Source organism: Chiloscyllium plagiosum, chromosome 11, assembly GCF_004010195.1.
Source record: "Chiloscyllium plagiosum isolate BGI_BamShark_2017 chromosome 11, ASM401019v2, whole genome shotgun sequence".
NCBI lineage: Eukaryota > Metazoa > Chordata > Chondrichthyes > Orectolobiformes > Hemiscylliidae > Chiloscyllium > Chiloscyllium plagiosum.
Window position 1 is genome coordinate 29,851,688 of NC_057720.1, and position 72,089 is coordinate 29,923,776.

Below are 72,089 nucleotides of genomic sequence, written 5' to 3' on the forward strand. Positions count from 1 at the left end.
TGATCCCTCTGACATGGTGCCAGATTCAAAACTATCATTAGGAAAGGTAAGTGGGTGTATCAGAAGTTGATAAATCGTTATGAGCAGCTTTGTTTGAAGTCATTGGTGATCGCTGTTGTTTCACTGTTGATCTGGATGACTGGGCCATGGTCGCAGATCGGTCATATTGAATTCTTAAGAAGCTTCACAGAGAAAATGTTTTGTTTAAACACTGTGGTATTTAATACGTAGGATCGAGCTTTCATAATTAAAGGAGGCTATTGGGATGATAAGTACTTCTCGGCTTAATGGGTTGACATTATTTGGAATTCTTTACCCTACAAAAGGGTTGTTGTTATTCGTTCGAGTAAATTCAAGAGGAACGTTGGTAGATTTGGGAGTACTAATGAAATTAAAAGATATGTTTTAATGCAGGAAAGTGGAGTTGAAATAAATCAACCATAAACTTGTTCAATGGTAGAGGAGGCTTAATGAACCAAATGGCAGTTCGCCTCTTATGTTCTTACAGAGTGACCAAGTGATAACTCCTATTCTTATGTTCCTCAAGATTTGATTTGTAACTAAAACAAATATTTGGCGTTTCTGGGGTCAAATAGGTCCTTGTTCTTAAAGTGTGTGAGGTTTTTTGCAATCTATATCCAAAATTATAAAATATTGAAGTGAAACTTACAACTACAATCCAGGCCAGAAAATCAGTGTATGGGATGTGATCTGGTATATAAGTTGTGAAGAGGAAAGAAAGAAACTACAAAGAGATACAGACAGGTGACTGGGCAAGAAAATGGTAGATAGAATTAAACGTGGAGAACTGTGAAGTTATTCATTTTAATGGAGAAAATAGAAAAGCAGAATACTTTGTAAAATGAGAAATATTGGTATTCGGAGTGACCTGGATGACTTATGCATGAATACCTAAAGTTAGCATCAGGCACAGCAAACAAAAACAGTTGATACATTGTCCTTTAATACATAGTGATTGGGGTATAAGAATAAAAGAATGACAATTATATAGTTCCTTGTTAAGTTCCTTGCACTTGGAATATTGTACATAGTGTTGGTCTTCTTACCTAAAGAAGGCATTTACTTTCCTTTGGAGTGCTGTGAATGTTCACTGGACTGATTCCTGGGCTCAGGTGGTTGCACCAGGAGAAGAGATTATGTAAACTGTACCCAAAATTTTAGAGATTAGAAAAAGGACACATATGCTTCTTGAGAGGATAAATAAAGAAGGATTGCTTTGGGCTGGAGAGTCCAGGAGTAAGGCCACAGTCTTACTCTTAAATAGATGGGCCATCTATTTTAGACTGAGAGGAGAGGAATTTCTTCATTCAGACAACAGTAAATCTTTGAAAGTTTATTTCTCAGAGGGCTGTCAATGCTCAATCATTGAGTTCAGTCAAGATATAGATTGATAGATTGTTGGTTACTAAGAGAATCAGTGCATCAGTGGTGCTAATATACAAAGATGTCTTTGAGATGGAAGATTAGCCATGATCATATTGAATAGTGAGGCAGTATCAAATATCCAAATGGCCTGTGTCTATTCCATTTGCATGTCATATCTGGATTAAAGCATTCAAATTGAAAAACATAGCCAAGAAGATCAATGCACCAAACGTCATGACTGAAAGAAGTCTAAAGTAATATTTCAAATTCTAAGCAAGATCTTTTGGAGACAATTTGTTAAAGTAGCTGTTTAGCTCTTTCCTAATATGTATTTCCATTGGTTCCCAAAATTAACATTTTGGATATGGCTTCTTAGTCTGTTCACCAATTAGCTCGCCAGGTCAAACATTAGAGTCAATGTGTAGCTACCTCTACCATAACTATGTGCTGGAGACTATCGAGAGTTAAAGACTTTTGTTTGCAATTCGTGTATAACGTGTATAACGTGGGAAGACCACATCAAGTGGTTAGAGGGAAACAAATCACTGGATATTATAACCAATAATATCAGGGTTTATTTCTCATATCGAAGACCATCTGTTCCATCAGCTGAGCTGCGCGATAAGCTAGCTGTTGTAATTGAAAAAGTACAGCAAAGTTTTAAACGCTGGAATCCCTGAGCTCCATTCGTTTTAGATATTTTGAATTAACTTTTCCAGAGATGATATAACACACCTATGGAACGGTGAGACTGTAACTTATGTCTTCTGACTCAGAGGCAGGGACATTGCCACTGTGCCACAGAAGTCCTAAGAGGAGACCCTGGTTTAGATTGCCCAAAACTGATTCCTATTTGTTCTTGCTAAACATTTCTAATCAACCTGGTCAAATATTTTATAACACACTCCCGGAGCCGGTGGGAAGTGAAACCGGGCACTTTAGCCGAGAGTTAGGGACATATCACTGCGCCTTCCTTTCGTTTAATGTTGTGCCATTCAATACACTTCAATGTGTTTATTATCCGTTACTCCCACCTTTAGTTTCACTTCGCTTTTAATTTACAATTAAATTAATTCTCGTTGAATGCAATTCATCCCGAAAGGCAATTTTCATGATCATTTGATTTAATATAACAGCTATGTTTGCCAGGACAATTTTCAGAAGGCCAATAGGCTATGTTGGAGTTAAATATTTCTAATATAAGGCACTGAAAATGCTGTTTGCCTGCCGATCTCTGTTGGGAGTCGATGTCGCTTGCTGTGCTAACGATGACATTTGCTAAGTTTGCCTTTTCCGAAGAAGGCTGTCCCGCATACCGTTATATGTTGAAACCGCAGAAAATAGTTGTGGGTTGTAGACCAATAAAAGGCCGAGATCATTTATTATTCTGTATTTGTTACACCTAACAAATTTTTAAACTTATTATAGTTTGAAGATCGCAGTCGCACCTTGAAGATAAACTTAGACAGGATTCCACATTTTTGATCATTACTGTTGCACCAGTTCGTGTTGAGTAAAGACGCTTGGAAATCTAATTCAAACTTGGCCAACTTGCTTGGGGGGGACTGTTCAACAAGCATTCATTCTCCTGGTGTGGAGAAACCTAGGAGATTACTTTAACATTGTTAAGACCTGAATCACTTTATGGAGGAGAAGCATGGCAATGAGACACGTGGAAATTGGAAATCTCTACATCAAATGTAAATGCATACCGATAGGAAATGTGACCGTAAATAACTAGACGTAGAGAAAGAGATATGTAGTAGACTTTCGCTTTAATTCCACCCACAGTATATTTCTCAGTTCCTCATCAACGCCACCTCACCTTTCCTTTAAATGAGTAACTTGTTTCTTTTCCACTGGAGTTGAAATTGCAGCAAGGTTGTTCTTGATACAGAAAGTCCACATCAGCTTTCTAGAATTTGAGTCTTCCTGCTTATCCTAACTCCCCCTGCTCGGCATACAGAGCTTCGATCACCAAGTTTCGAGTATGAGATGCAAAACTCTGCGTCAGAAAAAATAGGTCAGTAAGAAAAAACTCTCCGCAGTAATTGCTACTCATCTAATAGCTGCATTGTTACATACCTAAGTAGATGAACTGCTTAGATAAGTTTCTTTATTCATTGTCTATCACACTTACTTGCATGCGAAGATATTTGTGTACACAAATGAACATATGTGGATGTCTAATGCATATGGCAAAATGACGAGGTTGTCCGCTGATGGCAGACCCATTTAAGCATTTAAGATTGCATTTAAAATGCTGCAAGTTACGCAACAGATGAACAGCGTTCTCCGTTATAGGCTAAAGAACCTGCAAACATTCGTGGGAGATAAAATTAATGCAACTTCCACCGCCGTCCTATTAACTACTTGCCTTTCTTGTTATTGAATCAAAGAAACTTACAACATAGAAATAAGTCATCCAGTCGATTACTATTGCGCTATCTGCATATGCCAGGCATCTGACCATTTCAATAGTCTATGTTCCTCAAGTGTGCTACTATCCTGTTCACGGTTTATTATGTTGTCATTGCCAAACTTCAAATTTCTATTCTCTGTATCCAAGTCCACGTCATTTATACAAAGCAAGAACGAGAATGACCCTTAGGCATCCCATTGCATATTTATTTCCCGTGGAAAAAGAATCAGCTCTCCATTACCCGCTTTTTTCCATTCCTCAGCCAATTACATACCCAAGTATTTGACTATTACTGAAAAAGACATGTTTTGTCAAACGTTAGCATCTTGCTGTCATCAGGACAATTCACAGGAACACCAATTAAACCAGGATAACACCTGACAGCTGTTCACCGATTGATTTCTCGGGATAATGCCCCTGACCAATCAGAGTTAAAAATGAAAACAAAACCTGGCAGTTAGCTATCAATCATCATTGTCTCGTGCATTCTCCATGGCAATCAAAGCACACTTGCCTTTTCATCTCATGCAGTATACATGTTGGCTCTCCCCTTGAATTGGTATTCTTGTGAATTGTCCACATGAGTACAAAAACAAAAAGCTTCAACAAAATCTGTTTTATTTAATCTGCAATATTCAAGTTCTGGATGACCAACTACTCAAAATGTTTCTTTCTGAGAGACAGTATTACCAATGGCAAAGTCAGCATTGATTAACCATTACTAATTGTATTTGAGCAGACAGCTTTGGACCACCATCCTAAAGCTGTCACAATCCCTTTATTAGCACACAGTTCCTTTTCTGAATAAGTTTGTTATGTGGGACTTTATTAAATGTTTAATAAGAGTCCAATTTCATAGTGTCTAGTATGCTACCTTTATCAATGAACCGCTACTTAATTAAATAAGTCATATTGATGATTAGCCAGACACAATTTGTTTTTACTAAATCTGTGTTGGTTCCTTCATTACTGCATGATTATCCAAATGAGAATCAATTGTTCCCTTGGCAATGGTGTCTCGTACTTTTCTACAACTGATATTAGACTCGCTGGTGTGCAATTAACAGATTTATCCCTCCCCACCGTTTTGAGGATGTCTGTAACATTTTCAGATTTTTTGTCCAAGAGGAGAGTGGAATGGTTTTATTCATAGCTTCTGTTAATTCCACCTAGCTTCTTAAAATGTTTCCCATCTGGATCAGGTGACTTGTTTACTTCGATAGATGCCAACCAATATGGTATATCTCTCCGATATATATATAAGCTATTGGCAATGGCTACCTGTTTACCCCCATCCGACTATCACCCTCTCCTTCTGTGAAGAGTATTCATTCTGTGTCTGAGTTCTCCACGTTAGTTCGACAAGAAGGTTTCTGAAGTGATCCCACCATTCTTTTAATTATATACTTTATACTTCCACGAGGAGACGTTTTTCGCCTTTTGTGCACCCTAATCTGTGCTCATACTTTCTTCTGTAAGGAGAGAAAAGAGCTGACGTTTCGAGTCTAACTGACCCCTTAACAAACGTCAGCTCTTTTCTCTCCTTACAGATGCTGCCAGACCTGCTGAGATTTTCCAGCATTTTCTCTTTTGGTTTCAGATTCCAGCATCCGGAGTAATTTGCTTTTTATCTCATACTTTCTTCGCCCTACTGATGTCTGCTCCCCATTTCCTGAAGAAGGGCTTATGCCCGAAACGTCGATTCTCCTGCTCCTTGGATGCTGCCTGACCTGCTGCGCTTTTCCAGCAACACATTTTCTTCTCCCCCGACACACCGCCTGATTCTATATTTTACGTTACATTTCTCATAATCCTTTTTTTAAATTTAATATCTATTCCTTTTGTCACCCGGGGTCACCATTGTTGGCTACCAGAACCTTCTTTCATTTGGGAGCCCCCTTGCTTTATACTGGCACTATTTCCGTCGTGAAAACTTGAAAGCTCATTGTGTTAAAGAAAGTCTACGAAAGAAACTCGCCACAGTTAACAATATTTTAGCGAATCAGAGTTTTAAAGCAAAGAAGCAAATTGTCTGGGCTGCTATGTAGCTAAATAAATATAACGCAAGCTAAGTTCTTGTTAAGTAAATGAGGCTTACATATAGTTCTGCCGGAAATAGAAGGTTTTAACTTTCTTTTGTTGGCTTTTGAATATGATGCTCAAATTCGGTGAGCTAAAGCGGCGTGTCTGGAACTCCTAAAACCGGTTTTGTTGCTGCATCTTACAGAGAGCTATGTTGGAGTTTAAATACTCACTGCTAAAAGATAAAGAGACGTGTAAGAACATTTTACCACGCACCAGTGTCCACTAGCGTTAGAATGAGCAACGCTGATAGAAAACGAAATGGAAAAGGAAAATTAACAGGAAGAATAAGAACAAAGTTGACAGAAATTGATTGAACGCACCAGACAAACAAACAGATACCGAGGAGATGGAGATACCCGAACAAAAGAGGGAGTGAAACTATAGACCAAAAAGAACAGAAAAAGACAATTCTGGCTTGGACTAGTAGAAGGCTGATTCTGAGTGTCAATATCTTACATTCTGAGCAAAGGAGAACCGGACAATGTTGAGAACGCAGAACCTTTCACGGGCTTACCGGCGCTATTGTCAAAAAGTACAATCGCGATTTCGACGAAAGAGAGCTTTGCTATGTTAATAAGACGCACTCTGCACCTAGGAATATTGGCTCTGTCTTGCTTGATTGTATATGCACGACAATGGGGATAAATGTGAACCACACGGCAATTGTTAATATCCACAATGTCAAGTTCCCAACAACCCAGGTAGTAATGTGTCAAAGCTCCCACGTTCAAAAATCATATAAATTGGCTTGTATAAATATATCAAAATGCAAAAGCCCGGATCATAAATTTGCATGGTTGTGAAAATGTAATCAATAATAATATACCACGGTGTATCAACAATGCAGTTGAAACATATGGATGACGCCGACACGGATATTTCTATTGACAACTCTTTAAATGCGTCTTATTTAATCACTTATTCAGTTACTGTTCATTACGCGCAGTTTAATTTAATATCAGGTGTGTTGTAGTTTAAATTCACTCTGCTCAGCAATATATTAAACATGATGTACATCCGAAATAGTCAGCTGATCTGACTGCTTCTTGTGAAGCGAATTCACGCTTCAGACCGTTTAATCTTTGACCCTTAGGTAGATCATTCGAACAAGGGTAACCAACCAGAAAAGTTAACTCTCTTCCTCTCTCTGCAGAGGCTACCAGACCTGCTGAGCATTTCCATCATTTACTGTTCAGATTCCCAGCATCCTTGATCATTTCCTCCTCTGTGAGATGTATGCCCCCTGTCTGTTTAAACGCTTTTGGAAATTGTTCTGTTTGCGTATGCTCATGTTGTTTGTGCAATGGTCTTACCTACGCTAAATGCTGAACCTATGGTTCTCTCTGTGTTGGCGGGTGTGCTACGTGTGCATTGATACTGGGGATGAGTGCGTGTGTGTAGGCCTATCTATCTAAAATTATGCGTGCATTTGTGAGCGGGTGCAATTGTACCTTTACTACATTTCGATGAAACACATAAGTGGGTTAACTTTTAAGTAATTCCTCAGATAATTCTTAAATGGTCAAAAAAGCCCAGAGCCACGCCGTCCTGGATTTGAGGTAAAGAAGAAACTTGTCTGGTGAAAGTGGCATTTAAATTCCTTTGCCGCACACTGCTAGACAATCGTGTTAGGAACCATTCTAAGCTTATATAGAAAGCAACACTGTTGATTTAGTCAAGCTGCAACATTAGATATTTGGTTTTCTAATATATTCTTGGCCAATGCAGAGGTATACACAGTAGCACTTAAACACTTCATCCGTTTGTGAATGTGTGTATACATTATGCAGAAATATGTTTATGCTTATGATGAACAACCACAAAAATAGACAGAAGCAAATAGCTCAAAATATTCAAATAGTGTATTTTTTGCAGTCCGTAGGTACCAAGTATATACAATACAGCCAAAGTACACAGTATATACTCATGCCAATACGGTCAACCCCGCGTATGCATGAACAGAGAGGGCACACATTCAAGGAATCCTTATATATTCCAGCCAAATTCAATTCGCACAACTGCAGTACTGAACACACGGAAACATGCACTCACACAGCATACGCAGAAATGGACAGGTACAGTCCACCTCATGTTGCTAGGTACTACAAGCGCCACAATACGTGGAATTATATACATGTTCATAAACATGCACCTTTTTCATTTGAAAGGGAAAGATCAAACCACTGTGTAAGACGTCAGTGGACTTTATCCTCAGCCTCAGCTCCTTTCATTTTGGATAATTGATTTTTTTCTGGCAATTCTTGGGAGCAATTTGTTACAGTTTTTAAGATGCTTTAAAATTGATCAAAAGGGTTTAGTGGCACTCAGCGCTGTGTGTTGGGGGTATGGGGGGATGCACGGAGATTTTTTTTTCTCTTACTGACGGTATTTAACTCCTTTGCCACAAACTGCTGACAAGTTGTTATTTTCCTACTGCCCAGTTCCAAAAAGCTGAATTCAAACCCAGTATAAGAATGAGGTTCGCATTTTTCCCCTTTTTTGTCTTTTTAAGGCTGTCAGAGTACGTTAGTCTCTCAGAAAATTAGTCGTTTGGATCATCTTCTTACCAAAACAAAATCTGAGCTTTTTAAAGCAATACCGGATTATAGCAAGAGGCTTTGTTTTGCTAAATCGAAGGATTAGAGAAGATTTGCCACCATAACGTTGTGGTTTTATCGTCCTTTTATCCCTTCGTGTTGGTAAAGCTGTGTTGCTTCAGGATTAAGGTTTTACAAAGACCTTCCTTGTGCTGCTCTGAGGCAGATAGGTGCAAATCCACGGATATGGGAGGCTTGCCTAGGTTGCTCTTGGCCACAAATCCGCATGTAAATTCTCCTGCCGCCGGATCCAATGGCTAGCAATATGGATTTTCTCTGTTCCATAGTCAAGTTTAGAAAAAAAAAGTTTATATGATGAGGCCTTTCGCATGGTTCTTTAAACCGCTAAGATCTTGAGCTTTTTTTTTAGTTTGCACGGCATCAAAAAATGTCAAGGTTCGAGCTCCCCAAAGCTTTATGAAAGAGAGGGGGCCTTTATTTCTACCCACGCACACTTGGTGATCAAGGTTTTCATCTAGAGCAGACGGTGTGTGCATTGAAGGGGCTTTTAAATGTAATTAAAGTCGCCGCCTTCAAAAACAGTTTTCTTTTACAATGCTGTATAGATCATCGCAACCTAACTAGAGGTTAATAACAATAAATATTTAATTTCCCCTTGATATTTTGTACAAATCATATGCTGAATCAGTATCTAACTAATAAATCAGTTACACACTCCATATGTCGTATTCATGTTTGAAAATTCTGCTATTCTTTCCAACGGGCAGCTTTCTGTATGTCCCAAATTGTGCCAGGATATGACAGATTTCATGAAAGCAGGCATGCGTCTATCAGTGGTGCATTCTCTGAAAACTTATAAAACTATTTACTTTACCCCCTACTTTCACAAATAAATGGGTATCACTGAAATACAGTTAACTCTTCATTGTGGCTCTTGGTATACTGTCGCTGATGATACTGAGCTGACTATTCGTCCAAGAAATAAAAATAAAACTTTCATAAGGTTGCCGATGTGCACCACTTGTTTCAAAATACACTCCCCACTGTCCAAAAAAAAAACTCTATAAACAAAGGTGGAGTTGGGAGAGCGGGGGATGGGGTTCTGGTGGGCGGATGCACGCACTAAACAAGCACACACGTTCACAGGCACTGAGACACGGACACCCCAACACAAAGAGACTGACGAAGCCTCATGATGTTGAAAACTCCACAAGTTTCACTTAGGCTAGAAAACAACTCCAGAGAATCCGCCAATAGGGCTGGGTAGCCTACAACAAGCTGAAGAGAAGTTCTCCACACTGATTAGGTTGTCGCAGGACTTATTCCCTTATCTGTGAAATAATTTATGACGTACTGAAAGTCACTTTCCCACAACTGCAAATATACTCAATAAATCGAGTCATTCTATTGCTGGAGGTCCCTCGTAAATATAGGCTTGCTTCGTCTCTGTGACGTCTACTCAGACTGAGTTTCATATTGCGCGAATATTTTTTATGAAATTATGAACGATTCTTTTCCAACGTTACTGGGAATTAAACAACTCCAATGTAGTGGGCTTTGATTAAGGGAAAGCGAGATGCCAGTTCATCTCCTTATGCACAGCAACCTTCAAGAAACCACTTTGTCTTTAGCAAAGAGTATGAATATTCTAAAAGAGTCAAACACCTTCGATTTTGAGAGGATTTTATGAAAAGTTCCTGTAGTTGTTGAGTGAGACAAATGTTGCATCGTGTTTGAGTGAAAGCGGAGAGAGTGTTTTACTTAGTTATATCCGAATGTGTTTAAAAGTTCACTTGTTTACCATTTAAGTTCTAGCCGAGATAAATGTCGCGTGTCAGATAATAGGAAAGTCTTTAAAAACCTATCTTAGGTGTCAACAAATTTTATCGGCTTTATTTTGCTTTTAAAACCTAAGTTTTGATGCTCTTTTTTGTAATAATGAACACAATGCGTATTGGGGATCCAAGGGGATCCAACGGTTGGGGGGAAAGAGAGGGAGAATGCCATTGACCGGTAAAAAGTCCTGACCCAAAGTAGTCTCTTAGATCATCAGCTGGCCAGAATTCTTCTCTCCAGGAACACTGCCATTACCAGCGAGAGGTAAACGGCCAGTCACACAGCAAGTGGCCTACATTAAGCATCTCTCAGGAGCACCGTCTCCAACATGTAATAAACATCGATTCTCGCTTTTCTTGATGCCCAATTTTAACTCACAAAGTACTTACTTCTTCAACCTTTGCACTTAACATTAATGGAGAACTCTAATTCGAGGGATGATCCCCACTTTGTATTTCTTTCTCGCTCTGACTTCAAGAAACACTTCCAGGTTTCCAACAATAATATTTGTATGATCCCTCTTTATGTATATGCAATGTTAATCCAGAGTGTTCGCTGGATTCTAATGAAAAATCGGGAGGTGTTTTTCCTTCGCATGCCCTGTAACCCTTTACACACAAGGTCTTTGCTATAGATTCGGTGTTTAATCAGGATTGTGGTTTCTGTTCGAGTACAATTATTGGAAGTCATCTATTGCTGCAAAACTAAGTATACAAGAGATCGTGGCAGGAGATAGAGGAAAGGAATTGTGCACGAATACATCAGGACACACCAGGATGAGATATATGCTGTCCGGACTAACTGCAGCCTGTACATTAAGACTTGATTGTAATCTGTATCAATCAGAAATACAAGTTTGATCTTTTGGTCTTACGATCATCTATAGTTCTGTGCATCCCTTTCTATTCATCGAGATAAATGTTTCAAAATGTTCAATATTGTATTTCTGAGCCACAACTTTCATAGTCGAACAGAGAACGGCGTTGGGAATGGCCGGTTTATGAACAAATGCGCGCAAATATACGGATTTATTTTGTTCCCAGTGCATCAATGCTACGAGACAGATATGGATAGCACATTTTATCCCAATCATATGCTTAGATCTGTGAGAACAGGTTGGTTATCACACTATAGAGGAAACAATCAAAAGTCTTATCTCCTGTTTTGAATTGAATATTTGGGGCGGGGACTTATAAAGACATTGGCAGTTCTTCTACCAGGCCTTCATTCAGTCCCATAAACTAGAGGCGAGGGGAAAGTTGTTTAATTATCGTTAGACGCTTTGTTAGACTGATGAGGTAATAAAAGTAATCAATGTTGGTAAGCTGGTTAGAAGCTATGTTTGTCTACTATAGCTATGAAGTCTAAAATGCCAATAATTATCTCACACGAGGAATGACAAATCGATACGGGGCAATGCGAAACACCAGATAGAAACGAAGGGAGGATAGGGGGATAAAAAGTTTTGCAAACGTTTCATCAAGAAAGTCCTTTCCGTTCAGCAACTGTCGGTCGCCTCAGATTCAGGGAATAATGCTTAAAATAGTGATAACGTGAGGCCAAAAACACGACAGTATAACATGTCCATTGGCAGCAAATGCGCCACTGCCCGTCCAATCCTTCATTTAGAGACTGCACAAATATATTCAGCTTTCTACAACATTAAGTGGACTCTTTGTCAGTCTAGCCTTTTCGGATGGAAATCATTTGTTTTCCTGCTATTTTCCTGCAAATGTGGTGAAAAGTGGGGGACTGTGCAGACTGCAACATACAATCCGCCACAACAACTGGGACTTCCGGAATTTGAAAGTCAAAGCTATATACGGTGCAAGTGCCTCATACATGAAATTTTGTTGTTGCCTAAGACCATTGATGTGGTTGGAAATTATTTGCTTTAAAGAATTTTTTTCTTAAAAAAAGTAACAAAATACTTGACGTCGCGCAGCGCGGTTATACAGAACACCACTGCGTCTATGACATTCCAATCACCTTAAACTCCTTCTTTGGACAGTTATGAAAAGGAGAGGGGGGAAAATGAAAGAAAATGACATTCCAGTCACCTAAAACTTCCTTAAGTGAGATTAGAAGGAGAATTGGCGGCTCTTGTCATCAATAAAACGATTTTCTTTTGGTCGCTGTGTGAAGTACAGGTGTAGGAGTGGAGATCCTGGCTAACAGGTAGGTCTATTCATACAGCCCGCTGCCTAATTCTCCCACAGCCCTGCTCAGACGAAGCCGGCGCTAATAACATGTCGTGGAGATGGCTGCTGGCAAATTGCTTTGTTATTCTTGTCAGAAGAGGTCCCTAGGAACCAGTCAATTTTAAACGATACATCAAAATGATTAATTGCGTTTAAATGAGCAGCTGTTGGGTACCCTTGGACGGGCTGGATGCAAAGGGGAGATGCAGAAAAGAGCAAGGGGCTGCAAATATAATGTATTCATAAAGTAAAAGTGATTAGATCTATTAATTAGCTGACAGCCGCCAAGAGCTTTTTTTTTAGTTTCAGATGTTCAATTGTTGGGGAACAGGGTGGGGATGAAGGGAGAAGTGCAGGGGAAGGGGCTTGTAGAGTGTTGACCTTTCAGCTTTTCGGGTTCTTATTCTCCGTAAAAAAAAACAGAAAATCTGAGCAAAATATTATGGATGACACCATAGCTCTCGTTGAAGGCCTTTTAACAACGTCGTTATTTTCTGTGCCCGAAGAAAGCAAGGGAAATAAAACAGCGTGAATGTAATAAATGGGACTTGAAGAGACCATGGGTAAAGGAAAGGATAAGTTTGTAAAACAAGGAAAGCAGTTTTTTTTTGGGTGAGGTCACCAGATAAAATATGTACAAGGCATGGAGGGAATGTTGTAAATAAACCAACCCTCTTAATATTTTACTTTAAATCTTCTGACGAAGTGGACGCTAGTCTGCATTAAGCCGCACTGAAAGCTGGCTTTAAGGAAAAGCTGAGAGGAATTTATTCTCGCTTTAATTGCTTTAGAACGGCTCCCACAATGACTCATTTGAGAGATTTTGCGTCCATTTAAGTCCCTACTTTCAGCAGTTCACAAGTTAATCCCCTTTCATTCTGCAGACCCGCAGTTGGCATGAGACAAGGGAGCCTGCTAGACAGAACCTTAAACATATAAGCAGCCAGTGTTTTAGCGGACACTTCCAAACAGCAGCAGCAACAGGAGCGTGGAAACGGGGGAGCTCTGTGAAAAATAAGGTGTGAAAGCAAAAAAAAAGGAGTTGAAAGAAGGATTGGAGTAATATGCAAAATAAGTTTTGTTTAAAAGAAAGCTGAGACGAGTAGTTCTGAGCAGCACAGCAAAGCTACATTTTGAAACTAACCCTGGCGGCTTCACAAATGGTGTAGACAGCTAGACACAAAACTCTTCAAACAATCTTTAAAATAAATGCCTTAAGCATTACCCCTTACAGGTATAACCACCCCTGTGTTAAAGCAAGGTTTGCTGTTGCACTGCGGGAAGGAGACGCTATCTAGCACACATCAAGGAGAGAAGGGCATTATTGCTTTAATCCTCTTACCAGTAGTCATTTTAAGGCAGTTTTTTTTTGGTGTGTGGAATGGCGTCGTGTTGCCCCGATCCCAGTTTAAACCGTCAGGGCTGGGAGAGATTGTATGGGAAGAACCCGGGACTCTATTAGCAATGTCCAGAGGGTTAGAGCCGTCCATTCTGCTGCGGAAAGCATGACAAATCTGAAAAGCAAATAAAATCAACGGTTGAGTTCGTCAACTCTCCTCTTAAAAAAACTGTACAGTTCTCACTAAGAGAAAAAAAAATCGCCATGTACAATAGGCGCTCCCCACTTTTGTTGTGCGGGGAGACGGACAGTTGTTCCCTCTTATCGATAATGTATTATAAATTCCTTATTGTATTTTAATGTTTGAAGCTGATTTGATCTGTCTGGATAGGAATGTGACGCAGGTTGTTTTACAAGAAGTTTGTGCAGAAGTGAGAGGGAGAGCGAGAGGCCATGTTTTGATTGACATATTGAGGGACCATTGAAATCCTACAGACTTGTTCTTAGCTGCTGAAGCACGCCAGTGATTCTGTTTTAAAATCCTGCATCAGCCGACTTCCCAGCAGATGGCAACATACCCTGTCATTGGCTGCAACTTTCTAGTGTAATCTGCAAGAACCAAGTGCGAGAGAGACTTCGAGAGAGAGAGAGAATACAAAAAGAGAGACAAGAGCTATCTGTAGGCAGATTTGAACCGACAGAAGTGTCTTACTGACGACTTTAGAGTCCTAAGTATCATATGTTCTGCCTTATCATCGCGGACCACTTAAACTCGGAGTATATTCTCGGAGGGCGACCGCAAGGTTCCGCTGTGGAAAGGTAAGTGTAGAATATGGTCTTTTAAATTAAACACATGCACTTAACAAAGCTGCTCTTTCTTTCTGCCTTTGTGTATGCAACTAGATAGACGGAAGTTAATATTTACATGTATATAAATATATGCAAATGATGCCTTTCCCGCGCTGTTTGGTATATTTACAGGCTGCTTGCTTGGAACTGTTTGCCGACTTGCCCTGTTTAATTTGCGCTGGTTTGTTAATGACAAGTTAGTGGGTCCCATTCTCCGACCACCTTCTTCCATTTGTACCCCCTTTTTTATTCTATTTGTTATCAAACAAAATATATGCATGCAATGAAGATGGATTTTTCTTCACAAAATGATAGGCTATTTATCAGAATCCACTGATTATTTCAAAATATCTCACTGTTGAAGTGTCATCTTGACTGTGTATCTCTAGTCAAAGTCCGCCTCATTCTCTTAGCAGCTTCTGCAAAACAGGTTTCCTCTGAAATCCCAGATGAGGCTGATCCCAGTTCTGAATGTCTATATTGATTATAATACTCTGCAAAGATAACGCTATTCTTGAGCAGTATGGGTAAGGAAGGAAAAGAGAAAGAAAATGAATTTGCATTGACTTATACCTGCAGAACTTTCTCGCATCAATCAAGATTTAAAGACTTTCTGATCGCGCGTCCCCCTGTTTTACTGCGCAGCAGTTGTGTGTCATTTTTCCGCTCTAGGTTGTATAACAGTGCGGAACAATTGGTTTTCTGGGGGTGCTCTCCAAGTCCCACTCTTGCGTTTGACTGAACCGTGTCTGACAGGCAGCAGTGGAGGCGGCTCGAGGCGTGCAGATGTCCCTTTGTGGGAGCAGAGAGTGAGTGAGGGAGGAAAATCAACTACCCGGTTCCTTATTCAGATCCGTCTCGATTTCCGTAAATAATTCTTCTGGTGCCGTGGAGACTTCTTTTAATTAAAAAAAATAAAATTGCGTTAACTCGGTTCCAAATGTTTAAGAAGGGTTGCGGCAGATCATAGAGGATCAGCCCAGCTCTACTCATGTGGAGATATTTCCCAACAAACTTTCAGTGTGATTCCATGCACTGGACTTTTAAAGTTCTCTCCAAACTGGGAACATTTAACTCCAAAGTGCCGTCATCCCTTTCCGATAATTGGTCATGAACAACATGGGATAGAATCTTCCATTTACCTATCTCACTCAGTTCCTTTATGGGACCACCACAGGCTCTTCGAGAACTTAGAAAAAGTTCACTAACTCTCCGCTGGTGAATTATTATTTCAGTTATAATTTGGCCGACTGGAAATAGCAGAATACAGACAGGCATCAGACGAAAAGCTGAAAAGGTGTTGATGGGTCAGATTTGATTGTGATAGCTTGGCAAAACCGTAATAGTGCACTTCAAAGAACACCTATGTGCTTGTAACAACTCTGTTGCCAAAGTAGCCTTTAATGTCCTGTTTCTTTATATTTTTTTAAAAAAACAGTTTTGTCTGAGGAGAGACCAGGAGCTTCACTTTCATATTAACTATGCCCTTCGACCATTAGGCAAAATGGGGACATATTGGGAGGGTGGGACACTGTTTTAATTCAATGCTTAGATAATGCACACGCATGTGACAGGTGAGGAGGAAACAGAGAAAAAAAATGATAAAGAGAAGCTAGAGAACACGATAAGATATCAAGTCGAAAATAGGGATGCGATTCATCGATGGCGTAGTGCAGGAAGTTTCACCAAATCTGAAAAGAAAATGAAGTCGAAAAAAGAAAATTTAAAATAAAATAGTACTGATAGTGCAATAATACAGAAGACAGCGAGATTGTATCAAATTTATGCATGTACTAAAACTCCGAATAAGTTTAATAAACATCGACATAAATGCATAAGGTGTATTAATTTACAATGTTTGTGTAGATATAGACAGATGTTAATTGTTCAATATAACTGACATCTGGTGAGCTAGGTGTATGGAAATTAATTTATTGTGCGTAAAAGCAACGATGTTGGTCAGTGATGGAGATAGCAATGGTTAGTCAGGTGTTCAATCAAAGTATGGCAGTAAGGTAAATAGAAAACATGATAAAGTGAGGGCTATGTACAGAGACTGGAAAAAGAGACATTGGAACAGAAATAACGAGGAGAGGAGCAAATTTCCTAAGAACTATCTAAACTGTCTTCGAAGAATGAATATATATGATCAGCAAATAGGGGCGTGGGGGGGGTGGATTGGGACGTTGGGGGTGGGGGGAGAGAACCAACCTGGTGTCAGAGAGGATGATGAATGAACCGCACTGCAGTCGAAAGCTATTTCCACTTCTATTAGGTCCTGAGCCAAATGGGGATCAGGATGCATATTTTAAGGAATATCTAATAAATCTTGCCAAACTCGCCCCTACGGCAATGATCCCGATGCAGAGGTGACTGCTGAACGCTGGCCTACTTTGTAGCAAAGTAAATGTTTAGAAATCGCCTCTGTCGAAGTAATCAACATTCCTGGGCGCTGCTGTAAATCTCATTTCAATGAATTTTTTAAACTGTTTAGCAAGTGTCCATAAATAATTAGTTTCCTCTCGATGTACAGCGACTTAAGGAACAGAATAAACCCATGTAAATGGTAAATCCCAGCGTTCTGAATTAAATCGAATACAATGGCACTTCTATAAATCATGATTTTAAAGCGTGCGCAGTTTTGCTTGCACTTGTCTAATATGTAATCAAGGCCCATTTGACTGTTTAATAATTAACAGCAATTAAGAAATATTTTGTGTTGCACGAGTTTCTGATTTTACAGTACGAATATAATTGCTTTCAGTTTCACTTGGAGCGACGGTGAACAATTCTATACTCTTTAGCGCACTTTGACAGCGAGAAAACATCTCAATTAACTATAATTAGTACATTTGAATATCGTTTGCCCTAAAGCTACACCTTAAAAAGATTTAATTATCGCAACGTAATTATTTAAACTAAAGTTACCAATGTTCCAATTATATGTACAAATCCTTTGGAATGCGTAACAACTGTTTCAATGCATTTGTAGATTTTGATCTGATGCATTTATTTTGTCATGTAAAGTATGAACACGCGCTCTGATTAATCTTCGTAATTAACCAATTTATATTATTAATGCACATAATTAAAGTAAACATAAGCACGCTAATAACATATGTTATATAATCTTTAGGCACCGAGCTGCAAAATTCAGTGAAGAAAAATAATGCAGCATCTAATGAATACATTCTGTTGTGTATCCAAATAATGAACCATTATTAATAAAATATAGTCATGTATAAAGTCAAATGTCTCATCTTTTAAAAAAGAACCTCTATTTCTCCTCTCTTCGCTGTCCTCTCTCACCCTCCTACTTTCCATTTCTTCCTCGCTCGCTTTGATTTATGCAGTTCGATTAGGATAACTGTATACTTGGTTCCAGATCGTCGCTGTCGTTAGATTTGCCTTTGCAGATGTAGATGACAGTAATAAATATATAATCATGTCCCGCAGCAAGGACCCCTTACGGCAGCTCCGCCACGCCAAACTTTTAACACTGTACAAACCAAGAGATGATCAACTCCAAGAAGAAAAGGCAGCAGATAGAAAGTTCTCTTTCTTTCGAATCTGTTGTTAAAACAGACGTACGACCCAATTCTGCAATTGCACCGTCGACATTTAGTTTGTACGGAGATGCGCGATCTTGTATTGCAAAGGAATGTCAATTCCTCTTTCACAAGCCAAGTACATCACTTACTGAATGTGGGGTAGTGATGGTAATGGTACTGAGGAGTGAGCGACGGGGGAGAGTAGATTCACTACAGGTTGAGACACGATCAAAATGTTACATTTATTTAATAAATATTTTGTATTTAATTTATTAAGCATGCTGGGTCTTTTATTTATGATGACTCTGATCTCGATGCCTCATTGTGGTATTCGATGGCTATCTTCTGGGTTACCTCCGATGCTGATCATTGTACATTAACTCTGCGGTGCTGTTGTTCTGACACGAAAAGCGCTCGCCGCCTGACCCCCTGCACGGGTAATTTGTGTATCAACCAATTCCCTGGATAGCAGTTGTCAGAACAATACCTGTACACGTTAACAAGTCCAAACCTCAAGAATTTCCCCCCTCTTTACACCTTTTTCTGCCACATAAACTACTCCTCTTCCTTTGCCACTTGCCCCGTTCCTATCAATCAACCTTTCTGTTTCCTTCTCCCCAATATAGATAGACGCACCTACAACGATATATACGCTCTTAACTTTGTACAACTCTGAACGCAGAGAAATCTGTTCCTGAGAATTTGCTGCAGTAGAATTGCATTTTAAACTAAGTATGAGCAATTTTTAAAATAATTGTCTCAGCTGAAATCTGTGCGACATGTCCGGAGACATTTTAACAATCTATTAGGGTTATTTGACATCACTGATGTTCGGCATTTCACACTGCCCGAGATTAGAGCAAAAGCGTTCATTCTTCAAAATCCCCCGGGAGACACAGGGAAGGCATCCATTTATATGCAGATTTACTGAATCAATAAAAGGCAGTTTAAGACACAAATATCCACAGTAGGGACATTTTTATATATGTATATACATAAAGGCAATTTAAATGGATATATAAATTTCTGTTTTAAGTAAAGGAATGAACATCCACGCATCGATACTGAATAAATATAGAAAAAAAAGCAGTTTGATATATGGGTTCTGTGCATGAGGACTACATGAACCAGATTACTGGTGGATAGGCAGAATGAATCAATATCAATGGGGGAAACAGAGATATCCTTCAGTAATTATGCAATTAAAGTTTGAGTTTAACCGGATTTATGTCTCTTAACACGAAACAAATCGCCTGATTAAATTCGACAAAAAAACGCATCAGTCACACTACATTAAAGAGGATGGAGATAATTATACCAATTACCTCTTTGTAATCGCGTGATTTATAATTAATGGCCTCCCCCCACCCCCCCTCCCCAAACAGATAATTTGATAATAATAGATAACACTGTTGCCGAAACACTGTCACCCTGCAGGTCACCCTTCATGTCGGGGAGGCGGGGGGGGGAGGTGATGGGGAAGGGGCAGAAGCTGGATTAGAGAAAGTTTTGCTGCTCGGAGTATTCGACAGAACAGTTACAGAAAAAAAAGGGCTTTCTGATAATTAGATTTCCCATTTCACTTGGCGAGCTGTTCTTCAAATCATGGGAGAGACGAGGGGTTGCTAACAGGCTCATGAATTGCGCCCGTGTAACATCAGACAGGAATTGCGCTCCAGTTTTTGAGAACTTAAACCCGCGGGAAACCGCTCGCGTATCAGGGCGTCAATATACTCGCCAGTCGTGATATCTTGATGCTCGTTTCTCTGTGAAACACAAGTGTGACAGCACTAGTGCAATCGCATGCACAGTGACAGCAGAAATCCAACAATCAGGTGGTCCCAGTGGACGCTGTGTGTGCAAATTAAGCAACTTTGTGTAAACTACAGAGGGCGAAGTGAAAAAGACATCAGAATACACAGTTAAAGTTGGTGAGGCCATAAACAGCATGAGGGAGTTGAACAAAACGTGTGTTAGTAAGAAATTGTTTTGGAGAAATTAATGGGGCTGAAAGCTGACAAATCCTCAGGAACTGATGGTCCTCGTCCCAATATATTGAAGGAAGTGACTATAATTATAGTCAATGCATTGGTGATCATCTTCCAAAATTGTAATAACTCGAGAATGATTGCCATAAATTGGAAAGTGGCAAATGTCGCTCCACTATTGAAACAGGAGATAAATTCACACATACTCCTGGCTAAACGGATGCTGCCTGACCTGCTGTGCTTTTCCAGCACCACTCTAATCTAGACTCTGGTTTCCAGCATCTGCAGTCCTTGTTTTTACCTGCTGGATAAACGGGACTACTGTGTACAGTCCTGCCCCTATATATAAAAAAGCACAATGAAGTACTGGACAAAGTGCATAAAATACTCGGATCTACCAGAATTCAGAGGATGCAGTTATCCCCAGGAGAGGTATTAAGAGGGGCACTGAATGAAGTTTCAACACAGTTACACAATAGTTTAATAAAGTGGTCACGGAAGGTTTCTGAGGTACTGTTCCTGCCTGAGGAGCCTCAAGTTCAAGTCCCACCTGCTGGCGAGGTGTGTCATAATTCATAATGGAGACTACAGAAATGGTACAGAAACTAAATATCTGTATTGACTGAGAAAGATATAAGAAATTTTCCAGTAGCAGAAAACCGAGTGGCCAAGGAGAACAAAGGGAGTTGAACAAAACGTGTGTTAGTAAGAAAATTGTTTTGGAGAAATTAATGGGGCTGAAAGCTGACAAATCCTTAGGAACTGATGGTCCTTGTCCCAATATTTTGAAGGAAGTGACTATAATTATAGTCAATGCATTGGTGATCATCTTCCAAAATTCTAATAACTCGAGAATGATTGCCATAAATTGGAAAGTGGCAAATGTCACTCCACTATTTAAGAAGGGAGACAGCGAAAAAAAAACAAGGAAATACAGACTTGTTAGCTTCACATCAGTCGTATGGGAAATGCTAGAATTGATTATAAAAGATGGGATAAATAAACACCTGGTTCATAGTGATCTGACTGGAAGAGTCAACATGGATTTTCAAATATAAATTGTGTTTGTTGGACTTGAAGTTTTTTTTAAAGATGTTTGTAACAATATTGATAATGATGAAGTCTCCCATAGGAGCCTGGCTGGAAAGATTAACACATATGGGATTGCTGTTAATGTACTGGGATGGGGTAATGATTGGCTAACAGACAGCAAACAAATAGGAATAAATGGGCCAGCTTTGCATTGGCTAGTTGTAACAAATGGGACACTGAAAGGGTCACTGCTGGGGCCCCATCTGTGCAAAATATTTATCAGTGATTTGGAGGTGGGTCAAAAATTCACAGCTGATACAAAGCTAAGTGGGAATTTGTGTTGTCTGGAAGATGCAAAGAGGCTTCAGGAGGATTTGTCAGGCTTAGTGAATGGGCAAGAACATGGCAGTTGGAATATAATGTGAAAAAATGTGAGGTTATCCACGCTGGCAGAAGAAACAGATGTGCAAACTATTTCTAAAATGGTAAGCAGTTCAAAAATGCAGATATACAAAGGTACCTAGTGTTATTGTTGATAAATCACCGAAGGTTAATATGCAAGTGCAGCAAGCTATTAGGAAGACTCATAGAATGTTAGCCTTTATTCCATGGGATTTGAGTACAGGAGTAATGATGTTTTGCTGCAATTGTATAAGATTTTGTTTAGACTGCATATGGTGCAGTGTTTGCAGTTTTGGACTCTTTATATTAGGAAAGTTATTGTTATCATAGTGTGAATGCAACAAAAGTTCACCAGAATTGTTCCTGGGAAAGCAGAAATGTACTATGGAGAGAGAAATGGCAATCTGGGCCTGTATTTTCTGGAGTTTCAAGAAAACTACAAAATACTTAAAAGGACAGACAGGGTCGATGCTGGTTTGGGAGTCTAAAACTGAGGGTACAATTTAAAAATAAACAACATGCCACTTAGGTCTGAGACGAGTAAAAATTATTTTACTTAGGAGTTGGTGAACAAAGAGCAGTGGAGGCTCAGTCTTTGCTCGAGAGACTGGATAGATTTCTGATTACCAGTGTTAGGGTTACGGGTATGCGGTGAGTAGAAGGAATTGAACTGTTCGATTAGCCATGAACATACTAAATGATGCAGCAGTTTCAATGAGTTAGGTGGCCTACTCCTATGTTTCTCAGTGTCAAAAATGTTTATTAATGTTGAAAATTATCAACATTGAAAACATTCAATGTTTGAACTGTGTTTGGGGCCAAAACAAGCAGCACAAATGTTAGGTAGCTGCACCAAATCCTATGTAGTATTTGGGGGCATTTATTTCCACAGAGAGGTGCAAACATTGAAATTGCTGCTGCATCTAGTTGTCAAAGCAGAGTATTGATCCTTTAAAGTGAAATTTAGCATATATTTAAGTTGGAAAGCAATAGAGAGATGTAAGCACAGTGTAGGTAAAGACAAATAGCGTCAGAAAACACCCATGACGAGTATAAATGCTAGCGTTGCTCTTTTGGACTGTCTGACCTTTCTTTGTGCTGCAAATTCAGTGTATAAGTTATGGCTAGGCTACAGCAGGTTATGACAAGTATTTCTTTTGGATATTGATCCTTGTTAGCACTATGCAATTGGTGATGTTATCCAAAATGTCAGTTTGTGCAGGGTTTCCACTTCAATAAGAACAGTCTAGTGTTAGTTTTCAGTGAGGTGAATTGGACTTCTGCCACTTCACAGCTATTTTGCACATGATACTTACTGGGCAGTCTATACATGGGACCGTACATAATAAATGTTTTGACACTGAGTTACTCTATATAGTGTAATGATCAAATATCCTTCTGCAACAAGGTGAAATAGCCTGATCTAATATCAATTTATACTGATGTCTGCCAATTAATGATCTTATACCGAGGCCTGTTACAGTAATGATAAACTTTGTACATTAATCTGCAAAATGTTGAATTATAATTACTTTATTTGCTTTTTCATGAGATGTGGATTTTACCCACATGGCCAATATTTGTTGCCTTTCTTTCATTGCTGCGCCATTTGCAGCGTTGAAAGTCAATCCTGCTGCTGTGGATCTGTTGTGAATCATTAACCAGAACAAGGAAAAATGGCAAATCTCATTCCCTAAATGATATTAATGAACTAAATGCATTTTTACATAGCAAGGTCACCATTTCTGAGATTCGTATTTAATTCTAGATTTATCAATTGAATTTAAGTTTCACCAGCTGCTGTTATGGAATTTGATCAGAACACCAGAATATCTGGTGTAGTGACATTACCCACAATACCAAGATCTTTCATGTGATGTCTGTAACTATGAAACCAATGTAGCTAAGTAATAATGCTGATGATATTCTGCATTCATTTGGTTATAAATATGCTCCCTCTATGTAGCATCCTCATCACCCATACACTGCTAACTGTGGTTCATATCAATATGGAGCAAACTGACCAGTAGGCCATAAGAATGTAGGCCATAAGAATGACCTCCACCAGTGGAGGGGCTTTGAATCCAAGTTGCTGTCATTATTCTGCATGCACACTATCGAACTGAGCAGCTGCCATATAAATTTGGTACTAAATGTGAACATAAGCTGTGGAGCTCAAAAAGGTCCTGAGTTCAATCCATGGTGAATCAACAATTGTGCTGCCTGTTCTCAGAAACCTGGGACTAAAGAGAAGTAAAGACATCAACCAAAATTCCAGGGCCTGGTTTCTCCTCTCCAAAGTGTACATTTGTGTTTGCCCAGTGAGGCATGGAGCAGGCTAAACTGTAATCCTCTCACCATCCCACATTCCTCCCCTCTTCCCCACCATCATTCCAAAATGCTACAAACCTACACAACATTCTTAGAGACCCATGAAAAATAGGTGTATGAGAAAGGTGTGTATGATGGCTAATAGTCATGATTTAAAATCTTCCATTTAGTATTTGTCTGTCCAGAAAATGAGAAAAATAAAGTAAGCAAAATAAAAATTATTACGGTAGGCAGCACATTATTCTGCCTCATCAGATCATCCAATCAGGAAAGCCTGACACCAAATAACAACTTGGTCCTGTCCGAGGGGTGACTAAAAACTCACTGATGCCAAGTAGTTTACAAATGTATTAAACTGCTAACAGACCATCGGCATTAATTTGGCAGACCAATTCCTAAGCGTATTAAGGCAGAAGAAGCAGATGCCCTTCCCGTGGGGGTTTCACATTTATTTAACAATGTACAAGCAACAGTGTACATCTGGCCTGACAGAGTTCAGCTATGTAGCAAAAAGTTGGATTGTGTCAGAAGTGCTGGAAAGAAGTTAAAGATAATTTTCTCCTCACTGAATCATGTTGAAGAGAATAGACTCCCTTGTAGTTATATAAATTCAAAATGACTTACAATCTACTTTTTCAGGATATAATACATGCACATAATGAATAAGACTTCCTATGTTGTGTATTGTTATGATGGGACAAGGACCTTTTGGATAATAGCCATTGTAATGAAAAATTGAAGCAGAGCTGAGTGGCAGTACAGCTCTGACTGGTGTGCAATCAAGCATGTAGTGATTTTAACTAAGAGAGACAATAGAATTCATTCCTTAAAGTTCTGCAAACCACCTAAAGCATTTCAACATATGATTCTGCACTGATTTTGATTCAATTGTGACCAACTCTTCTAAAAAATACTGCATCAAAATGGTACAGTTATGCTGTAGTTTAACCTTTAGTTTTATGTCACTATGATATGGAAACTTATGCACTCAAAATGTACAGCATATCTGTTCCATTAGAAAACCATTAAAGCTGTCTTTGTGGATCAGGTTTTCTAAAATTTCAACTTGTCTTTTCCTATTTTTATTAATGTAAGAATTTAATCAGTGTTACGGTTGCTAATGCTGTCAACTACAGAAAGAGTAGTATTTAGAAAGATTGGTGAGTGCCTTTCAGAGATCACTCAGGAAAATATTGATATTTAAATTTTTCATGGTTGTTGACATTGCTAGCATTTGCTGTCCATTGTAAATGTCCTCAAATTAATTGAATTGCTGAGCCATTTCAGAGGGCAGTTAAGAGTCAACCACACATCAACAGTCATATTTAGGCTCAGTCAGATAAGAATGAATATTTTCTAACCTAAAGAGGATTGGTGAATAGGATAGGTTTTTGCAACAATTATTTCATGGTTACCATTACAGACACCAGCTACTAAGTCCAGATTTATAAATTGAATAGAATTAAATGAAGCTGCTGTGGTGAGATTTGAACCCAAAGAATTAGGCTAGGCCTTTGGGTTTCAACTATCTTCATTTAAACTAATTCAGTAATAAAAGAATGAGGGCAATGAATGAAAATCTTCTTAATAGAAACTCAATTTCATATATAATTGAAACCAGCACTACGGTTTATCGCTTTGCATATTGCATTCTGAGCCAGAAAGTATTAAGTGATACATTGGGCTCAAAAAAACACCTGGTGGAGAGTTCATGGAAATAATGGGTTTATTATTTCATAGAATCATAGAATCATATTTGCTCATGTGCGCTTAATAATCCTCAGAACAAATTACATTTGCGGAGAAGCGTAAGTAAAACAGATCAGCCTACTGCCAATCTATGTTTCATTGGTTCAGCTTTTTTTTGGTTGGCAAATATAGAGAAACATGTAGGTAATAAGAATATTTTATGGTGCAATATGTTGATAACACATTGTTTGTTGCATGCTAGTGCCTATGCATGTGATCCACAACTTACGAACATCCAACTCAGAAATGCTTGTACTGATGAATGAGATACCATATTCCAATAATTTTAAGAATCTGACATGGGACCACTCGCACATACTTCCAAACAGATTAATCTACTATATTGTGTTCAAACTTGTGTACGAATTGACTTACAAATATAGTCAGGAACAGAACCCTGAGACTGTCTGAAATGGTTTGGTCCTTTTTGTTGGCGATATATGCATCTTCTACTATTTTCCATATTTATTGTTATATATAATAACTTACAAACATTGGAAATATATCCATTGATAATAGTCGCCAATTTGCACTACTGTAAGTTTTCAAAATTTTGCTTTATACAACACTAAGAAACAGTCTCCTCAAACAGAATCAAAGTCTGTTCTGTCTCTAGGATGAAACAGAATAAGACCCACTCCACTGTGAATCTTATTTTTATATTTTCCAGAATTGAACCACCCTGGTTTCAGAATAACATTTGAAAAATAAAACATCTATTCTCAATCCCACAGCTGTCACATAAAGTCAGCATAAAATCAAAGAAAATGTGAGATGTACATGTGAATTTACATGCTTTCATTGTTTGAGTGCCAGCAAGATATTTATCGTTAGTAATGGCACTGTTATGGTACACATTGTTGAGCTATTCTACCTGACTGCATGATTTTCTGACAAGCAAAATTATTTGAGTGCAGAGCTTTGTTCAATAGTGTTCAAACAATGCTCAAATTTTAAAATTGATGGGACAAGCAGCACTTTGTGAACATTGACCTGTTTAAAAATAAAAGACAAACATTCCAGCATTGTGATACTCCAACATAATCTAAGGTTGTCTCGCCAAGTTATTTCAGGTAACTTGTCAGAATGCAATCTTATTAATTTTATAATGCTGTACGGTTCACATTAATATAAGCTAAAAGTGCTATTTATAAATGTGAACTGTGGAAAAAAAAACTAACTTGAAGAAACATAACTAATTTATTAATTCATTTCACCTAATAACTCAATTTTAAGAGTGGTCTACTCAATAGGCTGGGAACTTGTTAAATGAAGTTTAGAAAAGCTTTTGCATGGTTGCAGTACACTGTTTGAATCAAAATGTTTGAATACAGCATAACAGCTGCCAGTTTGACTGCTATTATTTGAGACCATGCACTATATTTCCTGAATGGGAAATCATAAATATGTATTTGCGGTTTTCCAATATGCAGTCTCAGCAGGAGAAGGTCTGTGCCACAAGTATTCATTCACAAAATGTGTACTTTTGTTTACAACCACATTGTTGTGTTGGAATGATGTAACACTACAGCCCAATTTACGTATGGAGAAAAACAGCTAATCCACAGGAAACATTGAAATGGATTTTCTCTGATCATGACAGCTTTCTTTTTCTGCTCAATGGACAAGATAGTCAATGTTTTAAAATTAAACCTTTTTTTCATTTTGGCCACCCAACTGCAATACCATGTAATCCCAGCTTGGGTTTAACATGGTTGGTGGTCAATGAATCTCTCCTCAGCTTCAATAACCAGCAGCAACCCAAATTCTAGAACTGCACATTTGTAACCCTTCTATTTCCCATAATGGCATTTTTAAACCCCTTTAAGTAATATTGTCAACTTAGTTTCAATTTGTCCAAATTTGAATATTATTGCTGTGTGTCCACTCATTTGGAATAGGTGATTTTATTATCTCCAGTATCTGTGGGGAAAAGTAATAATGTTAGAGGAGTGCAGTTAGCTTCAATATAATGTTAATAGCAATTTCTGCAGAATAATAGAAATAGAGTAATTAAACACATAATACTATATCGCTTCTGCGTGATTCTTACTTTTAACAAATGACCTTAATTCAAATGTATATTTCTATGTGGTGCTACATCAGGCTCATAAACACTTTGAAGTTTCACAGCAGTTTGTCTTTCTAAGGTGATACACATTTGACCAAATGGAACTTAAGTATGTTGTGTTTAAAAAATTTGCCATCAATAATGTTGGAAATATTTTGATAGTCATTTCTACAGTTTATGTTTGTACTACAGATTTACAAAGTATTGCAAGGAATATAACATGAAGACATTTCACAAAGAAACAGCAAGTGCACTACTTCCCCCTTCCCACTCTTCAAGTGTCTTAGAAACCTATTTAAACACACAATTTTTTTTACAAATGATTCAATGCCTTTTGCCAACATTACAATGCACAATGTCAATATTGAATTGATTACCATTTCACCAGAAAATTAGTGTCTTCGGCCAGTTTTTTTTAATTGTTCCTTTTTGTTACATTATGATTTTTTTAAAAAATGTATGTAGTTTTTGACAATGTTCAATAATTTTGATTAAATCAAAATACAGTAATAGTCTTTCAGAATTTAAACATTTTTAGATTAGAAAATAATTTTGTCATATTTCTTACATTTGTTGTGCTCAGGCTATTTAGTAAAATACAGAGAATAAATAGATTTCCAAAAACTGTATGTATTTACTTTAGCTACTGGTTTGAAATGGATTACTACAGAGCAGGTCTCGGCAGTAAACTTGTTTATATTACTCAGCTCGAGCTTACCTATTACTTTAAGTACCCTTTTTAGGAGAGAGCCCTGCAAATGCCTGAGTGCAACCACACCAGAGCTGTCTCCGAAATGTTAAACATTGAAATGCTTAGAGCATGGGGAAAGGGCAATACCACCTCTGTAAACATTTAAGTGAAGATTGACTAGGCTTACAAAGTGTCCATAGGGCACCACTGACCCACTGAGTACTTTGTAAACCAGGTTTGACACTGCACTGGATTTACACTTCACACTGTGTCAAATTGTAAGCCATGTGACGCAGCTCCTCGAGGGAGTTTCACTCTGTTTTATGCAAGGGCAGGTCAGGTCCTCACACTAAATTCAAACTTCTAAATTTGTACTAATATAAACCTGAAATCCCTTCCATGTATGCTAAATTTATAATAAATGCTGCTTAAAATGGCATGCATGAAAATCCACAGATGACTTACACAAACATACCGCACACTACACATGAACATATCTACCGATAAAACATTTTTCTTTCATGTAAGTCTGTTTGAAATTTGATTATTCGTCAATCACAACCTTTATATAATTAACTGTAATACATCATGAGTATCTTTTGACTACAGATTTAATTCAAAATCTTGTAAGAATAGGTGAATTCTGTGCCGGTGTGTGACAGTTCTAGTTCTCAATAGTGCTGGAATAATTGGAGACCTTCTTTACATCAACAGATGCAATTTAGCATTGATTGAGCAAAACCCTTAGTATACGGCATTGTCTAAACATGCTAGGAGAGCCAGTTAACTCTTTACACAGAAGCATACAGTTAGCTCCAAATAACTAGCCACATGATCTAGGGATGAGTCTTCCTTTGGCTTTTCTCTTACATCAAAGTTAAGGGATGCTACTGCTGTGGAATGGAAACTTAACCCATTCCAGACACCAACTATCAGTGTCAAATATTTTCAAGTCAGCCATTGCACAAATTGTTTTCGGTAAAATCTCTCCCATCTACTCTGCGCTACCATTATATCACAGTTCTAAAGGACCACTCACACCAACTATCAGTATTTTCCCTCCAAGTGAGAATGACAATTAATAGCAAATTAGGTGCAGTTTTGTAAACACTAGAAATGAGAGTGAAACTACTTTAATTTCTTTGCACATTATGGCATCCAGCAAAGGTGAATTTTCAATCCTCAATCTCAGCTAGACTGTGGCCTTCTGTCCAATTCAATGTGCCACCCTGTTAAAATTATAAACGCAAACATTTATTTAACTCTAATACAAAAGTTATGTTGTACAAAGTAATCGAATACAAAATTCTGATCTAACCACAAAATAATTCTAAATATTTGGTGCAAGATATAACTGTGGCCTCGGAGGGAGTGCAATATAGGTGTACAAGAATGATACCTGGATTTCAGGAGAGATGATACAAGTTAGACCTGTTTTCTCGAGAAATTGGAAGGATAAGGGGTTATTTTATCAAAATCTTTAAGATAGTAGCAGAAAAGGCAGAGTAGATAAATTATTTCCCTGGGTGAAGATTCTAGAACTAGGGGACATAGTCTAAAAAAGAGGGCCAGACCGTATAGGAGAGATGTTAGGAAGCACTTCTACACACACGTGGTGATAGAGGTTTGGAAATCTCTTCTAAAAATGGCAGTTGATGCTAGATTAGTTGTTAATTTTAATTCTGAGATAGATAATTTTTGTTTAGCAAACGTATTAAGAGGTATGGGCCAAGGACAAGTATATGGAGTTAGGCCACATATCAACCATCTCACCATCTCATTGAAAGATGGAACATGCTCAAGGTGCTGAGTGGCCTATTCCTGTCCTATATTCAATCCATTGACAGATCCTATCCAGAGACCATTGCAAGATTCTGTATGTTAGTCAGATATTTTGTAAATATTTTGGTGGATTACATGTTTATGAAGCACATTGGGACATATCTAACTCAAGTTGATTACTGTTTGCAACATTCCTCTCTCTGATTTTTAATGACCAAGTGTATTTAGAGCATGTGCAGATCTAAATTAACCTGGGAATTAATGTAGCGATTTAATAGGATCTTGTACATTTGTAAATTAAAATGTACAAGAATTGTTTACAGTGACTCAACTAAGGAATTTCAAACTTGGAACCTGATTATTCCTGTTGGATAATTGTATAGTATTCTAGCAATTAACATTCCAATGGTATCTTCAAATATTATGTTAAGGTAATTCTAGATTTGATTGTGTTGGAGAGTTGTATACCTGTAAATTCTGATACTGTTTTACAGACTTAAGAAACAGAAGGGGAACGAAGACCCAGTGTTCAGAATGCAACAAAGGTTAAAGATAAAGAAAAAGTTGGTGATAAATTATATACTAAATTTAAGTTTGGAATATTATTTGGGGGCAAAGTGTTACAGGACATAGGGTGTTCTACAAATTTGAATGAAAAATGAATTCAGGTACAAAATTGTGGCAGGAGTCATGATTTCAAATGAGTGAGACTAGGTAGAAGGAATATAGGTTTGATGGGTGTACTTACAGCTTAGAAGGAACAAAAAGTTCAGAGGAGCACTGCCTACAGTAATATCAATGAAATAATTGTCTTGTTATATATTGCAATAGTATGTTGTGATATGTTGGCTGCACATTGGAATGTAGTACTGAACTATTTGCGTAGTAAAGTTGTACTTCAGGATTCACTTTATGGTCTTGCATAATAATTTATATGGATGCTGTGCAATTCTGAGTTTTTGCTTCATGTTTTGATGTGGTATAACACAACATTAGAGTTATTATCTAATATTAGAATGCGTTGGAACACATACTTTCAGTATGGTGAAATGTAGTTTTGTTTCATTTTTACATTATCATGAGTTCAGTTCTATTTGGTACTTTCTGTTATTTTCTGTACTAGTGGAACAGAACATTGGATGCTGTGGAGTTTTATGTTTGAATATTTTGTTTCAATATTTTATAGTTATAGATTTAATATTATGTATAAAATTATTTCTGTTGAAATACCAGGAATGTATTCTTTCAATGTCATGGAGTCTCGTGATCGAATTTTCATAATTGTTGAAATATAGAAACAACACACACATGGATTAGATGAGGCATTTGACATAGTCCCTCCCTCTGATCCATTTCTAGTCAAAATGGACTGCAAAATTAACACTAATGTAAACGTGTATTGAAATGTGGGAACAAAGTATTGAAATTTTAAACAACCTGTTCAGATATGTTATGATACACCTCTGGAGCATGTATGACCTGAACCTATATATCTTGGGTACTGTAATTCTTACTGCTTAGCCAACTGGTCACTACTGGTATTAATGTCATACATGCCTCTTGCCACTATTCATTTAATCCAAAATTTGTAATACTATACTTTTATTCTGGTGTCTTTTATTCAGTTTCCAAAACTATATTTCAATTGCATTAAATTTTAAACTTAATCAATTTGGTTAGAAGTGATCAATCAGCCTTGATCATTTAAAAGTGAGGATGTTTTCAGGAGTTGTTTTAGAAATATTCATAGCAAAATGGGGAGGGAGGGAAGGTGAGGAAAAGAATATAATGGACTAAAAGTCTCTTGAAATCGTTTCACCTCTTCATTTTGGTGCTATAGAATCTAATTGTGGAATAATTCAGCTAGAATACTATTGAATAAGTTGGAAGAAGCCCTTATCTGATTTGACTAAAGTAAGACCCTTTGGAGAATCACATAGGAGCAAAATACTGCTCAGTTTGGATACCTGAAATAAAACAGAAAATGCTGGAAAAACTCAGCAGATCTTGCAGGATCTGAGGAGGCAGAGAGACAAAGTTAACATTTTGAGTTGAATGACCCTTCATTGGAAGAATAAAACGTTATTCTTTCTTCCTGAGACTAAAAGGAGAGTACGTCTGATATAGACAAACTTATTATATATAGTTGCCTGATATTGTAACAAAATGGGCACATATAAATGCTATGTGTGTAAATGTATATATGAATATCAGGTTAAGGCTAGTGATTGTTTAGCTGATTTTCAGAACACAATTATCGTCAATATCATTCCATCTATTTAGGATGATGAACAAACTGCAAATTAAATCTGCTAGGGATCAGGTTGCTTCCTATGGTTAATTTTGCTGATGGTTAAAAAGATAAATCAATGAGAGGCAAATTCTACCCCAAGCCCATTTTCTGAAGGGTAATTGTACTCGAAAGATTAACTTTGTCTCTGTCCTCATAGATACCTCAGGCCTGCTGAGTTTCATTATCACCCTATGTTTTTACTCTTTGGAGACTCCTATATGGAAATCTATCTCATCAGGCAGCTTCCAATTTATCAGAATTTTATCCTATATGCATTGTTGTAAAATTAGGCTGCTAAGACACAAATGCAAAGAGGAATAAACAATTTGAGTAAGTGGCTGTGAAAACATCTAGGCCATTCTCTGAAGTTCTCTTGGATTACCACAAGGTAAAATGATAACATTTCAAACGGGTAAAATCCAGGCAACAGCTGCCAAATGGGGATTGCATGTGTGCACTTGTAATCCAATAAAGGAAAAAGATGCCAAAAACAATAAAACAACATTCTCTCTTCCTGAGACAAGCAGGAGAATACATCTTATATAAACATACTGACCATATATGATTGTCTGTCATTGCAACAATATAGGTGCACATATTTACAGATATGCACACACACAAACACACACATATATATCAGGTTTTTAATCTATTAACTGGTGGGTTGATTTTCTGAGGTATTGCCAGTATCCTTCCATCTATTTAAGATGATGAATATGCTGCAAATTAGGAATAGTGTAACTTCCTATGATGCAATTTTGCTGACAACTGAAAAAAACAATCTGTGAGTCGCAAATTCTACCCTGTGCATTGCATCTGATGTGGTAGGAAGTCAATTCAAGAACCATTCACTCTAACCTTTTGGATTTGTATTCAAAATCTATTTTTAAATAGGCCTGTATCATGTATTGCAATGTGTGTCCATACAGTGTCTCCAGTGCCAAATCTGACCTTACCTCTGCTCCCATCTCAAAGCAGAAATGTTTTTGCCAGAAGCCTATTACCCAACATTGAAAATAAGCTCCAATAAAATATATGGTGTTCACAGTAGTTATCATAGGTCTTGATGAGAAGTTTATGATTTGAAGAAGTAGAATTGCCCAAATCAGGCAGCACAAGAACATCTGAAAGGAAATGGACCATCCCCAGAAACAGCCTGAGGAATCTGAGAAGAGAAGAACTAGCCATTTGGATACAGAACTGGCTCAAAGGTAGAAGACTGAGGGTGGCGGTGGAAGGTTGTTTTTCAGACTGGAGGCCTGTGACCAGTGGAGTGTCACAAGGATCGGTTCATAGCTCCTTGAAAGTGGAGTCACAGGTAAATAGGATAGTGAAGAAGGCGTTTGGTATGCTTTCTTTTATTGGTCAGAGTATTGAGTACAGGAGTTGGGAGGTCATGTTGCGGCTGTACAGGACATTGGTTTGGCCACTGTTGGAATATTGCATGCAATTCTGGTATCCTTCCTATCGGAAAGATGTTGTGAAACTTGAAAGGGTTCAGAAAAGATTTCCAAAGATGTTGCCAGGGTTGGAAGATCTGAGCTATAGGGAGAGACTGAACAGGCTGGGGCTGTTTTCCCTGGAGCGTCGAAGCCTGAGGGGTGATCGTATAGAGGTTTACAAAATTATGAGGGGCATGGATAGGGTAAATAGGCAAAGTCTTTTCCCTGGGGTCAGGGTGTCCAGAACTAGAGGCAGACCTAAGGGGCAACTTTTTCGCACAGTGGATGGTACGTGTATGGAATGAGCTGCCAGAATAAGTGGTGGAGGCTGGTACAATTGCAACATTTTTAGAGGCATTTGGATGGGTATCTGGATAGGAAGGGTTTGGAGAGATATGGGCCGGGTGCTGGTAGATGGGTCTAGATTGGGTTGGGGTATCTGGTCATGGACGGGTTGGACCGAAGGGTCTGTTTCCATGCTGTACATCTCTATGACTCTATGACTCTAAGAGTAATTGATCATCTCAGCAAATTGCTTCCTCCAATTCCATTCCAATTAAATGTCTTAAATTGACTTATTCATCCTAGTATCAGCTGCTTCTGTTTTGACTTGTGAATGTCTATATTCAAACAACATTACATCAGAGGTAAACATTCTAATTAGTGATGAAAACAGGAATTTTCAAATCCTTCTCAATGTTATTCAACCAAGATTACAAAGTGTTAGAATATAGTTATTACATGCAGCAGGACAAATCAAAGCCAGAATTCCGGTTAAACTCAAACGTCTTGTCTTAGATGAAGTTATTCTGTGTACACCATTAACATTCTGATCAATATGCTGTAAAGCTAAGATCTCTACACACTTGAACAGCTTGTAACCCCATCTGTCACAGCCTAGCCATTTAACTTAAAGAATATGTAATACCTATTGTTTCACTAACTAAGTATATTAATCCTCGACCACCTTGAAAAATAGAATGATTTCTATTCACATAGTGCCTTTCATGATCTCAGGATATTGCAAAGAGCTTTACTGTCATTGAAATGCTTTTACAGCTAGTCATCTCAGATGGTTAGAATGTGGTGCTTAAGTCAGTTACGTCAGCTGAAGTAATTTGTGGAGCTGCTTATTCTACTTGTCTTTTATGATATTGTGGAGCATCAAAAGATTGCTACGAATGAAGATGTGTGGACAGCCATTTTCTTTTACATTCATTCATGCGTTGCACTGTCATTGGCTGAACCAGCATTCATTGCCTTTGATCTGAATGGTTCATTAGTTAATTTAGAAGGCAGTTAAGAGTCAAACACATTGCCAAGAGTCTGGAGTCATATGAAGGCCAGACCAGGTAAGGATGGCAGACGTACCTCCCTTAAGGACATTTGTAAACTAGGTGGGATTTTACCATCAACAGTAGTTACATAGTTTCCATTCATTTAGCTGTTAATTCCAGACTTCATTGAAATTAATTTTCACTATTTTTCAAGATGAGATTGGAACCATGTCCCCAGAACATTATGCCAGGTTTCTGGATTACTAATCCAGTTAGCATCACTCCTACTGCACCACCTCCCTGTACCTTTGCACCTCCTCAACTTTCGTATAATTATGGATGCTGCAAAAAAAGAGAGGACTGCTTTTAAAGTAATTGAAATAATGATAGTACAGTAAAGAATCTTCTAGCACGAATGCCAATGTGCCTCAAGGTGTGGAACATGCTTTCAGTTGACTTTGTAATGATAGTACCAAAATAGAGCAAACTTGAATAAAGACTTACCTTAAAATTAAAACAATGTACATGCTGTTAGAAATTAATGATGTCAAACCCAGAGGTGAAAATCCTTATATAACAGTAAAATGGGACGAAGTCTCATTTTCTCCATTATTTATGAGTCACTAATGCAATCAAAACTGTTCAATTAATGTACTTAGGAAATCTTAATAAAATAAAACTGATCAACTGATCAATGGAAATAATATATATTTTTTACAATGTTTTAAGGAGATACAAATTCATCTTCCCATAATTTAGTCTCAAAAAACAGAGCGGAATTGTAAGTTATCAGAGTGTCTTTCTCATTTATTATAACATCTAAACTCCTAAATTAAACTATTGTTTATGATACATACAGATACATGATTAAACCCATCTGATCAACTCATATTGATTACATTACAGCCAGTAATTGTTCTGTGTGGATGCCCTCATAAATAATTTAGGTGGGCACATTAACACCAACTAACATGATCCTGACCGCTTTTCATTGAAAAGTAAATTAAAAATAAATAATTAAAACAATTCACATAACCAGCAATACCAAAAATGAAAGATAGGGTGCAATAGTGTCAAAGCACTAATATTTATCGTTATGTATAACACCAGTTAAGTATCTTCATCTGATTATTATCATGTAATCAATTGTAAGTACTCATTATTCTCTTAATAATGATACTTAAGCTTCAAAATTACATCACAGCCTTAGAATCTTTGCTGTTATTTATTATTTTAATAATAAAACATATAAAGCTCCTCAATTAGATTGCAGACACAATCATTCCCATGTGTCCATTATTTTATATATAAATCACCTCAGTCCTTAAGTTATTGCTTGTTGCTTGTCCACAGGGATGTATTGCTGTGAATTTATTTTATATAAGATTGGTTAAATCAGACATCGGACTTCTTCCTATGACTAAAATTCACTAACAAGTCTTATAATTCGTGTGTTGGGTTCAAAGCTGAATCGCAAGGAAACCGATTTTACTTCTTTAAATATTATCTTATTCAGGAATGCTACAAACTCTTGAATGCCTGGATATAACTTGACCTTTTAAGCCTTGAAAAATCTCTGCATGGGCATGGGTGGTCACCATTTTTGTCATTCGTCACATAAAGTATTTTCTGTGTGGGCATGTCTTAAATGCCTTCGCATCTTTGCAACATAAGCTATATGACCAGCTAGATTCCTTACAACCAGTTAAAAGGTGCTGCTCTGTCAATCATACTTTTTTGGGTTGAGAAATTAAGCCTGACACTAATGTGAGCATAACATGCTGAGGCGCAATTATGGGCATCAATCTGTATGCAAAAGCATAACATTTAGGGACAAGTAAACAAAATCATTTTATATACTGGGATGATTGGTGTAATCTATGATAATATCAAAAATTACAGAATGGATTTGTCCACTGGGATAGTAAGAAATAGACAATCTTTAATGCATTGAAATGCAATTTGGAAATGGATGAGAGATGAACCAATCCCTGAAATTCCACAAAATAGCTGCAAATTAAACTGACATTGTTGCAATACTTTCACCAGATTGTTTACAGATATTCAAAATGTCCTACTTTCTGTGTAACTATACACAAGAAACATGTGAAAATGCTCCAAAATAGAAATTAATGGGAAATTATTTCTCCAGTGAACTTCTATTAAATTGAAAGTAATAGAAGGTGTTCCATTTGACCATTTTGAAAGAGTTGGGATTGATAAGGACAGGGGGTCATTTGTAGTCAATGGTACTGCAATCAAAAATTCATGTTTTCTTTTGATAAAGCAGAGAAAACAATTCATATTTGAAATACCAAGAGCGACTTCTTTTAGAAAATAAAGTTAAAAAATTAATTTGGAAAATTGTTCAATAGCTGCAATATATGAAAAATCTTCCAACTTCCTGCACTTGCTGTTTAAACGTTACTCCCGCTGTCAATTCATTTTTATCAGACTTCAGCTTTAACTTGTTTATTTCAATGCCCACATTTTTAATGAAAACTGACGAGGTAAATTTGTCATGCAGTGATTATATCCTCCCTCCAGTGGTGATGCTGCAATGCTTCAGTATTACATTTTTCAATGTCTTAGCTATACAGAGTAGAAACTCTTCAACCAATATCGTTACTCTGCTTCCTAATTATCTCCACATCTTATTATTTAACCACAAATAATAATAGCTTAGATACACTACTTAATTTTGATTCTCCGTGTACAGCACCCTAGATAGACAAGGATTTACGTAGAGATGGGCAGACACTTATTCCTGATGAAGGACTTTTGCCCGAAACGTCGATTTTGCCTGTCCTCGGATGCTGCCTGAATTGCTGTGCTCTTCCAGCACCACTGATCCAGAATCTGGTTTCCAGCATCTGCAGTCATTGTTTTTACCATAAGTGACTTATGCTTATTTGGTCAGAATTACTCAATTTTGCCCATCAAATAGTTCAGATCACACCATAAGTCATGGGGTTAATATAAATAATGAATCCAACTCTAGTTTTAATATGCATGTGATTATACTATTTCATATATAGATGGCTGAAGATTCCCATGCACCTGAAATTAATGGGTTGTTTAATAAGGGTAGTTTGGACAAGCAAGTCTTATTTCCACTGGATGATAAAAGAGTAAAAGATGACTCAATTAGTACCACTCCCTCATCTTTCTGCATCAACATATAAATGTACTTCAATCTAATTCTCTTTTGGAAGTTATTATCACATTGGCTAATATTATCCTTTCAAGGGGTACATGCCATATAATAGCAAATAACTACATAGAATTATTTCTCTCATGTCATTTTTTTGCTAAATAATGTCAATCTACAACTTCTTATTCCTAATCCTTTGCCACTGGAAATAATTTCTTCTTACTTAATCTTCCAAAATTCTTCATCAGACTTTCACGTAATCTTCTATGTTGTACAGAGAGTGACCCAGGTTTCTCTCCCCTCTCTACATGACTGAAGTCTTCTTTCCCAGTATCATTCTAATAACTCCCCTTGCATTTGCTCAAAGGCTTTGGCTTCCTTCATAAAGTAGTTAGCAGAATTGGAAACAATACTCCAGCTTCAGTCTCTCCAGTGCTTTATAAAGGGTGAGTGCAGCTTTGGTACTCTGTTTATAAAACCAAGGATCCTTTTGGATGGAATCTTCCCAGCCCCATGGGGGCAATGGTAAGAAAGTTGTTAGAATTGCATGAGGTGAGCAGTAATGAGCATCTAGATGTTGAGATCAAATATCCAATTTCCAACCAAGTGTTGAATGGCAAGATGACATTCTCATTCATGAGAAATAACAGGCCTACTTGTATGTATAAGTATGTATTAACATCTTTAATATTATTTATTTTTCACCCCATTGATCTTAGTTTTCCATTTTTCCATCTACTGGATATGTACTAGATGGTGACAATTTTCAATATGAATGACCGTACAACTGCAGCTCACCACTCATTCCTCTGACCCTGGACAGCAGTCTTTTATATCTCAGGATATGCTCCAAAGGCAGTGACCACAAAAGTTTGCCACGTTGGGTGCCAACTTCCCTCTGTCCAACATGTCTGGGACAATTGACAGCAACGGCCCAGGGTAGCTGGCAAGTGTTGGTGTTTGACTGGGTGCATAACCAGGCTTTAAAGATGGTGTCAGTGCCAGGAAACCAAGTGGCCAATACTTGCAAGTGGGAAGTGGGAAAAAAATATGACAATCAAGGCACTACAGGACATTGGGCATAGGTAATGAGGCACATTTGGGAAGACTGTGTGAGAAAAGACGTTAGGACTCATGGAGAGAAATCTCCTATGAAATTCACCAAAACTGAGAGTAATTTCTGATAAAATTCAGTCCTATGCCTTAATATGAGCCTTCTCAACTTGAGTGTACAATGTCTGAAGTTGTGATCGGTTAGAACATTGCTTTATCATCTGGCACACATGGGTTTAAATTCAGTTCACACTGATAGGATGAACATTCCCTCTCCCTGTTGATTACAATAATCTTAAATAAAATGAGTTCGCAGCAGTTTCTAGCTGACAGGAATCCATATCAGAAACTGTCCATAATTTAATACTATTTGGCATTAAACTGGTAATCTATTATCTTGTGACTGTAACATAATGCTACTTACTATTCAATCCATCAGTGCTGAAATGTTAAGGATTAACACCAATTCTTTTCCATCTTTACATTTAGTTATGTCAAAACCGCAATACAGAATAGTTAAAAATAAAATGATTGGAAATTGCAGTGTTTCCAACTAAAAACAATCAATTTAAAGACAGCAGCAATAATATAAAGAAGAAAGTTCCAAACTCAACTTCTTGCATTTAGGATCAATGCTGCACTGCTTCTACGTGAGTCAATTAAATCCCTTCTGATCCCCTGTCTCACACAGTGCTATTGGATATTATGCTATGGCAACTGAACAGCAACAGGAGAGTCATGTTTCCTGCTGGCCTCAACTGAAACCCATCAATACAGCCACTGGGCAAGTGCAACTTATTTGGCTGCTTAATGAAATATAAAGATTATTTTAAGCACTGTAAGCAGAATTTGACAGCCTTAAAAACAGAACCTCCATTTGACAAATGCATTTGTAATTTGAAAAATGCTGTATAGGTTCTTTTCTATAATTGATTTATGTATTTTTAAAAGGATCTTAAACATGAGCAAGGACTGATTATTATCAGTGTCATTGTAACAAATATTCCTTAACCCTGAAGCTACAGTTATAGCAAAGCTTTCTGATGTCCAGCATAACATCACTCTCTTCAAGAAGATTTATTTCCCAACAAGTTAACAGATTTATTCTAAATTCCCAGTAGCCAATTAGCTTTAGCAGGAGAGCTGTATTGTCCCAACTAAGATGGGGTATTAGTTTGAATTTGTAATATATTTGTTTGACAAACATTTTTATGTTCCATTAAAGATTTTGTTGTCCTATTTGTGTACTGCATACTTTGTGCATGTTGGCATTGTAAGTTAAATTAGCCTCAAGGTCTTTCATCACTCTGATACCTACCAGTGCACTAGAAATGTTGTCATTTTTTGGAATGGTTTGACTTTTTAAAAATTTCTTTCTTCCTCATACTAATTTTCCTCTATGTGACAAACGTGTGGAAACAAAGGTAGAAATCTGCTCCAGGCTCAGTGCTTACAATGTATTTTAATGCATGAGAGAGCTCCTGGATGTTTTGCTGGCTAGTCAATGGCGCAGCTGAAATCCTACAATCAGTGTACAGGAACTGATAGACACAAAACTGAGTCTCACCATTTTATACTGCAGAGTCTTAGTCTGATGAAATTAGTTGTACTATTTATTGTTATTTGAACACTTTCATTCTATCTCATCAATAAAACAAAATTCATGAAATATTCTCAAAAGAAATCTCACTCATAATTTTGTGAGGGTAAAAATGTTATGCATCAAGTTGCTTCTAAAAGTGAAGACTCACAAGAAATGTTCTCAAGCAAAAGAATTTTAAAAAGCATAGTTGAGTCACTGCCATTTTAGTGTCCAAACCTTCCCGATCTCACTGACATTCACCACAACTTTAGTTCAGATCTAACTATCAAATGAAATTTGAACTCAGAACGCTAGAAGCTGACCAACCAGTGTATTCACACTATAAGTTCAGCATTGATATAGAGTGTCTCTTCCCATCAATGCTATACTTGTACATCTCATATCGAGGCCTGAATCAAGCATGCAGTATTAAGATTTTAACATCCAGATTGGTTTCAAAATGAAGCAGTTTGCTGGGGTTTTACACTCCACTTATCTTCAGTATTTGGACATGTCTTACCTCTGGATTCAGACTGCACTTTAACTTTGACATTAATGTGAAGCAAAAGTACATCGTAGCGATGTTCAATTTGAAATCTGAACACATTGTAAGATTTGCAGTGAGATTTCTCTACAGTGCCAAAATCTTTGATACAAGTTAGAGCATTCCACTCGAACATGACTTAAAACTCTGATCCACAACTGAAATAGTAGGTTGCACCCTGAGGACATTTCTTTTTCAGTTGAAAGTGTATGTGCCCTCTTATATAGACAGCTTGCAAATTGGTGTACTGGGAACAGTTGAAAGCAAGGTCAAAGAGCAAATTTAGGAAATTAGAGCTGTAAGTTATGAGTAGAAATTTGTGGAGCATCACTGGCTTTCACTAGAAAAATCAATTAGAACTGAGTTCCCTGGAGATGCATTCACATACCAGGTATCCATTCTATGATTCTATGATAATTTGAGCATTGATATGAAGCAGCTTCTGCTTTAGATTAATGCTATACTTATCAGTCCAGCATCGAGGCAAAGTATGATAAGATAATGCAATATGACTGTGACAATTTTCAGGGTAGGTGTAGGCTAGTAAAAAAAAACTTCTTGCAATATTTATATTCTCTTGCTGCTGGGAAGCAGTTAGTGTCATATGTCATTTTGTGCATTTTTTGCTATTTTGACTTTTTTGGTTCTATAATGGGCTCATTGGAATACCAGCTGCCATTTTATACTTGTCTAAGTTAGTGGAAATCTCAAGCTGGACAAAATTAATACTGCTGCATCCTACTCAGATATTTCATATTTTTGTCAACAAATTATACATGTAGAGAGAAATTTAGTTATAAGCATTTGTTAAAACGTTCTACAAAATCAATTATAAAGTGATTCATATAGAAGTAGGCTTGTACTAGCTGTTTGCAAGAGCTATCCAATTAGCCCCACTTCTCTACTCCTTTGCTGTAATCATTCATGTATTCATTTAGTTCCCTTTTGAAAGTCACTACTGAGTCTGTGTTTTTACCACTGTTTCAGACAATCCATTCTGGATTATAACGACTTAATACATAAAATTTTCGTTGGCTCTTTTGTCAATTGCCCTCAATCTGCATCTAAGGGGAACTGATTGTTTTTGTCTTTTTTTCCTGTATCAAAGTCCTACGTGATTTTAAACATATCTATCAAATTTACAAATAATCTACTCTGTTCTAAGCAGAACAGTTCAGTTTCTCCAGACTGTCCACATAATTGGATCCCTGGTACCATACTGTCAAACCTCTTCTGCTCACTCCAAATAGCTCAAGGTGTAGCATCCTTGGTTCAAGTTCAACTCCAGAGGTCTGAGCACAGAGCCTGCAATTGTTGCAGATAAAGGAGGACCTCACCTGCTCTTTCTGCCTCCACAATAAAACATTTTGGGCGTCTTTTATTGAGCAACTTTTCATGGTCTTTTTATAGGTGGTTGGTTGGGCAGCTCGAGACTTAGAAATACTTTTTGACATGTCTAAAGTGCAAGCCCTGATTAATCTAAACACATGCAGGCATCTGGATTGAAAATCTGTTTGGGAGTTGCTATTAATTGCAATATCTCTGATGTCTACGATCATATTTGGCTTTCCAAAGGGCATTTGCCAATCAGAAGAGATGCAAAAGAAATGCTGATCCTCTAATATTATGACTTTTTATCTTTTATAATAATTTGGAAACACTCCTTGGAACCCATTGTACATATTTGTGGCATCACTGACTTTGGCAAAATACTTTGTAATGCAATAGATGGAAAAGAATGTTAATGAGAAATGATTGTTTATCACCAAGAAATATTGCAAACATGTAATATCTAAGCAGAATGTGACTAATCAAAGCAAGTAATCAATATTACCAGAAAGACAAGTTGCATAAATGCTTGGAAAAAGTTTAGTACTGCCAGTGGAATATTTGATTTAAATGTAATTACCTAACATGACACCAGTCAACTATATTTCTAATGGTAGAGCCTACAAGAATTATAGAAGGAGATGATCTCTGCAGGAAAGGAGACACTATACATTGCTTTCAGGGTCAGTAGAGGTTGCAGTTGTTATGAAAGGACATCAGTGAGACAGATCTCACCTTCTTTGGAATTGATTATAAATACAACTATATCTGAGAAGAATTTTTTTTCAAAATTAGGTTTGTGATCCAAAATTAAAAGAGCAAAGATTACAGCTATTGAGCCACAAGTAGCCTCTAAACTTTGGCAATTTAGCTCAAATGCCATTCAATTCAGTCCTGTTTGTGTTGTCTTGTTTTTAATTTGAAAACCTGGTATTAGTGCTCATTTACTCTTATTATGGTAAACTATAAGGAAATTGTACAGGTGACCTTGAAACTCTACAATACTTATCCATAGTGGCCTGAAAAGACTAAAAGATATGTTACCACATGGTCTGTAAGAGTTTCATATTGAATAATTACATTGAGGAGCTAGTAAAGGATTGAATGGTTTAGAAGTTAGTGAATAACTGCATGTAGTGGATTATATAACATTGATGCAAATTATAAAACAAAAGCTAGAATTATGGATTCATATGTAATTTGATAAATAACAGATTGTTACTGGAGGTTAAAACATTCATCTTTGAGTGAAAATTAAGCAGACTAATGAGATAAAGCTCTCCTCTCACTAATAATTATAAGGTTTATAATCAAAATAATTTAGTGGCAGTCTCAAATCAGCTTCAAGTGGACATGAAGCATACTTAGCAACAATTCAATGCAAATTAGCTCCAATTTAGGGCCTTAACTCAGGGAGGTTTTGAAAATAAATCTTGTGAGAAATAAAATGTAATATTATTTGAGAAAAAGATAACTTTCTGAGGATGAGCATCATTGTATGCTGTATGGGCAATATAGAGGATAGTTTGCTTTATTTCTCTGCTGCCTATTATACTTTTCTTGTTGATGCTTGCCATAGAAAACTGGAAATGTTCCAGGACCAATCCCAACAATACAGATCTTGATGGAGGTAGAAGAATTTGAAAAGAAAACATTGTGCAATTAACAATAAAGTACGAAAGCATAATTCCAAATCTGTTTTTGAAAAATACACTATGTTCAACTGTTTGATAGCTTGATATGATCTTTGTAAATATAATGTTATAACCTCTCTGAATTGAAAATGTTATGCTGATTGTGGTATCCAGATTTGAATGACATTTGCTTTACATGTTATTAGGTGAGAGGGAAAGAACTGACCTTTAATTCCCATTACAGGTGTTGCTTAATGAAAACCTGACTCACTTATTACATAACCATTAAAAGAAACACTGATTCAAGTGAAAATGCAACTTCATTTTCTTCAGATTTGGAGCCTACGTCCTGTCATATGGAGAAATTCCATTCTCAGTTTTTAATTCAAAATTTGGTTAAGGACACTGAATAAAATATTTTCACACATTGTTAAAGCCACACAGTAAGAATGGCACCTAGCATGAGTCATATGAAACACAAGTACACTCACTTATCAAAATTTGATTATATTTTTAGTTCAGCAGTCTTCAGGAAATATTTAATTCTTTGAATTTTAATTGCCAGCAAGAGGTAGCTCCTCAAAAATGCAATGAATGGAGATATAAGGTTACACAAATTGAAGGTATATTGACTGATATTAATGGATTTCTAACTGATTAACATAGCAGGTAAGGGGACTTAATAAGAATGTGTTAATACATTTGTTTGTATGAAATTCTGCTATTTTTAGTAATATTGTACAGTGTGATGTCAGTCTTAAAGTTACTCAAAGAAGGCAAAGTCACGCTGAATACCAAATCTTCTCCATGAATGTTATAGCATGAAACCTAAGAAATAACATTACATAGATCATAAACAGTATTTAATGGACTGAGTCTAAAACCCGAGCCATTCATTGATGTCTTTGTATGTTTGCTGTTTCTCCCAGAGATTGACAGCCATGCAGCACTATGGGGTCAATGGTTACTCTCTACATGCCATGAACTCTTTGAGTGCAATGTATAATCTTCACCAACAAGCAGCACAACAGGCCCAGCATGCTCCTGACTATAGGCCATCTGTCCATGCACTGACTTTGGCTGAGAGGCTGGCTGGTAAGATACTAATGTCAGTTTTCATTGTATGGTACAATTGTGCTTTTGCTTTCCATTTTTGTTATTGCACTTATTATATTTAGAAACTTGTAAGTGATTGCAAACAAGAAGTATTGTCAAAGGTAACAGTCAGAAATTATAGATTGAGTTGGTTACAGTATGGATATTAGCAGTTAACAAAATTAGCATATTAAATCCAACGCAGATGAATATGTGGTATTGTGTAAAGGAAAGCAAATTAAACAACATGTTGAAATACATAAGAACAATGCTAAAAAAGGTGAGCCCAATAAATACAGAGCAGCAACGAAGAAAATTAACAGTATTTTGGAGATATAACATTAAGGAGTGCTTAAAACATTAAAGCATTTGTTAAGGTAAAATTCCAGGATGTAGTGGAGGTTTTAAATTATGATTTTGCACCAGTCCTCACTCCAGTAGATAATTCTCCAGTTCCACAATGTACAATTGACTCTAAACTGAAAATCTCAAAATGGATATAGATACAGTCTTAAATAGGAAACATGGTCTCAAAACTGGACAGCAGATTTATTATTACATGTTTATTGTCCTCATTGAGGTTGAATTTTTTCCCCACCTGAAAAACCTAGAGGACTTTGGACATTTTCAATATGGCTTCTGGCAAAGGAGATTTTGGCTTATTAGTTGATTAGGAGGTTGTTGGATTAAAAGATGGGACGTCTGGGTGATACCATGTGCTTGGATTTCCATAAAGTTTTCAATAAGGTGCTACACAATAAGTTACTCAGAAGTAGAGAATTTGGGATTGGTAAGGAAACCTGCGACAAATTAGGAACTTTTGCATTCTTGAAGGCACAAGGTTCTAATTATAATGGTTCTGTAGGAGAGCAACATGGATTGGAGATAGGACTGTTGACATTCATACTCGTTATTGATAATTTGATAAAGGCAATGGGTGAGCTGTCCACAAGTTCATAAATGATACAAATGTTTACAAATGTTTTAGAATTTTGACAAAATTACTAGAATTAGATAGGGATGTGATAGGGAAATGGGCAAATGTCTGGAAAATGTTATTACATACATATAAAAGTATTGTTCCTCAGATGGATAAGATTCACAGCACCTTATGCATATCTGAGCTAAAAAGCTGTTGACAAGGGGGAAAAAAATCTGCTTGTTGCAATCCATGAATTTCTAAGGATTCACAACAGTGCCAGGAACCAAACAGTATGGGGATGTATGATTAGAGTGCTTAAATATTTTTTTAAAAGCCTCCATTGTCCTTGTATAAAATATATCTATGCTAGTGCCCAGTTTTGATCCCCTCATATTGTAAATGTCATAGATGACTTGTAAAAGGTTCAGAGGTACATCATGAGATTGATTTCTAGTTTAAAACAAAAGCAGCAGTAAAATAGGACAATGCCCCAAAGGCATCTCACAGAATGGTAATCAGACTAAAATTGACCAAAGGAGCCAACAAGCTAAGAAAGAGCCACTGGGACAAAGAATGTTAGATATCATGGTAGAATACAAAGACCCAGCATTTTCAGACCATAAAGCATAGGAGCAGCTGTAGCCCATTCAGCCCAATGAGTCTGTTCTGCCATTCAGTGTCTGATCTGATAATCCTCAAATCCACCTTCCTGGCCTTATAATAATAACCCTTGGTTCTTTTACTGATTAAAAAGCTGTCCATCTCAGCCTTGAGTATACTTAACCCAACATCTACAGTCGTAAAGAAGTCACAGATTGATTAACCTCTGAGGGGAAAAAAATGACCTTATTTCTTTCTTATCACCTAAGCTCAAGGAAAGCATGGAAATTAAGGACATTTGAATTACTTCAAACACAGAAAGCACCAAACAGAGTCCATGTAGCTTGATTATTTGAATTAGAAGCTTAGGGAAAATCAAGTGATGTGCATATCATAGAACCAGGATCAATGATAGGAGGATTTTCTTTTGCCAAGAGTCATACAGTCATAGAGATATATAACACATAAACAAACCATTCAGTCCAACTTGTCCATGCTGACCAGATATCCTAAATTAATCTAGTCCCATTTGCCAGCACTTGGCCTATATCCCTCTAATCCCTTCCTATTCATATACACATCCAGATGCCTTTTAACTGCTGTAATTGTACTATCCTCCACCACTTCTTCTGGCAGCTCACTCTGTAACACATACCACCCTCTGTGTTAAAAGTTTGCCCCTTATATCACATTACATCTTTCTTCTCTCACCTTAAATTAGTTTTAAATGCCCCCACCCGTGAGAAAAAGAGTCATCAGGTTTGGAACAAATTGTAAGTTAATAAAATGTGAACTTGCAGCAGCGTTCTAAAAGGAACGGCGAATGTTCCTGGCTGTGGATGATCTCGCTCTGTGCAAGAAGTGAATTCTGGTCTCATTGTCATCCTGGTCTCCTGGTACATTTTATGATTGACATCAAAAGTCAGAGAGGAATTCCTCAGATTTTGTTTGGCCAAGGAATTTTGACCTGTTCCATTTCCCCTCCCAAGAAGTTATGTGACACATTGGGTAGCATGCTGCTCAGGTGGGCCATGACGGTTGAAACATTCTTGCTGGACCATTGGCTCTTTTCTTGTCAAGTTTATACATTCATATGGAAAAAGTAAGCTCAATATTCCATGACATTAATGAGTAACATTAGGGCAAAAGGTTATAGATTCAATGTAGTAAACTGTAAGCCATATGAGGAGATTGTTCTATGTGCAAAGAGTGGCCAACATGTAGATTATATAGAATAGACCTTGAGGAAAAGAAGTGGAAGTGAAATTTTGGGGTCAATTAAAACACAATCCAATGATGAAACCGAGGGATTAGGATCCCTTCAGGGAGATGAACTCAATGGTCTAAATTGTCTTCTTCATCCTTGATGAACTGTGAATTTCTATTTGATTGTGAAACAATAACATTGATTTTAATTTCCTGAAATGCCAGCAAATGGGTGTTAAAGGGTCAGCTGATTATTATATACTCCTTATTATTTTCCTTTCAGCATTTCAAGTTTGTAAAGAGAAAGGCAAGTTGGAGATTTTTTTGTTGGCAAATGGGCTGAGGGATGAATGGAGACAGACTATATTAATGAAGATGAAAATAGGTGGGGTTTTTTGTGATGGAAATTGTATAGAATCACAGGCTCTGCTCTGGATCGAAGAGGGCACTGAGGTTGTAAATGGTCTGGAGAGGTAGATGTGGACAAAGGATTGGAGTTGATAACAAGAGAATACAGTATCAGACAGTCATAAAATTAAAGATCAACTGGATGCCATCAACTTAGGCATGAAAGCTGATCTTCTGTTTGATATTGCCAAAGAACAGCCTGTTAGGAGGAAAAAGGAAGTGTTGAGAATTAATCATAATACAATTCCAGAGGTGGGAGCAATATGGAGCCACACTGTCTAGATAGCTAGAAAAGAAGTAATGGAGAACAAAGAAGAGACATTAACTGAGGATGATGTGACCGACCTCACTGAAACCTGAACAGACATCAAAGACGAAGGAGAAAAATAATGCATCAAAGTCACAGAATTCTTAATCTGCAAAGTTGTTTAGAGCCAATTCCCATCTATGCAAGGAGTGGAAACTACTTGGGAGAATTCAAATGGAAAGTGGCAGAGCTGTTTATGTGCATCCAGAAGGTGACAGCAAAGTCAATTGCTTTAGAGATGACAGAGAGTTGGGGATTAATTTGTTAGTTAGTGAAGATAAATATGTCAAGGAGTACAATGAGGGAAATGCTTTTGAAAGGGAGAGGAAAATGCCTGAGGAGAGAGGACATTTTGCAATGTCAGTTTATATAGGTCAAGGAAGGGAAGATGGTTGATAGTATGTGATGGAAATGCATCAAGAAAGCAGGAGTTAACAGCATTCCCATATGGCAGGGAGGGGTGGAGAAAAGGCCGAGATAGATTAAATATTTTAAAAATGCATACATTCTCATACATTGCTAGAGAAGAATGTGGAGGAGGCAAGGAATAGGTGATAGAGAAAAGGAATTTAGAAATATCTTTGCCCTACTAATGATCTATTTAGGTTTAATAAAGCATGAAAAATTATATTGGCAACTCCCATGTGCAATAAATGCTGGCCTAGCCAGTGATGTCATATCCCATGAGTGAAGTTTAAAAACGTATAATCCATAGCTGTAGTAAAATTTCCTCAGACAACAAATATAATTTATTCTGAGACTTTATTGCTGTTGTGATTCAAGTGTTCCACAAAAACATCTTCTGCCATTGGCCTTAAAACTTCAACAGTAATGAATTCACAACAGAAAGAATTTCCAAATCAATCTTTGGAAAATAGCAATGCAATAAAACTGAATGAATACACTGGAAAATTGCATTAGAATACTTAAGTGGTTATTTTTGACTAGCCCAGCCTCAATAAGCCAAAGGACCTTTATTGTGCTGATGACCTTTATGGACAGTGTGACTCTAAAAAGTGGTGCCAAATGATATAACAAGCCAACAAGATGAGAAGGAAAAGTTGAGTACAAGTCAACTGCAGAGCATTTTCTGAGAATCACTAGAAAGAAATTGCAATTGATAAGCCAGCTGCTAATGGCACCAAGGTATGATATAAGGCAACATAATTGAAAGCCACATGATTATGAAAAGATTTGTTGGTAAATGAATTAGAACTAAAATTAAAATTAGCTTTATTGTCACATATACGCAAATGAGTAAAGTGAAAAGTTTACAACTTGCTACTTATACACCATCTTAGGTACAAAGATACCGAGGTACAGGTTCTTAAGTACAAATTCCTCGGGAAAGAAGTTAGCAAAATAAAGAAACAAAGAATGATGGTGAATGTTGTACCTTTCCCAATAATTAAACTAGATGTGTTTTTATTTTCCAACGGCTGTGCATTTCAAGATATTATCCTCGAGGCAAGGTATGGGTCCCAGCATCGTAAGCAACGTCGGAGTCGGACAGCATTCACTGCTCAACAGTTGGAGGCTCTGGAGAAGACATTCCAGAAAACGCACTATCCCGATGTAGTGATGAGAGAAAGGTTGGCCATGTGCACGAACTTGCCTGAAGCTAGAGTACAGGTACAATACATCTTTCCTTTGCTTTCTCTACCAGCCATTTATTAAAACAATCTGGTTTATTAGAAACTGGCTGATAACTACAGTTGCCCAATTTATTGCCAATAATTTTTATAGTTTTAAAACATTTTATATATTCAGTTATTTTCCCACAATTAATCAGTCTAGATACTGGTCCTTACATGGCAGCTTTGCTTCTTGCATTAGGTAATGAAACCAGTGTAATTACCATTTTTATGGAAATATGTTCAAATTTCATGAATTTCTTTTCATTCATGTTGTTTCCTTCCATATCCAAAGACATTTTCCACCAGAAGGCAAAATAGAATTGTTATATGAGGCTGGGAGCCTTTGGGGTGGGGGTGGGGGTGGTTTGCGGTGGAGAGATAAATGGAAGGGGAGTGAGGCTGGGGAGAAGGTAGCTGAGAGTGCAATAGGTGGATGGAGGTGGGGGTAAAGGTAATAGGTCTGAGGGGAAGGTGGAGCAGACAGGTGGGAAGGAAGATGGACAGATGGGACTCGTCATGAGGACGGTGCTGACCTGATAGGTTGGAACTGGGATAAGGTGGAGGGAGGGGAAATGAGGAATCTGGTGAAATCCACAATGATGGCATAAATGTGGACCTGCTGTGCTTTTCCAGCACCACACTCTTGACTGTAATCCCCAGCATCTGCAGTCCTCACTTTTGCCATGAGGATGCAAATCCTACCTGCTCCAAGGGAGTGTTATAAAATCTACAAATAAAGTGATTAGAAAATACAAAGACTATGGTGACTTTACCTTTTATTGTATGCCCCTATTTAAACACATGTAAGTTTAGTTAACAATCTATCATACAGTCATAGAGTCATTGAGATGTACAGCACAGAAACAGCCCCTTCGGTCCAACCCGTCCATGCCAACCAGATATCCCAACCCAATCTAGTCCCACCTGCCAGCACCCGGCCCAAATCCCTCAAAACCCTTTCTATTCATATACCCATCCAAATGACTTTTAAATGTTGCAATTGTACTAGCCTCCCCTGCCCCCAATCCAGGTCCCTCAGTTCCTGCACTCTCATTAGAATTATAGATAGTTGTTAAACCTTACATCCTTTCTGCACATTTTTCCTACCAGAATGAATCACTTCAGGCTTCTCTATATTAAATTTCATCTGCTACCTCTCCACCCATCTCACTAACTTATTGGCATCCTTATGAGGTGCTACACTACCTTCCGAGTAGTGTTGTCAAATGAAGAAACCTAGGGCTTCAGGTAGATGATTCCTTGAAAGTTGCATCACAGGTAGACAGGTGGTTAAGGAGGCATTTAGCATGCTTGCCTTCATTGCTGAGACCACTGACTACAGGAGTTCGGACATCACGTTAAGGTTGGAAAGGACATAACTGAGGCAACTTTTAGAGTACTGTGTTCAGTTCTGGTTACCCCGTGATAGGAAGGATATTATTAAATTGGAGAGGATTCAGAAAAGATTTACCAGGATGTTGCTAGGACTAGAAAGTTTGAGTTATGAGGACAGGCATGGATTTTTTCCACTGGAACAAAGGAGGTTGAGGGGTGACCTTATAGACATTTATAAAATAATGAGGGCTATAGATAAGGCAAATAGCAGAAGTGTTTTCCCTCAGGTCAGAGAGTTCAAAACTAGGGGGCATGTTTTTAAGATGAGAGGAGAAAGATTTAAAATGGACCTGAGGGGCAACGTTCGTACACAGAGGGTGGTTTGTGTGTGGAATGATCTTTTGGTCTAACTTGTCCATGCTGACCAGATATCCCAAACCAATCTAGCCCCACCTGCCAGCACCAGGCCCATATCCCTCCAAACTTTTCCTATTCATATACCTATCCAGAGCCTTTTAAATGTTGCAATTGTACTAGCCTCCACCACTTCCTCTGGCAATTCATTCTATACATGCTCCACCCTCTGCATGAAAACTTTGCCCCTTAGGTCTCTTTTATATCTTTCCCCTCTCACCCTAAACCTATGCCCTCTAGTTCTGGACTCCCCCACCCCAGGGAAAAGACTTTGTCCATCTATCCTATCCATGCCCCTCATGATTTTATAAACATCTATAAGGTCACCCCTCAGCCTCCACTCCTGTACTCAATACTCTGACCAATAAAGGAAAGCATACCAAACGCCTTCTTCGCTATCCTATCTACCTGCGACTCCACTTTCAAGGAGCTATGAACCTGCACTCCAAGGTCTCTTTGTTCAGCAACACTCCCTCGGATCTTACCATTAAGTGTGTAAAGTCCTGCTAAGATTTGCTTTCCCAAAATGCAGCACCTCGCATTTATCAAAATTAAACACCATCTACCACTTCTCATCCCACTGGCCCAATTGGTGAAGTTCCCGTTGTAATTTAAAAGACATTTGGACAGGTGCATGAATAGGAACGGTTTAGAGGGCTTTGAGCCGAACACAGGGAAGTGGGGCTAGTTTAGTTTGGGAAAACTTGCTTGGCATGGGTCGAGTTCGACGGTAGGGCCTGTTTCCGTGCTGTATGACTCTAAGTATTGTGTGGTCCGCAACCTTTGAACTTGTGCCCTCCACACTGCAGTGTGATGGTTTGGGTTTTGCCATGTCTTCCTCGAATGTTTCCAGGTATGGTTTAAAAACCGCCGCGCCAAGTTTCGAAAGAAGCAACGCAGCTTGCAGAAAGAGCAGCTCCAGAAACAGAAAGAGGCCGAAATGAGCCAGGAGGAGACGAAAGCCGAGAAACCAGCCACAGAAACTCAGGGCTGCTCAGAAGTCAGCGAGCCACGCAGTGCTGGCGGCGAGCCGATTAACATCGAGTTAAATGTCACCTCGGCCGAGCAGTCAGACAGTGAATCATCAGCAGAGGAGCGGACAGACAGAGAGCGAGAGTATAAATCGCCGGCAGAGGAGTTTAAGCAAGAGAAGAGCTGCAGCCCCGACAGCAAACCAACAACCTGCAAACGGGGAAGCCCGAAATCAGGTAAAGATGTGCTTTCTGTTTGTATCTGCGTGATGGGGAGGAGACTGAAAGCTGGTTAACTTGCGGTTCAAGTGCATTTGCAACGTTTGTCATTTGATTAGATCTCAGAACCAGGCTCTCTGACTCTTGCTCCGACCCAGAGAAGGAATAGCTTTCAATCAAATTCACGGGGCTCCTGCCAGGTTCCAATTAATTTGTTTGAAAATGATGTTAAATTGCAAACCTCCCATATTAACATTCTACAGCTCTCGTCTTCCTCAACTCCCACTTCTCTACCTTTTCCCGGATAATCTTGATTCTCTTCTTAAACATGTCTATCACGGCTTTAAATTGATTTAATGGCCCAGTCTTCTGCAGATTTAATTCCACAGATTCACTTGTTTACCAAACAAAAAGGGAAATCTTCCACATCTCTGTTTTAAATATGCCACCCCTTATCCTCAGATTCTCCCCTCTGGTCCACAAGGAGAAAATGACTTCTCCTCAACTACCCTGTCAAATCCTCTAAGACTTTTGCATGTTTCAATAAGGTTTCTCACTCTTCTAAATTCCAATGGGTGCAGGCCTAACCCATTCTGATAAGACTGTCCCTCCCTATCCGGTATCAACCCGTGTGAACCTTCTCTGGATTGCCTCCAATGACAGCATAGCTTTCTTTAGACAAGGGCCTGAAAATGTTCACAGTAATCCAACTCTCTCTCAAATCTTCAAATTTGTCTGTAAAGCTTTCTGGCGGTGGAAACAGAAAATCTCCTCACAGGTGGAAACCAGTCATCCTGAATGTGAGAGGAGCTGCTCAGATGTGGTAAAGCTTAACTAGGGAGATCTCAAGGCAACAGCCGAGAGACTATTCACCCTGACAGAATGGTGAGCCTTTCCGGTTTATTTCTTTGCTCATTCTATTCGGCAGGTTCAGATTCATCTGCAAAAGACATACTTTCCCTTGTGGAACAGGCATACTTACATAAATGTATGCTGGCTTGTCTGTTGTGTGAATGTTTAGCAATGATTATAAACCCAATACAGGTACAATTCTTGATGTGGGTAACATCAGGGTAAGATGCAGAGGCTGATGTCAATCTCGATGCAGTAAAGGAATTTGGAGGATATTTCAAAGAGGTGTTCAGGGAGATGACAGGTATAAGGTGGACAAGGTAGAGCTGTTTCCATTTGCTGATCCTACCAGAACGGGTTGGGGGTGGGGGAAGAGACAGAGATTTAGGGTTTTAAGGAAGAGCTGTGTGAGATTCTCACTGGCAGCGATTTGAAACGTTTTGCCTCGCAGCGTGCAGGAAGCGGAGATCATCAACCACTTCATCGCACAGGGCCACGTGAGAGAGCAGGGGAATGACACTCACTGGATTGCTGTACAGAAAGCTAGCATGGCCTCAATAGGCCGAATGGTCTTCTTCTGCGTCTTGTGATTCAATGACATATACAGAAAAGATCCGAACCTTTAGAGCCTGGTTAAATTAGTAGAGTATAGAAGAGAAAGAATACATTAGAAAAAAATGAGTAGATTAAAAAGGAAATAACAAACAAAAAAGATATTATAAAAGAAACTGAATATGCAAATCAGATTGTGTACATCTCCAGTGAAACTAATACCTGCGTCGATGTGCCTTAGTAACGAACGAATTTTTGTTTTGATAACTGACGTCCCGGACTGGTCTGACTCCTTGTTCCCATGCAGTCTCAGCTCGGCAATCTCTGTTGGTCCCTTGCTGTCTCCGATTTGAAAAGCTCGGCACTTTAATGGTCCAAAATTCCCCTCCTAATGAAACAGGCGGGCGTGGGGAAGAAGTTTGGATGGGGATTTTCCACTCAGTCTCCTGGCGTCGGTGTCACATTGGTTTTGATCAGATAAAGCTCATATTTCCAATGATTAGCTTTCTGACAGCTCGTCAGGTTTCAAATGGAGGCGAATGAAAGCAAGGACTGTCAGGACTGATGAGTTCATTGTTTGACTACAAGCTGATGTGATTTTTGTGGTTACCAGGTGGATTTAGCAGAGTAGTGTTTGAATTAATTGCATATCACCGCGGAGCTGAGAATGGAACGAGTTAAAGCCCCTTTCACTTGTACAAACTTTGATTTAAGACTCAGTGACAATCCGCCCTGACAACAGAGTGTACCTGCTTACGCTAATGAGCTGCCCTGGATACCTCAGCCTCCATTCTTGCGATTCTAATTCCCCAACCCCACACACCCACATTGCTCCTCAGCGGTAAAGTGGCAAATGGAATGGGATAACAGGCTCCTTCCCAGTCCCAGAGGCCGCTATAGGGCTCCATGGCACCTTGCAGTCCGTTCAAAGCTGGGGCGTGGGGGTCAAATCCACTCGGGTGACCTGGGAGGAGGTTCTGATTTCTGTGTAAAGAGGAGACATAAAGGTTAACTCCAATCCTGAACGGCGTTCATTCTCAAAAATCAAAACGAAAACTGGCCCAAAGGTGGAGAGACCTCAAGCGTCAGCTCTGTGAATGAATATACAGCGAGAGGGATTTTGCAACCAGGGGATGGGGTCGAGGTGATTGGAGAGAATGGGAGGCTTCACTCCCCCTGCAGGATAGGGGTCCAGAGTGTGATCCTGGAAAAGCACAGCAAGTCAGGCAGCATCCCAGGAGCAGGAAAATCGACGTTTCGGGCATAAGCCCTTCATCGGGATTCCTGCTGTGCTTTTCCAGCACCATACTCCCGACTCTGATCTCCAGCATCTGTAGTCCTCACTTTCTCCCTGCAGGATATGGCCAATGGGCCCTCCAAAAGAGACAGTCTCTGCAATTGTCGGCACTGCCTTATGGAGGATATGGGAGTGTGAAGCATGAACGAGTTTGCTTAGTTCAGTCGCCCTCAGCAGGGAATGTGTGGTCATGCTGTCGACAGGCTGGCTAATCAACCCCGGGGCATCAATGTGGACTTCACCGGTTTCCAGATTCCCCCTTCCCCCATCTAATCCCAGTTTCAACCTTCCAGCTCAGCAGAGTCCTCATGACCTGACCCACCAATCCGCTCCACCCTCCCCTCTGACCTATCACCTTCACCCCCACCTCCACTCACCTATTGCACTCAGTTACCTTCTCCCCAGACCCACCCCCTCCCATTTATCTTTCCAGCCTCATTCCTGATGAAGGGCTTTTGCCCGAAACGTCGATTTTCCTGCACCTCGGATGCTGCCTGACCTGCTGTGCTTTTCCAGCACCATGCTAACTTTGGCTAATGTGGCAACGCTTGATGGGAAATGTGATGCACACGTCAAACACAGTATAGCTGATATTTCACAGATGTGAATACGACTATGCAAAGCAGTTGAGTGTTTAAAAAAAAAACACTGCTGAGTTGCTGGCTGGGTCAGCATTTATTACCCGTCGCGAGTTGTTTTTGGGAAGGTAACGGTGAGACGCCTTCTTGAACCGCTGCAGTCCATGTGCCCTGTGTTGTTTAATGTGATCGTTTGAATTACATCAGAAAAGCATAAACCCTCCATGATTTCGACACAAAAGTAAGATTACACTCTGACTAAACGTGCACCTTTCTTGTACCCCATTGCCTCTAACAGATTCGCCGATTAACACGACAGGGACACCTGTCTCCAGCAGCGGGAGTAACCTGGTGCAAACTCACTCCTACTCGTCCTCTCCTCTCAGCCTGTTCCGGCTACAAGAGCAGTTCCGTCAGCACATGGCAGCTACCAACAACCTCGTCCACTACTCTTCCTTCGACATGGGGAGCCCGCCGGCCATGCCATACCTGGGCATGAATATGAATGTAGCGCCCATCAGCTCTCTCCACTGCCAGTCCTACTACCAGTCGCTCTCGCACGCCCAGCAAGTGTGGTCGAGCCCGATCCTGCAAGCGTCGAGCGCCCTGCCCAATCTCAACAGCAAAACGACCAGCATCGAGAATCTTCGGCTCCGAGCCAAGCAGCACGCAGCGTCCCTGGGACTGGACAGTCTACCAAACTGACCCGGCTGGCTCGACAGGAACAGGAGGAAGGCGACGTGCTTTTCTGGAGAAACGTACAACCAAACACACCGTACGCATCATTTAGGTCTATTTAGATGTCCCTGGTTTTGACCAGATACTTTAAAGTCACGTCCATAAATGAGAAATGTCTATTCAATGAGTAGGAGGAAATCGAGGCACTGCGCTTCTACAAGGGCAACTGAAATTAACTAACTCTTTCAACTAATATCTCACCAGTCCTGTTCAAATTGAAACAAAAACAATCACTTAATGCCCACCCATAACATTTGGTAGACAGTTGATAGTCAGATTTTACTGATGCAATGTCCCAACCGCTCCAAAACGACACAAGGCTGAGATTTGCAAAGCACGTGTCTCCTAAAAGAGAAATAGCTACAACGCCCCAATGCAGCGCTTCTTAAAGGCGCAGACACCCCGGAAGCAGCCCCGCCGGATGGGATCATTGTAATCGGTTTTCAATGTTAAAACAAAACCGAGCCGTTAAAAAAACTTACTTTTTTGTTTCCAAATTACTTTTTTTAAAAGGCACCGGCAGTGAGATTCTTAATAACTGCGTTTAACCAGGTCACGCTATACAAAGAAACTAGTGAAAATTGCTCGAGATAGCCCGAGCTGTCCCGGATTCTGCCTTTTCCCACTTTTGACTGCAAAAGAGTACTTACTGAACAGCAGAGATGAGCACTGATAAAACAACGGACTGCGGATGCTGAGGACCTGAAACAAAAACAGGAAGTGCTGGAGATACTCTGCAGGTCTGGCAGTATCTGTGGAGAGAGAAAGCAGAGTTTAACTTTTTGAGTCCAGCAACCCTTCTTCAGAACATGTTCTTCACAGTTATGATTAGATTGGAAACGTCAACTCTGTTCCTTTCCCCACAGATGCTGTCAGACCTGCTGAGTTTCTCAAGCGATTTCCATTTATGTTATTACTGGATTGGAATTGTGCAATCTAAGCTCCGCAGCAACAGACTTTTTTTTAACCGCATTCCAAGATCAAACTTGAAATCTGTTCCCTGAACATCATAAAACGCCTCTTTAAAATTTTAGAAGCACGTAGTATTGAGACACAGCAGTGCTGCCTCACAGCGCCAGAGACCTGGGTTCAATTCCCGCCTCAGGCGACTGTCTGTGTGGAGTTGGCACATTCTTCCCTTGTCTGCGTGGTTTCCTCGGGGTGCTCCAGTTTCCTCCCACAGTCACAGCAGTGCTGCCTCACAGCGCCAGAGACCTGGGTTCAATTCCCGCCTCAGGCGACTGTGTGGAGTTTGTACATTCTCCCCTTGTCTGCGTGGTTTCCTCGGGGTGCTCCAGTTTCCTCCCACAGTCCAAAGATGTGCAGGTCAGGTGAATTGGCCATGCTAAATTGACCGTAGCGTTAGGTTAGGGGAATGGCTGAGTTGCGCTTCAGCGGGTCGGTGTGGACTTGTTGGGCCGAAGGGCCTGTTTCCACACTGTAAAGTAATCTAATCTAATCTAAATTGCGTCCGAGGCAATTGCAATTTAGCAACATCCAGACTGAAGGGTGTAACTTGCAGCCCAGTGTTAACAACCGTTTTCAAACACAAACTGATACTAGACAGAAACTTTAAGATTCTGACAAGTTATGAGTTTGAATTTTAACCAACATTTGAACACAGGCTGCCCCGGTCAGCGGCAGGGCCATTATCACTACACCATGAGGTTTTAGCTTGTATAGTTTCCCTTACATTGCTGAGGTGATTATCTTACTGATTGGAGGATCTTGCTGGTTATATCACTTGTAGATTTTCATATTGGTCTTTACGTTATCTGCTCAGCTTATGATGCTATTTACATGAGAACATAAGAACCAGGAGCAGGACCAGGACCCTTCGAGCCTACTCCGCCTTTCAATAATACCATGGCTGATCGTTTTGTGGCCTCAGCTCCACTTACCCGCCCTCTCATCATAACCCTTGATACCTTTATTGTTTAAGAAATTATCTATCTTAGCTTTAAAAGCATTAACTGAGGAAGCCTCATCCACTTCACTTGGCAGAGAATTCCATAGATTCACAACCCTCTGGGTGAAGAAGTTCCTTCTCAATTCAGTCCTAAATCTGCTCCCTCTAATTTTGACACTTTGCCCTCTTGTCCTAGTTTCAACTGCCAGTGGAAACATCCTCTCTACTTCTAACTTATCCATTCCCTTCCTAATTTTATATGTTTCAAAAGATCCATCTCATTCTTCTAAATTCCAGTGAATATAATCACGGTCTATTGTCTCTTCTCATAAGCCAACACCCTCAACTCCGAATCAACTTACTGAACCTCCTCTGCGCCCCTTCTAGTGTCAGTATATCCTTTCTCAAGTAAGGAGACCAAAACTGCACAGTACTCCAACTGTGCCCTCACCAGCACCCTATACAGCTGCAACATAACCTCTCTGATTTTATAATCAATCCCTTTAGCGATGCAGGGACAAAATTCCATTTGCCTTCCTAATTACCTGTTGCACCTGCAGACTAACCTTCTGTGATCCATGCACAAGGATACCCAAGTCCCTCTTCACAGCAGTGTGTTGCAATTCCTTACCATTCAAGTCATAGCCCTTTTTTACTGTTAATCCTGTCCAAATGGATGATTTCACATTTATTCAGATTGTACCCCATCTGTCAGGCCTTTGCCCACTCACTTAAACTATCTATTTGATGGATCCAATGACGTTTAAAGGAAATGGTAACATTAGTTTGACAATGAAACCCAAGACTTTGAAAACGTTTCGCCCTGTGCTGAATCAGAGTTGCGCCAATGATCAGGAATTTCTCTGTCTATGTAATCGGCGCTGCGTGCGAGCAGGCGAGGCCGAGGTACACGGCGCTGAGGGCGTTTCCAACTCCTAGCGCTTGTTGTAATGGTAGAGAAGGGAACGACACCGCAAAATTCAAGTCATCTTCAACCAGTTTTTGCAAATCGCCGTAATAGAAAACAAAGAAGGCTGACGTCAATTTCACACGCGCGTTTCAAACACGAAGTTAGGGCGCCAGCTCCTTTTCTGTGGATTAATTTAGTGATGAATTTATAAAGCGAAGAGAGAGGTTTATGGGCACCTCCTGTTTAAAATGAACCACCTCCTTACATTTGACGGTTGCAGATACTTGAATTGATATCACCATCCAGATCAAACTTAGCAAGTTCTCAATAAAAGGTTTCCCCCTTTTCAAAAGTGTTTCATTATTGCCAACTTGCATAAAACACTGGTGCATGTTTCTAAATTTCTTGATGGCAATGTTTATCTTTAAGGGGACACCGTGCACCATATTTAGGTATCTCTTTGCATTATAAACATGATGCTGGCCGTGCAACAGCATGTCTTCAGAGTTGGGGTGTCGAGGAACTGAAGATTCCTCAGAGAGACAGCGGGGACCCTTGATATTTTACAATGTCTTTATTGCCGACACGGGAGGCAAATGTTCTTCCGGAATGCATACAATCCTGTTTCTTGCTTGGGATTGGGCAGCGAGTGAGATTTTATAATGAAGATAGTCCGGAAAAGCTGGTAGCCTAGACTTTAAAAACCGAACAAAAAAAAACTGCTGTCAGTGAGAAATAAAAACAGAAATTCTTGATAAAGCTTAGCAGATCTGACAGCATCTATGGTGAGAAATCGGAGTTAACGTTACCCGGACCTGAAACGTTAACTCTGCACAGATGCTGCCAGACCTGCTGAGCTTTTCCAGCAATTTCTGTTTTTGAGCCTAGTCTTTAACTTGTGGCCACATTTTATACAAGTCATTTCCAAAATATTTGAGGTGGGTGGGTGAGACGCTTGGGTTTTCCCATTCTCTTTCTCCTGCTTACGCCTGTTTAAATGTTTGGCATCTCTGTGGATATTTCTGCTCCAATTTGGGCAGCCTGAGATTCCCATGAACTGGTGGGGATGTTGCATTATTTTTAGGAATGCTTTGAGGATGTCCTTAAGGCTTTTCCTCTGCCCTTCTTTTTCATGAAGCTCGATGAAGAGAGCAGTAATGAACATTAGCAAGCACATTGCCAGTGGATGGACCAGATCTGGTGCAGAGTTATGAATGAGCTGTTGATGAAGCATGGAGGGTCAGATGTCAATTGGCCTGCTTGAGTCTGGAGAGAGAAAAAAACACATGGCTCTGGCTCAGTAGCAGAGGAGAATGCAGAATATACATTATATAGAGCCAAATGTTTGTGATATTGGTGATGGTGAGAAGGTCATCTCAGGGTCAATTATGACAGGGAGGTTCAGCATTAGACTGTGGCTTGGACAGGAAAAGATCCTGCTGTCATCTTGGTTAGTTGCTACTGTAATTATTAGAGGTTTTTTTCTGATATACAAGTTAACATTTTTCAATCTGAATGGAATCAAATAAAATGAAATTATTTTGATGTTTGGTCATAGAGTCATAGAGATGTATAGCATGGTCCAACCCATCCATGCAGACCAGATATCCCAACCCAATCTAGTCCCACCTGCCAGCACCCAGCCCATATCCCTCCAAACCCTTCCTATTCATATACCCATCTAAATGCCTCTTAAATGTTGCAATTGTACCAGCCTCCACCACATCCTCTGGCAGCTCATTCCATACACGTACCACCCTCTGCATGAAAAGGTTGCCTCTTAGGTCTCTTTTATATCTTTCCCCTCTCACCCTAAACCTATGCCCTCTAGTTCTGGATTCCCCGACCCCAGAGTAAAGACTTTGTCTATTTATCCTATCCATGCCCCTCATAATTTTGTAAACCTCTATAAGGTCACCCCTCAGCCTCCGACGCTCCAGGGAAAACAGCCCCAGCCTGTTCAGCCTCTCCCTGTAGCTCTGATCCTCAAACCCTGGCAGCATCCTTGTAAATCTTTTCTAAACCCTTTCAAGTTTCACAACATCTTTCTGATAGGAAGGAGACCAGAATTGCATGCAATATTCCAACAGTGGCCTAACCAATGTCCTGTACAGCCGCAACATGACCTCCCAACCCCTGTACTCAATACTCTTACCAATAAAGGAAAGCATACCAAACACCTTCTTCACTATCCTATCTACCTGCGACTCCACTTTCAAGGAGCTATGAACCTGCACTCCAAGGTCTCTTTGTTCAGCAACACTCCCTAGGTGAATCGTTTTACAAGCAGAAACTGGTCTGGCATTGAGATCATCTGTCTGCTAAGCAGCCACATTATTTCGATTTTGTTTCATCAAAGGCCACACTGATGAATAGCACTGTTACTGCTAACAATTTTTAATGGATCCTTGACTATATTTACAAATTTAAATGCTATTACACCACAGATTAATAGCAATATCATCCAAATAAAAATTCTACAATTCAAATCATGAACAATAAAACAAGTTGTCAGCTCAGAGTGAAATAGCATGAAAAAACATCTGGCTATAATGTCTTGTTTAAGCTCACTGCTTTCATTGAAATAAAAGTTCTCAGAATTTATCTATGTATCAAAAAATGCTAACAACAGTAAATTATAGCTTCACATTATTTTCTAACTATTTTGCCCATTAAAATTCCTTGGATTGATATTATCACATTTTAAAAACTTTCCCATTCCTTTATGTTGATCGCTGGTTAAAGTGTAGCTGTTATTCACAGCCTAACAGTGGACCACTTCCTAATGTCTGTGCCCCTCACCATGCAGACCCATGTCCCAATGACCATCTGGCTAAAATTATGTCAAAATCTTTCAATCAACAAGTAAAACCACTGAGAGATAACAGCAAGAGGCATAGAAGAGAATACAGCTGTTCATACTAACAATCTGCAGTCAAACCTACCAGGTGGCAACTGAAGGCCCCATTGTGGGAAAGTCTGTAAGAATGAGATATGGCTCATATGCAACCTGCAAACTCACAGTCAACACCAACATCTCACTTTCATTCAGCCATCTACAAGGAAAAATCATTATTGATATAAAAGATTATTAATAATGACAACCGAGTTACAAGGTCTTGTCCATGTCAAAATTGTAAAGTTAAACACTTACATGCCATAATGAAGCACAATGCACAAGCTGCAATGCCAGTGCCCCTGTAATCTTAACATTCTTAATCCATTTAGATCAGCAAAACACAAAAACACCATTTTCAGTCTTTGCTGTCATTTAGGTTAAATTCACTCTATATAAAATAAATAACTAGATTAGTTCTTAGTTATGGTTAAACAATAATATTATTGAAAAAGTACTTAGCACATTTTTATGGCACTCACTGCTATCCTATTGGTGGCATTAGCCCATTTAAAATACATGGATTAATGTAAGCATTAAAATAGTGGGAAGAGGAATTTCAACCATTAAACACTCATATTGCAAGTACTACTTTCTTGGTAAAATGCTTTTTAAATTAAATGCCTTCTATTCATCTGCTATTAGATATCTCCAACATGCTTTAAAGATATTGTCTGGTATCTATTAAATGAATTAACACCAGTATCTAGTTGTAAACTGAAAAAAAATGTTTTACTACATTAATGAACATTTAGGACAATCTGCCAAGTTAAAATATTAGCTGGTCTTAGACTTTCTGGACTTTCTCACTGTCAACTATAAACTTATCTTAAAAGATATTCCCCTGCAAGAACTAGATGAAAGTAATGAAATGGAATACCTTTTTTTCCTCATTTTTCTTAACTTGAACAGAAATATAGCTAGACTGCTCTTTTTATTCTGACAACCACAGGGAACTCATCATACACCAAAAGGTGTCACAATGAGGTTAATAAGAATGACTAGTGTACTTGATGTAAAGTGGGGTTGAGACACAATGCTGAAGGCAGAATAAAGGGTATTTTAGCTACTATTTAATCAACGTTGTACCTGTCCCCAAAGTGCTCAGTAGTAACATTAAATTCAGAGCAAGTATAGCAGTTCATTCATAGCACTGACATTTCTTACATTGAAGCACATAAATTCATATCCCTAACACTGACCGTCTGAATACTGGGATGCTGAGCCCTTTGAAAGGAATTCTAATAACACATTACATCTTAAAATTCCAAATCATCAATTTTACTGATACCAGATAGAAAAGAGATGGGAAGAAATAATCATCTTCTTAAGCATACCATCATTATGTTCGAAAAGCATTAAACTTATTGCTTATGCCAAAAGGTTTATTTGTGATATGATTAATATTTTTCTGACTGTGACTGTTCCTAACCTGACACTGAACTTATGTCCAAACAAAACAGTAAAAGACAGCATTGAATTTTCAAATGCATCCTCTTCCTACTCATTGCTAGGCATTAGTGAAGAAGGCAATCTGTGGTAGAGGAAGGGTGTGACAATATCACATCTGTATGTAACCACTGTAATAGAAATGTGAATCAGTTATTCAGAAGTTATTTGTAAAATACTTTCTGTACAGATGAAATCATTTTTATTTACATTTTTCAAAACGTTAGTGAGGTGTTAATCCCTAGGTTACAATATTAATGGGGAATAGCCAGTGTTGTCTCTGAAATGTAAATATATGTCCATTGTGTTGATGAGCTGTGTATTAAGTCAGTGTTGCCTTACCCAGATGGTGAGAAGAGTCTTTCCTATTTCCTTATTCCTCAGTAATTGCAACAGTTCTGTAAAATGTTCAACACTAGATTATTCAAAGAACTCAGAGTCCTTAGCAATGCATTAAAAAAAAATTCAGACCATGATTCATTGCATGTTCTCCAATGCACTATAGAAAAACAAGATTCTATCTGTATACAACATCATTTTTTAATATTTGGAAGGGAAAGTCAATACATTCTGAATAACATGTTTTCAAAGATCCAATGTCAACAACTTTCTGTTAACCATACAGTGATAGAATTATACATGTAAGCTATCTTAAATTAGAAAAAAAAGAAAATTGAGAGACATTAATTAGATAGGTCATAGTCATGCAATCAAGTAACACTATTTTGAAAGTATCACAATCTGCTTGTTTTATGGAGGATACATAGAATAATGCCCAACCAAATAATTTATACCAACCACTAGATTTTATGAAAAAGTAAAATGTGTACTTCAGAAATCTGGAGTCATGAGGGCATGAAAGTTGGTCACTGACTGATAAGGACTTGATCTCTTTATACTATGATTCATGAGTGAAGAGGAGATGACTACACTGTTCATTTCTCCTCTTTTCCATATAATATTGGCTTCATAGAGCTAGAGCCTGGAGTAAGAATAAAGTGTATAATTTATTATACAATCTGTTCAATATTTCTGAAAAGTAAAATCACATCACAAAGGTTCAAAGTATGCATTCTGTTTTAAATTTCAACATTACCAATTACATTGAATAATTACTGTTTATTTAGTAAAAAATATATTTTGCTGTGGGTGCTTACTTTTCGAAATGGAGCAACTCATGCACATGGCCCTGCAAAGTATTCAGTGAATTGCAAAATGTTAAATGGAATGAACAGATTATGGCAGTATATGTTTGAAATGATAAGAGTGTGGTGCTAAATCTAGCTCCTAGATGTAATAATATCTGAACCATCAAGAAGATAAATATCAAACCATCTATCGATGAATAAAACATTTGAGCAATGGAGAGGATAGTTTGTATTTAACTTGACTTTAAATCTGACCAATAAAGAAAGGAATTTATTTAGTTTTGAAGGGAACAGACAGCCTCATTGCTTCTATCTTGGATGATATAGAAAGAGAAAATTTGTTCTTGTTCTCATCATGCCCCATAACACATTGTAACAAATGTGGTACTGTTAAAGTCAGTTGCTTTATTGGCAAAGAAAACTATACCCTGGGAATGGGAACCTGCTTGTTCTGGGGTCATTTAATCATGTATATATTATAGAGATTCTGGGACATGAGTTCAAATTCAACTCACCAAAAGGTTTGATATTAATGTTAAGAAAAAAGGAACTTTCCCACTTAAGCTCTGATCTTTCTTTCTTGCCAATGTACAAGATAGTCTTGTACTCTCCATGAAAATTCATAATGAGTGAATAACATTTAAGGTTAGCATTAATTTACTTCATCGAGCCTATATCTACACTAACAGTGAAATTCAAAAATGCCAATGACTCTGGGTACTTTCAAAACAGTAATTGTGATTTGTTTGATTTTTGTAAATAACTAAGTTGCCAATGATAATTTAGTATCTGAACTGTAGTATGTAATGCCACTGAAGGAGCTTGCCTCTTGCAAAAAGGGAAAGTGCAAAGCAGATATTTAAAATAAAAATAAAAGTGAGTGAATTGCATTAAGTGTATTGTGCTACGTGGCCTTGTAAAACATTTCATTATAAAAAGCTTCTGCAGCTAATTAGATAAACTGCACTTTGTGAAGGTCACTTAAAAATATTTTTCAAAAAAGGGAATTTTTGATTGTGTGTATGTACTGTATAAGTAATGCAATCATGGGGTGAACTCCAGCAATTCATTTGCAAATGTTCCTTCATAGACCCATGTTTCCAGAGGCATAATCATGATTGCCTCAACCACCATGGTAAGGTCTACAAGACCAATTGTGCATCTGCTTGTAATGGAAAAAAAACCACACAGAATGTAAAAATAACTCAAATATTGAGAAATTTTGTTGACTTGTTTTACTGTAGGCACTATAAATGTTTATTTTGATGATTTTTAATGGGGGATCTGTATTTATCTGAATAGCCACATAATTCTGTATGTATATAAAGTGAGGTATCTGTACCTTATGGTGTCTCCAAGTCTTCCTTTCTTTTTAGAATGTCTGATCATATTCTGTTCTTAACTTCCTGCATTTGTACACAGAATGTCATGGTGAATTATGATATATGTTAAGGGTTTGGGGAGGCATCAGTCTTGCATACTCTGCCATTCATGTCATCATTGAATTATGAGCTTTCAATCCACATTTAGTTGACAGTGGAGACTATTGTTCACTTAGCTTGTTAGTTGGTGGAGAAACCAATTTAAATGGACTATTCTGCAGTTTCTTCATACTTGAAGAATCTTGAAATCTGCTGTTCCCATAAGTTCCACTCTAGAGTAAGTTGTTGGTGTCCAAATGAATTCCTCACCAATTTAGCAAGAACATCACAAAATGGTAATGTTTTCTATTGGCTGCTTTTGTCTTTTTGGATGATGAGCAATAGGAATGGGAGAGCCAGAAATATACAACTGCTACCCATTTAAGCTCTTTTATCCCCAGAAGAAAAATGCACTGACAAAGTCTATGCATTAATATTGCACCACTTTCTACTCACCAAAATCCTGTAATCATTGGATATTATTATTTTCCAGTTACAGGTTACCTAGTTTGTTGATGTCATTTTAATAATCATTTTCATTACTTAAATTTAGTGCTGCCTTCTCTCTCACCAGCAGTACAGAATCTGTTATGATTTTCTCCTTGAGTTGTTCTCTAATTTATATATGAAGGTCACACCATTGGCGGAAGATACCCTTTCCACAGTTATCAATTTGCTATGTAGTTGAAAGCAAGATCAATACTTCCCCTCATGGTATGACACACAATCACTAGTGGAAGGTGTTTGCAGCAAATGCTTTCTGTGCTGCATTTGGCACTAGACAAAATGTGTTCACGGCTGTTCAGGATAATCTGCTATTGTGAATTCCAATATCTTGTCAGTGCAGTGATGGAAGGGATTGTCAACAATGCTACCAGGTGACACTGCCTACTACACACTGACGCCCAGGGTCATTCAGTACAGCCTTGATACAAAAGAGCTGAACTCCAGTAAAATCCTAGAGTCATAGAAAAGTTACACTACAGAAAGAGGCTATTAAGCCCATTATGCTTTCCCCAGACTGAATAAACTAACAGCCCATTCCAATCCCACTTCTGTGTACCTAGTTCCTAGCTTTACAGGTTACAGCATTTCAGGTGCAGTTCTAGGTTCCTTTTAAATGAATTGAGGGTTTCCATCTTAACCTTAAATCTGACAATGAATTCCAGACACCCAACGCTTTCTGGTGAATAAAATGTACCTTATGCCCTCTCTAATTCTACCAACCACCTTAAACCTGTTCCATTATTAATTGACTTCTCTGTTAGGGAAAGAAGGTCTTCCTGTCCACTCTATCCAAGCCCCTCAATGATTTTTACACCTTAATTAAGTCATTCCTCAGCTTCTGCAGTTTGAGGAGACTCAACACCAGACTATCCTATATTTCTTCATATCTTTAGATTTCAATGGTAACAGCCTTGTAAGTCTACTCTGTATTCTCTCTAGTGCTATTTTGACCTACAGCAATGTGATGACTGGAACTGTTAACAAAACTCTAGCTGCAGCCTAACCAACGTATTTTATAATTATAGCACTATAGAGTCATAATGTCATACAGCACAGAAACAGACCCTTCAATCCAACTTTAGAGTGGTGCTGGATAAGCACAGCAGGCTAGGCAGCATCCAAGGAGCTGGAAAATCAACATTTTAGGCAAAAGCCCTTACTGATGAAGGGCTTTTGCCCGAAACGTCAATTTTCCTGCTCCCAGGATGCTGCCTGACCTGCTATGCTTTTCCAGCACCACTCTAATCTTGACTCTAATCTCCAGTACCTGCGGTACCCACTTCTGCCTTCAATCCAACTTGTCCATGCCAACCAAGAATCCTGAATTACATTGGTCCCACTTGCCTGAACTTAGCCTATATACTACTAAACCTTTCCTTTTCATGTGCCTATCCAAATGTCTCTTAGGTGTTGTAACTGTACCCGGATCCATCACTTCCTTTGGCAGTTCATTCCACATATTAACCACCCTCTGTGTGAAAAAGTTGCCCCATAGGTCTCTTTTAAATCTTTCTTTTCTCATCTTATAATTATGCCTTCTGGTTTTGAACTCCCCAACCCTTGGGAAAAAAACTTTTGCTATTTACTTTATCTCTACCCCTCATGATTTTATAAATCTCTATAAGGTCACCCCTCAACCTCCTAGGCTCCAGTGAAAAATATCTCAGCCTCTCCTTATAACTCAAACCCTCCAGCCTGATAACATCCTTGTATAATCTTTTCTGCACCCCTCCAATTTAACAATAGCCTTCCAATAGCAGGGCAACATTTCTGGTTTTGTATTCACTACCTTTTCCAATATGCTATTTTTTTCCATCTTATCTACCTATCCTGCCATATTCAAGGCCCTGTGGACATATATGCCACGGTTTCTCACTTCCTCTACCCCTATCAGCATCCTCCAATTTATTAAGACTCCTCCAGGTTGAATTACATTTGCCACTTTTTCTCCCACTCAACCAAACCATTGATATCATCCTGCAATTGACATTTTCTGCACTATTAACAATAGACCAATTTTTGTGCTGTCTGCAAATTTCTGAAACATGCCGTTCACATTTAAGTCTAAATCATTGATATATACCACAAACAACAAGGAACCCAAAACCGAGCCCTGCGGAACACTGCAGAAATTGCTCTGCATTTGCTAAAACATTGAACCTTTACCCTTTGTTTCCTGTCACTAAGCAAATTTTGGATCCACCTCACCAAATTTACCCATATCCCATGTGCTTTAATGTGGCTAGCTAGTCTACCATGTAAGGCCTTGTTGAATGCCTCACTGAGCTCCATGTAGCCAAAAAATTACACAACATCAGGTTATAGTCCAACAGGTTTATTTGAAACCACAAGCTTTCGGAAACTCCGCTTCTTCTACAGGCACTCCAGTCCAATACCGTCACCTCCACATCAAAGATCCACATAGGCAACACTCACTGCATTACCCTTATTGATTCTTCTGGTTGCTTCCTCTAAAAATTCACTTAAATTCCTTAGACACAATCTCCCCTTAACAAAACCATGCTGACTGCCTGCTGATTAATCTGTGCCTCTGACAAACAGTTAATCCTATTTCCTAATTTAATTCCTCATAGTTTATCCACCACCAAGGTCAGACTTACAGGCCTGTAAGTACTTGGCCTATCATTCTCAACCTTTTTGAATCATTAGCAGACCTCCAATCCTCACGTCTGTATCTCATGCAGATTTGAAAATAATCCTCAGACCATCCATTATTTCCTCCCTTAGAGTCATGGAGTCATCAAGATGTACAGCATGGAAACAGACCCTTCAGTCCCACTCATCCATGCTGACCAGATATCCTAACCTAATCTAGTTCCATTTGCCAGCACTTGGCCTATATCCCTCTAAACACTTCCTATTCATATATCCATCCAGAATGCCTTTTAATTGTTGTAATTGTACTAGCCTCTGCAACTTTCTCTGGTTGCCCGTTCCACACACATACCACTCTCTGCTTCTTTTCACACCCTAGAATTCAATTCATCCAGCCTTGGTAATTTATCTTTCAAGGAAGTCAATCCTCATTAGGAGTACTCATTAAGAACTCTGTTTATGTCTTCTGTATCCATGCGTAAGCTAGCATGTAGATCTCTGAAAGCCTCTAACCTTTCCTTAGTCATCTTCTTGCTGTTAACATACTGATAAAACGTTTTTGAATTTTCCTTGATTTTATCAGGAAGTATTGTTTGATATGCTCTCTTTGCTTTCCTAATTTCCATTTTCATTTCACCTCTAGACATTCTATATTCCTTTAAGCTTCCTGAAGTATGACTTTTTTTTGAGATTGGCAAAAGCTTTACATTCCTGCTCGAAGTTACTCTGTGCGCTTTTGTATAACCTGGGGATTCTAAATTTGGCAGCATTATCCTTTTCTTTCCTTTGTGATACTGTGTCTATACAATAGCTGTGGAAACTCGCTTTCGAATGCTTCTAACTGATCTGCCACTGACTTGGCTTCATGTATCTGTGGCCAATTCACTTTTGCTAGACTATCTCTCAGCTTTGTAAAATTTGCCTTCCACAAGTTTTGCTTTTGTTCTACTTTGTCCTTTCCAAAAAGGATGCTAAATCTAACTGTATTATGATCACTATCTCTAACATTTTCACCCCTTGCTATTCATCCATCTGACCAGTTCCATTTCCTAAGACTAAATCTAGAACCATACCCTCACTTATTTGTTTTGATATGTGCTGGCTAAAAAAGTTCTCTTGATTTTGTGTCCACTGTGAATTTTATGATGTTTGTATGCCTTTTGATATTTGGTTATTTGAGATCTCCAACCATTACTGGCCTATTGTCTTTGCAGTCAGAAAGTTGCCTAAACTTTGCTTCTCTAACACTGTCCCACTATTTGGGGGAGTCTATAATACACACCCAACAATGTGGTTGCTCCTATTTGTCTAATGTCAACACACACGGCCTCATAAAGAGCTTCATTTAGATAACATCCCTCCTCACAGCTGTAATCAATTCTTTAACTAATAATGTTATGCTCCCACCTTTTTTTAATTCCCTTCTCTGTCTTACCTGAAAACCATATCCAGGGATGTCGAGCTGTCGGGCTTGCCTCTCTTTAAGCCAAATTTCCATTTAGACAATGGTATCCTGTTGCC

General features: G+C 38.5%; 1 protein-coding gene across 1 annotated transcript; it reads left to right on the forward strand.

The window, feature by feature from the left end:
- Nucleotides 1-14,574: 14,574 nt before the first annotated feature.
- Nucleotides 14,575-58,255, forward strand: dmbx1b (diencephalon/mesencephalon homeobox 1b). The gene is made up of 5 exons (XM_043700129.1): nucleotides 14,575-14,646; nucleotides 45,511-45,676; nucleotides 50,537-50,751; nucleotides 53,359-53,713; nucleotides 57,273-58,255. The coding sequence occupies exons 2-5, from the start codon at nucleotides 45,523-45,525 to the stop codon at nucleotides 57,677-57,679; spliced, it is 1,131 nt and encodes a 376-aa protein (XP_043556064.1). The 5' UTR covers nucleotides 14,575-14,646; nucleotides 45,511-45,522; the 3' UTR covers nucleotides 57,680-58,255.
- The last annotated feature ends 13,834 nt before the right edge of the window (nucleotides 58,256-72,089 follow it).

What these genes read in the sequence shown, in the direction of transcription:
- dmbx1b (XM_043700129.1), top strand. Translation starts at nt 45,523, where the DNA reads ATGCAGCACTATGGGGTCAATGGTTACTCTCTACATGCCATGAACTCT. An exon ending in TTTGGCTGAGAGGCTGGCTG is followed by an intron (nt 45,677 to 50,536) that starts GTAAGATACTAA and finishes TAATTAAACTAG; the next exon opens with ATGTGTTTTTATTTTCCAAC. An exon ending in ACGGGGAAGCCCGAAATCAG is followed by an intron (nt 53,714 to 57,272) that starts GTAAAGATGTGC and finishes TGCCTCTAACAG; the next exon opens with ATTCGCCGATTAACACGACA.